Consider the following 69,769-nt stretch of genomic DNA (forward strand, 5'->3'; position numbering starts at 1 on the left):
GAGTCAGGCACTGGAGTAACTAAGCAACAAGGCCCGTTCTCCATCCACCAGGAACGGTGAAGCGATGTGTTAAATGTCATTAGGAAATGCCTGTCCTACAGCAGAACACAAACAGGATTAAATAGAAAGAAATACCCTAGTCATGAACTTAATATTGACCCTGTAATCCAAATTCTTAGTTTTTCTGAATACAGTTTTTTTTGTGTTCTTTGTAATCTTTAAATATTTTAATTTAAAAGTTACAAAGAAGCCCTATTATCATTATAGATCAAGTTAATGGATAAACTTCTATTTTCAGGATCAATACAATTCCCAATTAACAATATCAAATAAAATGGCTTTTCTCTGATAAATAAAGTAGTAAAAAGGTTTATGAATACCATTTCAAGCTGACTCTAAGATAAAAGCATAGCAAGGCATAAAATCAAACATTTAATCAGGCTCCTTGGTGTTTTTACTTAGTGCTGTCCAACCATTAATAGCATCCAAAATAAAAGTTTTTGTTGACATAATATATAAATAAAATAAATACATTTAAATATATGTATATATAAATATATGTGTGCATGTATATATAAGTACTAACACATGCATGTATATATTAAAGAAAAACGTTATGTTTATATATTAAATATATTTATATAATATAAATTATAAGAATATAAATGTATATACACATGCAAACATGGGCATCACTAGGCCCATGTTTTGTTTTAGTTTTTTAAGGGCTATAGCAATTTTTTTAGAGAGGGCTATAGCCCCCCTAAAAATGACTCTGCAGACCCACTAAAATTTAGTGATTAGCTCCATAAACTGTACACAAATTCGTGATCACCTCAGTCCCCTTTAATTAAAGTTCATATGAAAACAGCGACAGACTTTGATCGGCTCCTCCCTGTCTTTCAGCATATTCTTTCATTTCAGACCGCAGCGACAGAGTGAGAAACAGAGGACAAGGTGTGCGTTTATCGATAGATTGCATCTGTGCAGTTCTTTTGTCATTAATCCAGTTTACAAAATATTATGGGGGAGCAATAATCGGTTCCCCATCCATTGAAAGTATTCACTGCGTTTATCACACCACAGCTGTTTCTGACAGCAAAAATGGAGCACACTTCATTGAACATGAGAGCATACTTTATAAAACGATCATTTTCATTATAAAATGTAAAAGAAAAGAGGTTTGCATACTTCATTTGCATACTAATGAAAGAGGGTTGTAGGCAAACAGCAAAATGGCAAATAGGCAAAAATGCAAACATTAAAATTGTGTTTGTACAGTAAATAGGTTGTGCGTGTGAGATCATGAAGACTTGTATTTGGCTTACTCAGTACTCAAATGTTATATCTATTTATCTATGCAATACAGTGGAATACTGTAATAAGTTTAGTATACGGCCCCCATTATTCAAACAAATATATATTTATATATATATATATTTTTTTTTTTTAGGCTATTATTATTATTATTATTATAATACCTTCACTGGGGGCTGATCCCCTCTGAAATGAAAATCCTAGAATCGCCCCTGCATGCAAATATTTTCAGAATATATACTGTATGTGTGTGTATTTATATATACATAATAAATATACACATTACACATGGATATATTATGTAAATAAAAACTTCTATTTTGGATTCGATTAATCGTTTGAGGGCACTAGTATTTACACAATGACTTCTCATAGACTGGAGTCTGGACCAGTGCTGGAAATCACCTACCTGTGACAAGTGACCAACTTCCAGGTAAAAACAGATGATGAAAGAGTTCCAGCCAACCCAGACCACAAGCCAAACAGCATACTGAAAGTGACAGACACGCATATATGTGCACATATTAAAATATAATACTAATGAATGCTTATGAGGCATGTAAATACAATGCAAACGGCAAACATTTTTCATCTGTAGGTGCAAAATGTGAGCAAAAACAAATATGCTCTTTTGTCCTACCAGTACAAGATATTTGGAACGGATCTGCACAGTTCCAAACAATCCCAAAATGACAGCCATGATATGAAGGAAATTGGCAAGGATGGGAGCCCACTGATATCCCAAAAAGTCAAACACCTGCCTCTGTAATGTAGCGACCTGTGAACAAACCAAGAACAGTTTACATACACAACCATCCAACATTACAAAAATCCATGCATAAGTGTGGACAAAAAGCTTGTACTAATACAGATAAGATCATATAGTCATCGATCCTTGACCCACGTCTTTGCAGACATCAAAATGAACTATACTGGGTTTATTTAGGAAAATATCAAGCTGGCAAAACAAGCTTGTGTAGCAGACTCCCAAGTTAAACTGGCATGAAAATGGAACACAAAGTCTGGTGTTGCTGGCTACTATTCCTGGCAGAAACTGACACATGCAGCATCCATCCAAGAATGGCCCAGTAGTGACTGCACATTAACCACATGCAGGAGAGATGGAAAATTCTTCAGAGAAGGATAATCAGAAACAGGAAATCTGTGCCAGAAAGCTCAGATGATTTCTGTATACTTGAATGTCCATCATTGACAAAGTACTGCACATCCTCTGCTGCTCACATATGGGTTTATTAAATATTTTGGCTAATTTGATGATAGTCCACAGGCTTTGCTTGTGCATTGTGGTGGGTGAGTTTGGCCAAACCTCCAAACCTCTTATGCTCACCAAAGCTATTATTACAAGTTACAAATTTAAAAATGTGACTTATTCCAGTGAATGCAAAGCTGAATATTTCCCAGCTTTCAACATTGATAAGAAATATTTATTGAAGAGCAAGTCTGTGTATATATATATATATATATATATATATATATATATATATATATATATATATATATATATATGAACAATAATGTGACACTGAAGAATTGAGTTATAGCTGCTGAAAATTAAGCTTTGCCATCACAGGAATAAATTACATTTTAAAAATATATTTGAATAAATGTTTTTATTTTATTTTGAATAGTAATATTTTTTGTTAAATTCACAACTTTGCTAAAAAAAATTTAATATAATCTTTTAAAAACAGTAAAATTATATTCTAAACCTTTGACCAGAAGCTCACTTTAATTAAAGTTCTTACTTGTTTTGATTTATTCTGAGGAGAAATCTGATTTTGAAGATCACTGGGTGTGAAAAGCCTAAAAACAACCAAAGGATTTAAACTGTCAGGCCTTACCTGTTATCACTGAATCAGCAGTGCAGGTTGCAGTGGACCATTAAACCCACTTAAGCCAATAACAAATAAATAAAAATATTGTCTCCACACACATAGGAGCAATCCCTAAGCTCAGTACCAGCTGTTTCCATGGAAACTGCCTGGAGCCCCAGCCCACAGAGAAAGGAGCCCCTTCCTCGGGAGGCCCCTCATCCTCACATGCCTCTAGTCTGTGCTACACAAATCATGCATATGTATACATATCTGGGGCATGAAGTTTCTCCAAGGAAAGTTCTGACGGGCTTCTTGATTGGCCACCTAAGAATTGGGAACCAGGACACCTTCTCCCTTGGCTTCACCCCTCCCAAAATAAAAAACCCCTGTCCTCTCACACTATCCCTCTATATGTTTTATGTTTATGCCCATATGTTTTTCATTCCCCAGGGAGGACTAGATTTGAATTGAACATGAACAAGAGTGTCTTACCAGCTGCAGGCAGCAGATGACCACCAGCGTGCACCTCCCGTCGCACCGACCCATGCTCACGCGCTTGAGGCACGGCTTGGGCCCCGCGAGGCGTCGGGAGAAAGCGGAGTCCCCGGTGAGGTCCAGCGCGCTTCAGGGTCTTGTTTCACGATAAACGTTCAAAACATCAAGAAGCCCTCCGGGCCGCGTGCATGCTTCGGTGCGTCGATGCTCTCGGATGGCTGCCGGTCATACCGGACCTCCTCCGCTGAATCGTCCAAACCGAGGCGTCCTCGAGCCCCGCTGCGGTTCCGAATCCTAGCGAATCTGCCACACCTTCATTCCGTACCGGGTACCAGGCGCGGACAGACCCAAAATAACACAAAGAACAGAGGAAGAGTCAGCGAGCGCGTTTAACTGGCAGAAATGAGCGTCATATGATAAGCATCAGACGGAGCGCGCGGGGGGGTGGGGGGGGGGGGGGGTGTAAGGGCGCGAGGTAAGAAAATAACGCAAATGAAATCTGGAGCGAGCACAAAGCGAGACGTGTGACTTACAGTGAGGTCCGGTATTCGTTTTTCCGAGCCGATGTACCGTCGGGGTCTCAGACTGTCCTGACCATCCTCCTGTTCCGTCTCTTTGTCAACATCGGCACCGGGAGGACGAGTACAGCGGAGCGGGGTTTGTGGGTGGAAATCAGACACCCTCGTGCGAGTCTGCAACACGCTCGCGCAACCGCACAGAGACGCTCGCCGCCGCTCGCCACAACACGAGGCGCTTTACAGAGCACAAAGAAAACCATCATGCGGCTCTGGACAGTCAGCAACATGGAAACCTTACTATTTTGTAACTAATACTGCATCAAATTAACATGCTGAGAACTTGAATACATTAATTTGTTATCCGACTAGTTACTTTATTACATATTATTTATATGCTGACATGCGGATAAACGAGTATAATAATTTAAGTTTTATCATGAGTGTTTTCATTTTTTACAGATTTATTATAATTTAACATTTAATTATTAGCTTTTCAATAAACTCACGACCCCCTGCAGTTCATTTGACGCAAAATGTTTAATGCACGTGTTGTTTAATGCATGTGAAATGTTTAATGCAATGTAATATACTGTATGTGATTTTCATGTAATGTAAATGTAATATATTTTCTCTCTTTGCATTTTTAAATCAATATGGTACAAGATTAACCTTTTTTAAAAAGGCCATATTCAAAAAATTTTAACAGTTCAAAGGTAAGCTAAAAGTATGTATATGTAATGTATGTTCATATTGGAGCCCAGTCCACATTCAAATTCTAATAGGTTTTCTGTTTTTTTATTTAAACCCTTAAAATGAAATAAAAACAGATAAATGTCAACGTGAGGAAGAAATATTTTAGGTCACTAAGATAAATTATAACACTGAGCATGTCCAAAAAAAATATGTTTTTGTTGACCTTGACATCATGCACTTATTATATATAAGAATTATATAAGTGCATGTGGTTTTTATTTCTTCTATCATTCTGGATAACATGGATTTTCTGTTTTCAGTCATCAACTGATTATACACTCACCTAAAGGATTATTAGGAACACCATACTAATACTGTGTTTGACCCCCTTTCGCCTTCAGAACTGCCTTAATTCTAAGTGGCATTGATTCAACAAGTTGCTGAAAGCATTCTTTAGAAATGTTGGCCCATATTGATAGGATAGCATCTTGCAGTTGTGTCCCAAATATACACAAACCTACAGCACAAACACACTGCATCAACCTCAAACATAATCATACTGTACAAACACTGCATAAACCACACAAAAAACGCTCATACCTGTCAGCGGAACCAGCTGCAATCGCACTCCCATCAGGAGACCAAGAGCATCTGAGAAGATTCTAAAAGCCCCCCCCAAAACTCTTTAATACAAAAACCTTTGGTTCTGCCGTGAACTTCCAGCTCAGCGTCAGTAAAGCTTACTGAAAGAATGAACTGATAATTCACCCTGATTTGAACGTCTAGCCTAAAAAAAAAAAAAAAAAATACACATTATACAGCAAACAGAGTGGAAATTGTTTATTTCAACTTGCAGTTGATGGAGATTTGTGGGATGCACATCCAGGGCACGAAGCTCCCGTTCCACCACATCCCAAAGATGCTCTATTGGGTTGAGATCTGGTGACTGTGAGGGCCATTTTAGTCCAGTGAACTCATTGTCATATTCAAGAAACCAATTTGAAATGATTCGATCTTTGTGACATGGTGCATTATCCTGCTGGAAGTAGCCATCAGAGGATGGGTACATGGTGGTCTTAAAGGGATGGACATGGTCAGAAACAATGCTCAGGTGGGCCGTGGCATTTAAATGATGCCCAATTGGCACTAAGGGGCCTAAAGTGTGTCAAGAAAACATCCCCCACACCATTACACCACCACCAGCAGCCTGCACAGTGGTAACAAGCCATGATGGATCCATGTTCTCATTCTGTTTACGCCAAATTCTGACTCTACCATCTGAATGTCTCAACAGAAATCGAGACTCATCAGACCAGGCAACATTTTTCCAGTCTTCAACTGTACAATTTTGGTGAGCTCGTGCAAATTGTAGCCTATTTTTCCTATTTATAGTGGAGATGAGTGGTACCCGGTGGGGTCTTCTGCTGTTGTAGCCCATCCGCCTCAAGGCTGTGCGTGTTGTGGCTTCACAAATGCTTTGCTGCATACCTCGGTTGTAACGAGTGGTTATTTCAGTCAAAGTTGCTCTTCTATCAGCTTGAATCAGTCGGCCCATTCTCCTCTGACCCCTAGCATCATCAAGGCATTGTCGCCCACAGGACTGCCGCATACTGGATGTTTTTCCCTTTTCACACCATTCTTTGTAAACCCTAGAAATGGTTGTGCGTGAAAATCCCAGTAACTGAGCAGATTGTGAAATATTCAGACCGGCCCGTCTGGCACCAACAACCATGCCACGATCAAAATAGCTTAAATCACCTTTCTTTCCCATTCTGACATTTAGTTTGGAGTTCAGGAGATTGTCTTGACCAGGACCACTCCCCTAAATGCATTGAAGCAACTGTCATGTGATTGGTTGATTAGATAATTGCATTAATGAGAAATTGAACAGGTGTTCCTAATAACCCTTTAGGTGAGTGTATGTGACCCTGGACCACAAAACAAGTCAAAAGGGTCAATTTTTCAAAATTGAGATTTATACACCATCTGAAAGCTGAATAAATAAGCAATTGATGTATGGTTGGTTAGGATAGGACAATATTTGGCGGAGATACAACTATTTGAAAACTGGAATCTGAGGGGTGCAAGAAAATAATCAAAATACTGAAAAAATTGCCTTTAAAGATTACCAAATTATGTCCTTAGCAATGCATATTACTAATCAAAATTTATTTTTTGATATTTATGGTAAGAAATGTTCTAAATATCTTATTGGAACATATTCTTTAATTAACATCCTAATGATTTTGGGCATAAAAGAAAAATAAAGAATTCTGATCCATAGAATGTATTTTTGACCATTGCTACAAATACCTGTGCTACTTTAGACTGGTTTTGTGGCCCAGGGTCACATATAACATATTTCTTACACAAAGACAGTGCACATACTTAAAAACAGGTTTATTAAAAGCATAAAAAAGCCAACGTTCAACATTTTCCACCAACTGTTCATCAATGTTTTCAAATCAAACACTAATGGCAAAAATCCAAACCATGTCCCCCTCTACCCATCCTCTTCTCACTCTCACATTCAGACACTGTCACAAAAACAGCATTCGCACACAGTTATTGAATCTCTCCGATGTAGAGGCGTTTATCACTGGATCCAGAGAGAACTGTGGGAGACATGTAATAATGGAGTCACAAATGGGTAAACAGTATGGAAGGAATTTGCTATTTTTACAATTCCAGATATGCATAATAGTTAAAGAAATATATATATATATATTTTTACCAATTGGTTCATCTGGATGGAAAGCGACCTCATTTACAGACCCAGCATGACCTGGGAGCTTATAAAGGATCCTACGGGACGTCGTGTCCCAAATATACACAAACCTACAGCACAAACACACTGCATCAACCTCAAACATAATCATACTGTACAAACACTGCATAAACCACACAAAAAATGCCCATACCTGTCAGCGGAACCAGCTGCAATCTTACTCCCATCAGGAGACCAAGAGCATCTGAGAAGATTCTAAAAGCCCCCCCACCAAAAACAAACAAACTCTTTAATACAAAACCTTTGGTTCTGCCGTGAACTTCCAGCTCAGTGTCAGTAAAGCTTACTGAAAGAATGAACTTATAATTCACCCTGATTGAAAGTCTAGCCTAAAAAAAAACATTATACAGCAAACACAGTGGAAATTGTTTATTTCCCTCTTTATAAACAACTCAGGGGATCTTATTTGTAATTATACAGAGAGACCTGGGATTACCTTCTCAAAGTTATGGACATTTCCCTGAAAGATCTTCACACACCTCTCCTTTGGGGCAAATGGACGGATATCCCAGACACGCACTGTTCCAGACAAATATGAAACATCAGCAGATGTAGCAGTTATGCACACATTAATAACAGGTACACATACATTACCATGCAAATGTTTGGGGTCTGCAAGATTATTTTTTTTTTGGAAATGAATACTGAATTCAGCAGGAACACATTAAACTGATGTAAAAGGGACAAAGATTAAATTTTTTTTGTTTGTTTTAAAAACATTCTGTGCTGACCTTTTATCAAAGAATCCTGAAAAAAAAAATCATACTAACCCCAAACTTTTAATCTGTAGTGTGTGTACACAAATGCACAAACACAGATTTAGGCTTACCGCTGTTATCCATTGAGTTAGACAGCAGGTAGGACCCGTCTACACTGAGACTCAGACCTGTCACAGAGTCTCCATGACCCTGCATACTGTAAATCAGCTTGTTCTGTCTGAGGTCCCATACCTGCAACATGAAACGCATACATACAGGAATAACTATACATACAAGCAAAAGAGCCCAGACATCATTTGCAGAGTATTTGTTGCACACAAACCTTTATGTCATTGTCGATGCCTCCTGAGATAATCTGGTCACTGGTGTCATTGAATGTCACACTAAGAACCTGATACGTGTTCTGGAATGTGTGAACAGAGGCCTTCTTCCTAATGTCCCACAGCTACAATAACACATGAACAAAAAAGTACTGTATACACTTTTAGACTATCTGAACACTATTAGCCTGACACACAAATGGCTTTCAAATTCTCTCGTGTTATGTCTGTCTAGCTATACATTCCAATCAACATTAAAATGAATAAGCAGCAACTTAAAGACTCACTGTAACAACTATCAAACATCGTTATCATAATCCATTCCAGACATTAAAATGTATTTGATTTATTAGCTATATGCCTTTTCATAGGACAGTAGCGGTTTGAGACAAAAAATGGGAATGGGTTTGGGACACGAACCAAAGTCATGAGCATCACACAAACATTTCTCGACATTTCTAGGAGTGCATTCTGACTCTGAAAGTGCTGATGATTTCCTGTTTTGTCTGCAAACTGAGCTGTAGTAATTGAAAGGTGGTGGTGGCATAATTGTTGAGAGATCTAAGCTTATATCTAGGTCAAAGGAAGGATGCAGGAAGCATAATTGCTGAATTGCCATCAACATACTCTACCTCTTACAAAACCTCAGACAGCTCCATGATACATCTGATCAATGTTTATATGAATAAAGTCTATAATAAATCAGTTCTGCCATATAAAGCAATCATTTCTGTTCAGAAGGGTTACCATTTCTACTTCTCGAAGCATGAACATTTTGGTTACAAGGACTTTTACAAACTTTTGTTGGGTTTGGAACAACAAGCATACATTTTTGGGTGAACTATCCCTTTAATATTATAGCCATGTTGCATTTTAACGAAATATCTAATGCTTCAGCTGCACTATAACCTTAAACCAGATTGAAAATGTAATAGCGTTTTTTTTGTTTGTTTCATAAAGTCAAGACATGTCACAGACTTCTAAAGAGTTTTGAGTCTACACTTGGTGAGTTGAATTTACCTTCACAGTTCCATCATCACTGCCCGTACAGGCCAGCTGTGGTCCACGGCGAGCCGGGAAACATGAGTTCACGAAGGACGTGTGACCTTTCAGACGCTTCACACGCTCCCCTGTCTCACTGTCCCACACGCACACCGTCTTGTCCGTACTGGCTGAAAAGAGCAGACTGGAGGACACAAACAGACTTAGTAGTATGTGATAGAATGATGCATTTATACAAGAATAATATATACAGCAACTACAGTATAAAAGTTTAAAATTAGTGTAAATGATACAGGAGGTTTTTAATTTTGTAATTTAGGCAAACACACCTGCCATCCGTGTTATAATGAAGCTCCATCACAGCTCCACTGTGGCCTTTAAGTGTTGCATAGTTCTCACACTCTCCATATACATTCCACAGCACTACAAGAACACAGACATCAGACAGAAGAACCAACAAATCAATACTACCTACACATTAAAAAAAGAATATATAAAAGACAAAATAATAAATGTCAAGTGACTCACAGATGAGACGGTCATATCCAGAGGAGGCTAACGTGGCTCCATTGGGGTGAAATTTGCAGCAGTAAACTTCACCTTCATGACCAGAGAGCAGCATTATAGGAGCCTGCAGACTGGAGCTGCGCGGGGGACCCTGACATTAACACAAACAGACACAGTGACACACACACAGATTAATGTTTATGCAGGTGCGGTTATAAATACTCAAGGATGATGAAGCCCCCCTGATCGTGAACCCACTAACCTTTGACTCCAGATGGCAATCTAAAATCAGTTTTGAACGAATCTTTCAAGTGAATCCTTCTTGTTCATATGCACGCATTTATTGTAGTACTAGTGTCTTTTTTTGTTGTTGTTTTTACTTGTGGGGAAAGTGTGTATAATGCTTGAATTAATAGAAGACTTGCATGAACACACATTGTAATCATAAAAATAATAAGACTGGTTTTGGTTGTGAACGACTCTGTTTTTGAATGAATTGGTTGAAAGAATGATTAAACGACTCAATCACATGACTTGATTCTCTAATATTCAGGGTTATTGTAAAATATAAGAGACTCTTTAAATAAGAAATCTGTAAAGATTTTAAGTTATTATACCTGATTGTATTCATATTATTGCATTAATACTGCCCAGGCACTTATTTATTTTTGTAGTTGTTTTTACTCTAATAATCTTTTTTTACATAATCACACAAATGTTCGATATCTGAAGAAGAACAAAGGGGTATGTATAGTGTTTACTGAAGAATAATAATACAGCTTTACTTCCATGACAACCTAACTTTTACAAAAACTCACTGAACGAATCGTCTTGGTGAGTTGATTCAAAAGATTCGATTCAGTAAGATGAATCACTACAACATGGTCCCATCAATACAGCATAGCCAGCATACAAAAGTTTGAGCAGCAGCTAGTCTTTTCCATCTAGGTTAAATCGCTCTCAGTCTCACCATCGCAGAGAGCTGCTGGGACTGCGCCGCAGACACCAGCTCGGTCCGGGGCCTCTTCACTCCGGCGGGAACCACTGCCATCTCTGCGACACGCTTCTTCGGTTCGATCATCGTTGTGGAAAAATACTCAAATCCCGACAATAAACGAAAAACGAACTAACCTATTATCTTCTTTTCAAATGAATGAGTTTTTCGAGCCACCAACCACTACCGAGCTCCACACACTCGCCGAGTAAAACACATCCGGTAATGGAGACTTCTGATTGGTTGGCTCAATAACAAAGCGATTTTATTGGCTACTGTTTAATCTCTGAACCGGAAGACAATGCACTCAGGGAACTCATGCTTCATCCAAACAAGGGGAGTGCACTGCTCTGCTCTGAATGTTCCTACGTTTTGTAGCGTCTTAAATAGTAACGTGGCTCTCAGTATGTACATTTTACCTTTTTTATTGGATCATATTTTTTTGTCACTGAAACTGCGATAATTTAGCACGTGCATATATTGCAGTCCTCTCACAGATTGTTTTCAAATTACAGTAAACGGTCCTAGACCTGATTCCATCGGGTAAGTTGATTGATCTTGGCCTATTCTTATCAGGCTTGCATGAGTTGCATGAACACTAATGATGGCATGTTTAGATGCAGTGGTCAAACTGGATTTGTTTTATGCTCCAGCTTGACCAGTTAAAGAACTGGTTACAGACAGATGCAAACCATACGTGTACCTCTCTGCAGTTGTGATGGCAGAGGAGCGGATGAGAGAGCCAGCTGGTTTGGATGAACTGCCAGCAATGTACAGCATTTTGAAGGGAGAGGTTAGATTTAAATCTCCATATGCAGAATATAAAATCACATAAATGTCATCTTACTTATTGTGTTTTCTTATTTATTTAGGTAGTTTCGGTGACAACTTATGCTGCTTTTGTTAAGATTCCAGGATACAAAAAACAAGGTAAAGTTGGAGAGTTATCAAGATGTGTGTTCTTGTTTAAATCGAGTTGAATACACACATATTTTTATGTTTATTTGTGTTTGCATCATCAGGTCTGGTTCATAAGAGTGAGATGTCGTCCTGTCGGGTGGAGAACCCAGCTGAAATTGTTGATGTAGGGGAACAAGTGTGGATAAAAGTCATTGGCAGAGAGGTACATTCAATTTGCATGTACAGAAATACAACAATAACAATGTTGTTTCATGCTGTAACCAACATATTATCATTGCATACACTAAAAGTGGAATTTTTGCAGTGATTAAACATTGGTTTCTTATAATTCAGATACAGGATTTGAATCATGCTTTTTGATTTGCATCCACTATCAGATGAAAGATGATAAAGTAAAACTGTCATTCTCTATGAAATCTGTCAATCAAGGCACTGGGCGGGACCTAGACCCCAACAATGTTATAGCAGAGTAATTGGTTTTATGGTACATTAGTGCAACCAAATGAGCAAACCAAACCCTGTACTCATAGGAGCCTGACTAAGGTAATTCATAACCATACCAAATTGTGGATAAATAAATCTTCACACAGACAGGACGAACGTCGCCGGAGACAGTTTGTGCTTAACACCACATGCAAAAAGTGTGGCTGCAGAGGTATGATCCTCCAGGTTATGTCAATCTGACCCAGTTCCAGTGTACATTAGACCCTTGTCCCTATTACAAACATTACAGTGCCACATCATCCTTCAGAAAGCATTCTGATATGCTGATTTGGTGCTCAGGAAATATTTCTTAATACTATTAATGTTGAAAACAGTTGCTTAATACTTTTGTGGAAATTGTGATACATTGGGTGTCAGTTTTAGATATTGTGATTATTGTCTTTACTTGCAGATTTTACTGTTGATCCCTCAGCACCTATGACGACAGTTTTTACGTCATAAATATAATTACCTACATGGCTGTTTTTATTGTAAGGTCACTTTGCAAAAGACTGCTTCTCCCAGCCTGGACTGCAGTACAGTTTAGTGCCAGAAGAAGAGGAGGAGGAGCCGCCAAAGACCAGTCAGCAAACCCAATCAGAGCCCCAGAAACGTAAAAAGGTACAGACACCCCCCTTTGACAGCAAAATTAATGCGCCAGATGACATGCTGCCTGCAAGCAGTTGTGTAACCCCGTTCATTTTATTTGTCGCCAACTTCTGAAATATTTCCCCATTGCTGACGTCTTGATCTGCCTTTCATTTGCAAACTCATGACGCCTCTTTGCATTTTCCCTACAGGAAAAGAAGGCTAAGAAAGACAAGAAGAAAAAGAAAGAGAAAAAAAGAGACCGCTCTTCATCCGATAGCAACGATGAAGTTGCCAAACGGCCACAGCATTCACACACACATTCAGAAAAGAAGAAAAAACACAAGAAACATAAGACAAAGTGATTCTTTTGGTTTGCAAAATAGTTGCAATATGAAAGTACAAGCTTGTGCAAGAAAAGTTTTTTTTTGCATGTATATCAAGATTAAATGTATCTGATCGATTTTGGAATGTATTTTTTGTTAATGATTAAAAGTTTGACCATTAAAAATGACTGGATTCATGTGTGAAGGTTAAAAGGTTCACTGCCCAACCTCCGAATGGCTTTTCACCCAGAAACACACAAGACCCAGTTGCTTGATTTAGAACACATGCACGTCACCCAGCAGACACTGGAACATGCTTAAATTAGAAGGACCTCACGGAAATATAGCAGTGTGTAAGACTGAGTCCTGTTAACAAACACATGGCACAGCACTGGAGCACTTAATGGAAATGTTGACACAATAAATTGCACAAGGTCGATTTGGAGCAAATGTCATTTATTGTTGACCAAAGGCATAAGCCATAACACTGACTGAAGAAGCATATCACACACCCAGAATACAAGCTCAAATACAGATCTGGAGATATGAAGTCGGAATTTTAATCAGTGTTTGAGGAACGGTGCAAATGAAATGGATGAACACCACAGAAAAACCACTGGAAATGTATATAACCATTGATGAGGACGGGTTGTGACTGAGGTTTTCCTTTATTCTGCCTTTATATAGTGTCGTGTGGAGACGACGTCGCCAAGTGTCAACGTCTGTTGATAAAAGAGAGAGATTGGCCAGTTGATATATATTAATTCAGTCAAACACCCATAAATATTGGCCTAAGTAATTACTAAATGGGCACCAGAACATGTTTTGCTTTTGCTGACTGTTCTTATAATTCTGTTCCCAGCCAAAGACGCACTTAATGTAAGTGCACACAATACTAACCAGAGTTAGGCTGTTGTCTTTGACTTCTCGGACCAGGGTGGTCTCTTTACCATCCCATTTCTGAACATGAACCATTTTGCCTCCGTCTAAAGTTACAGTGGACTGATGGACAAACAGAAACAACAGGGTAAAGGTAATAACACAAACAATTCTTACTTGGAAAACGGTCTCATTTTTTTGTCTTGCTACCCGGGAGCATGAGTGGCATTTCTATGTCTACAATTAATGATTGACCCGAGGAATGTCACGGGATAGGTCAATCTCCCACTGGGCTTTCTAAGAAACCCTTGTATCCCACCAACAAAACCCTATTGTGTTAAACATCTTTTACCCAATTCACAATGTGTCAGGCATGAAATTCTGCATGCCATTAGCAATCTCAAAGCACAGGACTACTGAAAGTGGGACTAATGTGTGCTCATAATACCTTAACTTTGCGGTCATCTGCAGTGGTCTCGTCAAATTCCTCTCCCAGTTTGAAATTGATTTCTGTGGTTTTGAATGTGCTGACGGTCTTAAGTGTGATGACATCGCCCTCCATTGAGATGATGGTCGTAGGTTTGGTCATACTGCCAACCTGACGCGTGGCAAAGCCCACGCCTGATAAACAAACATAACACACACTTTAGAAGAGGCATTTCTTCAATTCACTAGCAGAGACAAAATCAAGAACCAAAGATAATTTGGTGTGTACTGTAAAAAGTTAAAAATGCATATTAAGCATATTAAATAATTTATCAAATATTTACATTTTACACATTTGAAACATTTCTGAGGGGCTTAATTAAAAAATAAAAATATATTTTTAAGAGCCAAAAGTTACTTTTAAAAGTTGGTCATGTACTCTATAAATAAGTTGAAAACAAACTTTTATAATTAAAAGGTTCTTAATTTTTTAAAGAAAAATTTAAAATCTGAAGGATTTTATTAAATAGTATTTAAATATGAAATATATTTTCTAATCATTTTAAAATTAAAAATCATTCTAAAAGGGACTGTAATTTATTAGAGAAAATGCAAATAAAGAAAGATCATCTGCATAGCTTAAGGGCAGAATAGTAATAATTAAAGATTGCATATATATATATATATATATATTATATTCAAGGGTTAGTCATGAATGAACACATGTCTGCAAATAACCAAACTCTGGAACGGTCAAAATGGTCAAATCAGCACACATGCAATTTTGGGAGAATACAGGATTAAGTATTGATTTGTTCAGCAAATACTGTGATGGTGTATGTGTGCAAATGCAAGCAGGGCAGACTATTCTTTGACCACAGATAAAGAGCGAAAAATCAGGGTTCATTGGAGTTGAAACTGGTTGGTCAAAAGAAAAAGAAAAAACTACCCACTTTGTCTCGTCTACACTTGTCTCCCTTCTTCCCTCTATTGCTATCTCCATACAGTTGCATGCTGATTGATTTTTCCCCTTCATCTTCCACTCTTAAGCTACAAGTCACTCAACACTACTTTAAAATCACAAATGCTACACAACTGGCCAATAAATGGCCGGCGAGCATCTCAGAGACATTTCCATATGTTTTGTGTAACAAAACATCAAGGTCAGGATAGCCTATAGTTCAAGTTCTGTAGGCAGTATTCACTTGTTCATGTGATGGTTCAGTATCGTCACTAGATGGTAAAATAAACGACTCATTGTATTTTATACAAGAGAACCGCAGTTGCTCTACAGTCACACGTGGTTATAGCATGAATCTCTGTGTGTGTGTGTGTGTGTGTGTGTGTGTGTCTGTGTGTGTGTGTGTGTGTGTGTGTGTGAAAGCTTCACCAAGGGAGAGACCCTCCCTGGACCACATGCACTCCGTCTTAAACACACCCACACACACACACACACACACACACATAGCAGCACACATGCACCTGTAAAATAAATGCTCCTCAGATCACATTTCCCATTCTGAAACAATCAAAAACACTCACCCCATTTAAATGTGCTTACTTGCATCAAAAGGCACACCCTATGTTTAGCAGTAAAGCAATACACACCGCATATATCCATAGCATTCACCCCCTCCTTACTCACCGAGGGCTTTCATGTAGTCATCAAAATTCTTGCTCTCCTTTAAGTTCCATGTGCCAACAAAAACGTCTGCCATGTTTAGAGCTGAGTGAAAGAACAGGAGCAAAGACAGAGAGCGAGAAAAGAAGAGTGAGTAAGTGAGGAGGGTAAGACAGCACCACTGAGCTCCTACAATCTTACTGGCTGATTTATAACTGCTGTTTGTGATGTCATCACTACAAGCTTGGGGGGTGGATGGGGGAGGAGCAATGCCAGGAGAGAAAAGGACAGATGATAGACAGATGCGAGGGGGGTCGGAGAGATGGGGAGTTGAGAACTGTGGAAGAATCAATTGTGAAAGATAGAATAAAGAAGTCAAGGGATGGTTCAAGACAATCGAAAGCATTTTACATTCTCTAGAGTTTCTATATGAATTTAACTCTAAAAATGTCTGTTAAATGAATAAATGTAAATGTATTGGTCCAAAATTTTCTCCCAATTTGAACTCTATAAAATGGGATGAACTTATATTAAAATTATAGCTGATACAGGCAAGACAATAAATCTATTAAAAACCAATAAATAACTGCTTTTAAAACGCTATACTATTTTGTCTCAAATTAACAAAAAAAATCCTTTTAAAGGGGTCATATGATGCGATTTCAAGTTTTCAAGCTGTTCGTGCATCAATAAGATCCCTAAAGTTGCAAAGACTAAAGTCTCAAACCCAAAGAGATATTCTTTATAAAAGCTAAGACTCGACCACGCCCTCCTAAAACTCCTCATTTAAACACGCCCCCACATGTCTACATCACTATGTGAGAAGATTTGAATGACACCACCCAAATGTTTATGCAAAGAAAGAAGGCATAACTTTGATTCTCACCGTTGTTTTGTTACCTCTGCTGCCATGTTGTGGAGACACCGTTTCGTTGTGAAAGCGAAGCTACTTTGTTTGGACTTCCAAAAGAGGACACAACTAGAAATCAGTGGTTCACTGTTCCAGAACAGTTCAACCCAAATATACAGATGTGTGCAGTGAATTTTACAGATGACTGTTTCCTGATCCTGAGAAAATAGCCTACAATGCTGTTTACACACAAAGGCTGTTTTTATAAAGTGGGGCAATTCCAACTTTGCAAGGACAGTCTGGCACTTCTGACTCACAGCCTGTAAGTACGTTTTCATATAAAAAAAATTAGCAACTGACAATGTTGTTAGTAGTTTCTCCAACCACAGCATAACAGTTTTATGCTTACGCCAAACATAAAAAGACGTAAAAAGACAGTATAAGTCATTATAATCAGTAGTTATGTACCCACTGGATGCAACAAATGGCTTGTTTGTAATGGGTTTTATTGGCTTTGCCTGGTCGCGCCGGGACACACAGCATCACAGGATGTTAAGGGTCATGACATTTCCAACACACGCGTGAGGCATTCATCCAATCACAACGCACTGGATTTGTGCCAATCAGCATACACCTCACTTTTCAGAACGATGAGATTTGTACAAATCTACATGTTTCAGAAAGGGAGGGCATAGAAGAGCAACAATAATGTACAGTATGTGGAAAATAATGTGTTTTTGAAACCTTAAAAGTTCACCAAATACATAGCATATTTTCCTTTTAGCAACATCATATTACCCCTTTAAATGCTACAAGTGAATTCACAACATTATAATTTACGAAGGATGTTAATTTTGAGATTTGCAAAAAATTATATTTAACAACACTGTAAAAGTGTTAATGTTTTAAAATTTAACTTTAAGTGAAAGCAGGGATAATTTAAGTCTAAAAATAGGCAAATGAGCAAGCACTATTAAATATCCACCATCGACCCATACACAGAAAGAAAAATGGTGTAGAATCCATTTTCAATCAAAAATTGCTATTAAATTTCATAATTATTAAGAAATGTCAAATGGCCAAACAAACTGCATTAACTTTGAATAATTATTTTTGTAAAATGTACTGTAATATTATTAGTATTTTTTTTTTTACAGTTTAACATTAACTTGACTAAAATTACTTTAAACATTTTTATAGAAAATAAAATATCTAACTTTACTTTTCTATAAAGTATCTGCCAGTATCTACAAATAACTTTTTTATCAAATGGTCTGAAGTTGATTTAAGTGAATGCATAAAGTCAGCTCCCCTATATCATTTTGATCAACATATTGTTTTGTCACTGATAAAGCTCAATAATTGTCTTTCTTAGAAATATGTACTACAGTTGTTTTAAAAAAACATTATTTTGTTTGATATTCTGTTCTTTACATTTAGCTTTCAATCATTTAGCAGATGCTTTTTGACTAAGTGACTTAAAGTTTGGCTTAGAGAGCAAGAAAGGCAGAGAATGAGAGCGCAGTATGGAGGGGGGAGGAATGATTGATATGGGGGCCAGGGTCAGGCCATATTCTCTTCTCTCTCTGTCTCTTTCTTTTACAAGCCTCTGAGGACATGACCTTATGTCAGAGGACTCTTTCTTCCCACCCTCTAAACTCTTTGATTGGCTGTTGGCTCAGTAAGAAGCAGTTAAGATCTAGCCGTATCAGCTGCTGTTTGCACAATAATAACCAAATCATTGCATCAGTAACGCTAAACGGCTTCCCCAGCCCATCCTTTGAGCCACAAGGCTGAATTTACTTAAGTGTTTGTAAGTGAAGCAGCACGGTCTGAAACAGCCAATTGTTTCAGCATGTATAGTGTATGTAGAACAGTTTTTCTGTGAGAAGGGTCTGGGCACATAACAAGGTCTGGGATTAATGCTGAACTCTTGAATTTTTTATAATTTGCAACGTTAGGTTGAAGCTTGTTATCAGAGAGCAGCTGTTTTATAGTTCATGAACATTAGACATCTGTTGTAGGTTCTTTTGATCAATAGCAGCCTTTAACTAAAACCAAAAGCATTAAAAAACATTATCAGTAATTAAAATAAAACTGCAATTTAAAAAAAATTACAAAAGCATATAAGAAAATTATAGCATACATTTAAATGAAAACTGCAAATATAAAAATAATAGATAATTAAAAATATTAATGAATATTTTAATAGTAGTATATAAATGATACTAAAATAACACTGTAATTAGGCAAACGATGTCCCTAACAACTACCTCTACAATCTATAAAACCCAGTTCATTTCTCTAGAGGTGTCACGGTTCATGAATGCACCGTTTCCTGCTCGTCTCATGGGACCGGTCATCACGCCTACATCTGTCCTGTAAAAAGCCAAGCCCAGTAGTAAGTATGCGGCTACTATTGGGTGGGATCTCCGCCGAGAAGACCTCATCATCATCTACGCTCCTCCCGGTAAGACTAAGATGGTCAGCACGACTTCACAACTGTCAAGCACTTCTGGACTCCGGGGCTGAAGGTAATTTCAAGGACTATGCACTCGCACGCAGACTTCAAATTCCCCTCAGACCCGTCACTCACCAGATCACGGTTCACGCCCTCAATGAACAGAGACTGCCGGTCATCTCACACATCACTGAAGACATTACCCTCATCACATCAGGCAACCACTCAGAAATCATCTCAATCTACATCCTTGACTCTCCCCTTGCACCCATAGTACTTGGTCATCCCTGGCTCCTCCGTCACAACCCCAAAATAGACTGGCAATTGCATTCCATCCTGGCCTGGAGTAACAAGTGTCATGAGTCTTGTCTAGTGTCTGCTTGTCCATCTGTTTCTATGTCTGTGTTTCAGGAGGAAGCAGTGGATTTGTCTAACGTGCCTGCGGAGTACCTCCACCTGAAGGAAGTGTTCAGTAAGTCTCGTGCTGCTTCTCTCCCTCCGCATCGTCCCTATGAATGTGCCATAGATTTACTGTCAGGTAAGTCTCCGCCTAAAGGCAAATTATATTCACTTTCTGTCCCCGAAAGGCAGGCAATGGAGAAATATATTTCTGATTCTCTAGCTTCGAAGTTCATCCGCCCTTCCTCTTCTCCAGCGGGGGCGGGTTCTTTTTTGTGGGGAAGAAAGACGGATCGCTGCAACCTTGTATTGATTACCGGGGACTGAACAACTTCACGGTAAAGAATACTTACCCTTTGCCGTTGATGTCTTCAGCCTTCGAGAGGTTGCAGGGAGCGTCGATCTTCACGAAATTGGACTTACGTAATGCTTATCATTTGGTTCGTATCAGGGAGGGGGATGAATGGAAGACCGCTTAGGGAATACGCATGGATCCCGAGAAGGTTAAGGCTGTGGTAGAGTGGCCAAGTCCAGATTCCCGTAAGGCCCTACAGAGGTTTCTGGGGTTCGCCAACTTCTACTGGCGTTTTATTCACAACTTCAGTCAACTAGCCGCACCTCTGACTGCCTTGACCCCCCCAAAACTACTTTCAGGTGGTCAGACACAGCCGAGGCTGTGTTTGCCAAACTGAAGAGCTGCTTCGTTTCAGCCGTTATCCTAATCACCCCTGATCCATCACGTCAGTTTGTGGTGGAGGTCGACGCGTCGGAGGTGGGGGTAGGTGCGGTGTTATCCCAACGTTCTCCCTCAGACGACAAGATGCACCCGTGCGCATTTTTTTTCATATCGATTATCCCCTGCCGAATGCAATTATGATATTGGTAACCGAGAATTGTTGGCAGTCAAAATGGCATTTGAGGAATGGCGCCACTGGTTAGAAGGCTCGGGGGTTCCTTTTATATTATGGACCGACCACAAGAATTTAGAATACATTAGTACTGCCAAAAGGTTGAACTCCAGGCAGGCTCGGTGGGCACTTTTTTCGGACGTTTTGATTGTACGCTCTCGTACCGCCCGGGTTCCAAGACCATCAAACCTGATTCTTTGTCGCGCATTTTTGACCGTTCCGAACGACCGTCTACTCCCGAGTGTATTTTACCTGAGACATTAGTGGTCTCCACACTCACATGGGAAGTCGAATCGAAGGTCAAGACGGCCTTAGAAGGGGTAATGCCTCCGCCCGGGTGCCCACCGAATCGATTATTTGTGCCGGAGGGATTATGGTCCAACATCATTCAGTGGGGGCATTGCTCTAATGTGGCTTGTCATCCAGGAGTTAACCGTACTAAATTTTTGGTCAAGCAACGATTCTGGTGGCCACTTATGGCTCGTGACATTCACAGTTTTGTTTTGGCTTGCTCGGTTTGCGCCACTGGTAAGACTTCCAATCGACCCCCTGATGGGTTACTTCAACCGCTGCCGGTCCTTTTCGAGACCCTGGTCCCATATCGCACTAGATTTTATTACCGCCCTCCCAGGGCAACACGGTAGTCTTGATCGTGGTGGACCGGTTCTCGAAGGCGGCCCACTTTATTCCCTTGCCCAAATTACCCTCAGCCAAGGAGACACCGTTGACCGTAGTAGATCACGTCTTTCGTTTACATGGCCTCCCGACAGACGTGTTCTCCAACAGAGGACCCCAATTTGTGTCCAAATTTTGGCATGAATTTTGTAGATTACTTGGAGCGACTGTAAGTCTTTCCTCAGAGTTTCATCCCCAGAGCAATGGTCAAACCGAGAGAGCCAACCAAGATTTGGAAAGGGTGTTGCGATGTTTGGTCTCCAAGAATCCTTCCTCCTGGAGCCAACAACTGTCAATGGTGGAGTACGCCCACAATACATTACCAATATCAGCTACGGGCCTATCTCCGTTTGAGTGTAGGATACCAGCCACCAATTTTTCCCAGTCTGGAATCCGAAGTCGCGGTCCCCTCCGTTCACGCCTTTGTCCAGAGGTGTCACCGTACTTGGACTAGAGCCCGCGAGACTCTACTCCAAGTGGGGGCGCGCACCAAGGCTAAAGCCGGTTTAGGCCTCCCGTATACGTCGTGGGTCAAAAAGTGTGGCTTTCTACCAAGAACATTCCTCTCCGTTCCGTCTCTAATAAACTGGCTCCCAAATTTATTGGCCCGTTCACTGTCACCAAGATCATTAGTCCGGTGGCAGTCTGCCTTAAACTTCCTCCAGCGTACAGGAGAATTCATCCGCCTTTCATGTATCTAAAATAAAGCCTGTATTTCATTCTCCGATTAATCCGCCTGCCCCGGCTCCCCCCGCCACGACTCGTAGATGGGGAACCTACTTATTCGGTCAATCGTATTCTGGACTCAAGATGGAGGGGACGCGGATTTCAGTTCTTGGTGGACTGGGAGGGTTACGGTCCGGAGGAGAGAAGTTGGGTGCCTGTTAGAGACATCCTGGATCACTCTCTTATCGATGATTACAATCGACAGGTAAGGGAGTCTAGGGATGCCAGGAGGCGTCTTTAGGAGGAGGGGTACTGTCACGGTTCATGAATGCACCGTTTCCTGCTCGTCTCATGTTACGTCATGTTGATTGTTTCATGTGGGTGTTACCGCTGATCATCTGCAGCTCATTCCACCAGCCTACTTAATGCCCTGTCTTTCGTCTCTTGTTTGTCAGATCGTTGTTTGAGGTCCTCCGTGATTCTTGTCTGTGTTCCATCTGCTCAGCTCAGCTACGTTTGTATCAACTGACATTATCATCATTAACATTATTAGTTAAAAATACTTCCAGAATTCCATAAAGTTTTCGTTTGTAGTGTTTGTAGTTGTTAGGGAAATTAAAATTAGACTCAAGTGACAAATAAAAGACAATTTGCACTTCAAGTGTTAATAGTACTCATCCTGCTCTCCCAGTTTTTCCCGTTGGCTTTGGAAGCTTGTGTTATTCATATTAAACAAATGATGTCAAATATAGGTCAGTTCTCTCAAAAGGACTGATGATATAACCTTATGTGTTGTATAACACCACTTCTGGAATGATTTATAATATGCAAGTTTTCACCTTATACACTAGGTATTTGAACACACACTCATTGAGTGGACTGTCACTGTGTCTAACCCAACACAAATGTGTGACTAAACATGGTATGCAGACTTCATGTGTTTTGACATTTGACTCAAACAGGTGGAGGAGAATGAGTGAGCGAGTGAGAGAGCACTTTTAGAGAAAGAGGTGAGATGTCGACCTCCTTTTAAAACATAGATCATGAAATCAAGGTAAACAAAGTCACAAAACAACAGGTCACAAATCCAAGCTCTTTTACTTCAAACTGTAAATACATAGATTTCTTGTTGGCATGTCTGTTAGATTCTGTTCGGCAGCATTTAAAGGGGTCATATGACCTTGCTAAAAAGAACATTATTTGGTGTAATGAAATGTGTTCATGCAGTTTAAGGTTCAAAAAATACATTATTTTCCACATACTGTATATTATTTTTTCTCTTCTATGCCCCGCCTTTCTGAAACGTGTAGTTTTTTACAAAGCTCATCTGTCTGAAATGCAAGATATACACTGATTGGTCAGCTATTTAGTGCATTGTGATTGGACAAATGCCTCAAGCATGTGACAGAAATGTTACGCCCCTCACCATACTGTGATGACATGTGGCGTGACGAGAAAAAAACTATGAAAACCCATTACAAATGTGGCATTTGTTGCATCCAGTGGGGACGTAAATACTGATTAAAATGACTTACACGGTCTTATTACGCGTTGCGTTGAATATCGCACTGCGTAAACATAATACCATGTCTGCATTTGTGATCAGAGAAACGACAAACAACAAGCTCTAACAGTTACTTTACATTGTTCAAAACTTGCATTTTAATCATCGGTGGCAAATTCTTTACATATGAAAACGTACTTACTGACTGTGAGTCAGAAGTGCCAGACTGTCTTTGCAAATATGGAACTATCCCATTTAATAGAAACAGACACCGGATTCATGAGTTCGCCTTGCAGATAATAAAGCGAGACGAATAATATGTGTTTTTGGCGTGCTGCCCAGTGAGAGGGCTCTGAGCTCGGGATTGGCCCAAAAGTGGAGCGCTCCCCCCGGAATGGGTCAAAGGTGAGGAGTTGGGGAGGTGGAGGGACCCTTAAACATTAGAGCGAATGAAGGTAAGGATGCTATGATTATTTATAGTGGTTCTCTCTTGTGGTGGTTGGATAGATGGTGCGGTTATTTATAGTGAATTGGCCATGTTGATTGTCTGTGCGTGCACATTGCAAATCGCATCATGTGACCCCTTTAAAATTGTTTTGCAGAGTCGGGAATTCAACATGGAGGTCTGCTAACTGTTAATAGACTAACAAATTTTTAGTAAACAATAAAAAAATATACATAAAACTAAATATATCTTTTTAGACAGAACAAACGGCTTATTACGTATTCGTGCAGTGTACATCTATAATAAAGTGATGCAAAAAAATAATAATAATAATACAGCAGGCTACTCTAGTTTTGTAGTACTGTCCGATAATGAAAGCAAATCGCTGTATGTTTACCTCTGTATGATAACCGCTGTATGATTACAATTACACTAACTTTTAATCTATCTACATGATGTCCTGCTAGGCTAAATAATAAATTGTCCTTCCAATATTAAAATACAAATTCAATTTGCTTCAAGTAGGCCTAAGTGAATGTCAATAAAGGTTTTAATGGTTTTCCAAATATTTGAATCACAACTAAATAAGTAGGCTACTATTGGTAGGATACCACACGCACGTGTCAAGGTGTAGAAAAACCTGGCCTGCGTCCCAATCAGGCAGCAAGGAAGCCGACCGGAAGTTGAAGTCGGCCGGGTGCTGCCATCTTGTAGCAGAACTTCACTTGCGTTAGCATCCCATTGACCTCCCATTCATTTTGGCGTCACTTTGACAGCGAATAACTTTACATCTGAGGCGTTTAAAGACTCCATTTGTCCATTATTTATTTCTAAAGATACACGACAATGTATAAAGTGCTCCATTACCTTCTATGTTACATTATGGCCCCGAAACAGTTTTTGTAAAAATAGGCTAACGATTGCGTCATAACCACTCGACTCTCTGTCGCATTACCGTACAGACAGGGGGAGAAGCTCGCAGGCAATTAACTTAATATGGCGTACTGGCGTTACATTTTAAAATACTATACAAAATAATTAATCAGAATACTTACTCCTTCTCACTCACGCCAAAGAACTCCCCGCTCAAGCTCGCCGTCTCTGCAAGATTAACGATGGCAGTTTGCATGCACAGCCACTTAGAAGATTTACATCTGGCAGACAGGTTGCTGACGTCATCAAGCTTAGTTTGAGTCTGCGCGTCAGAAACGGAAGTGCTAAAAATGCTAAAAACGGGCTTCACTTGTCTCAATTGAGTTCCAATGGGGTCGCTGTGTCCATTTCTTTTACTGTCTATGGTCCCAATGTGCACGATATCCATCCTAAAGTCTATGTGATATTAGTGATTTGCAAAACTATTTAGTGCAGATAGGGTAGATAGTGTATGCACATTAAGACGCAGGTTTGGTAAATTGATTCCGCGCGCCTCTCCCCCCTGCTTCCACACACTGCCCTCTCATGGACATGTGGATTCAACCCACACACACATATACAGCTGAACACACACAGCCAGCCAAGCGCAAACACACATACAAAGCCGCGCTGCAGTAACCATGACAATACAGAGAGACCTGCAAACACACAGTCTGGAGAAGTTTACATTAATTATATCTTTAACCAAAATAAGGAAGCCAACGAATAAAGGGAGTAGAGTGGAACAGATGCAGCTATAGGTAAGGCAGAGAATGTGTGCAGAAGGCATTTGGGAACAGCTAATTGGCTGATTTATTATATTCAGTGTAATCAATTTCTTTCTTTCATTGCAGATGTTAAGTCATGATCAACATCATATTCACATCACTTTAACGGTGGCAGAAACGTCAAAAAATAAATAAATATTGGCTACATGTGATTCAATAGGCTAATATTAATAATAATACATTGCATTTTAGTAGAAAATTAAATTTAGACAGAAGAATGCCTAAAAATTCCTTGCGAATGTAGATAGGTTTTTGCTAGGCTGTATTTTGTGAGAGAACCTCACAATGGTGAAACATGACGAAAACCCCTCACTAATATAAACCTCTGTGTGTGTGTGTGTGTGTGTGTGAGAGTGTGTGTTAGTTCTCTGTGTGTTACCGGGGAGACGCTCCTGCAGCAGGATGCGAAGTATCCGGTAACGCGCTCGTAGCTTTTCCAAAAGATGCGGCTTCGCGATATCCCCGTGTTACCTCATGTCTGACAGACGCTGATTGAATATTGGCTGCTGCGCACTGTCCGGTTCAAAGCTTTCCATTCAGCGCTGTTTTTTAAACTTTCACGAACCCTCACAGACACTGACAAGTTTCTTTAGAGGTGCGCGTTGATTTCATCATGGCAACAGACTTGTTAACCATTTTGTAAACCCGCCGGACATCTCTGGGACAGTATGGCTAGTGTATCAAACTCATGGGTTTACTGATGCACAAATACTGAAGATACTACGAGCGGTGGAACAAAATGACACCGGCGTGGAACCAGCGACCGGGGCGAGAGCCACCGAGACCCAGATGGGGACTGACAGGTGAGTTTGAATGATCAATAAATAAATACATTCAACGAAATGGGGCATTGGCTGTAAAATTTTAAGTAGGCCAATTAACTGGTCGACATTTGAAGAATAACCATTAAATGTATCCTGACAATGAACAAACTAAGCAAATGATAATAATAATAATATTTAATCAGTAATTTAATGTAATCATTAATACATTTATTTTTTCACAACATAAAATAAATTTTCACAAATAAGTAGGGCTTTGTGAAAAGTAACAAGAACATATTTTAGGTTTACTAATTAGTTATTTACAATGGCTTTGCTTTGGTAACAGTCCTTTCAAAACACTTTCTAAGTATTGACGTAAAAGTGAAACAGCATCTTTGACTGCTTTAGGTGTTCAATTTCTTAAAGGCTCGTGACCTGTATCCTTCCACTTTAAGACGTATGTTTAGCGAGTACATAAAAAGACAGACAGAAAGAAAGAAAGAAAAAAAGAAAGAAAGAAAGAAAAACAAGCTGCGTCCAGAGTAAAGTGATCCTGCACGATCAGATTTGATCCTCTTCCGTTACCCCTGGAGCATGAGGTGCAATTTGAGAATCTGCATGTCTCGGCATTGCTCCTCAATACACACCTGCTCTTAATTATTAATGTTGCACACTTCCTCTTTAATTCGCCTGCGTAAGCTCCCCCCCCCCCAAAAAAAATCTGATATTCCAATATTGTGTGCTGCACTTTTGATGAACAAAGCATATCTTTGGACACATTTCGGTACTAACAAAAAAATTGTGGTAATAACAACAGTATACTCAAAATTCTGACTACATCCTCTCATTTTACATGTTTATGTGTTCCAGATCAAAGGATCAAACTGCCAAAATGCCCAAATGCTGCCCCTCGGCTACCTCTTCCATCTTACCTGCACAGGTCCAGACCCCGAAGGCCTCCCACAGACTTTGGGCCTTCAGAAAGCCCTGTGTATCACTGGGAGGAAGCAGGAGTTCCCAGGGCGAGCGGCTACCATGCCAGACACGCAGAATCAAGCCCAGTGCGCCCACGAATCGTGACCGTGGTGCGGCCGTGCGGACAGGAGAGCATGCGGAAGATCTCACTGCTGTTAAACCGCCGCGCAGTGCAGACATTCGAGCAACTGATGGCAGATGTGTCCGAGGCGCTTGGCTTCCCCTGCTGGAACAACGCTCGAATACGACGACTCTTTAGCCCTGTTGGGCGAGAAATCCACAGCCTAGCCGACTTCTTCCGCTTCGACCATGCCTTCTTGGCCTTTGGGAACAGCCGACCGTCTCTTGACGAGGTACATGCAGCACTAGTTGAGTTATATCCAGAAAACCCCAGCCATTGCGAACACCTGCTGAGAGTATGGGAGCGTATCCTGAGACCCAAGGCCACAAAGGCGGATAGTGGTTTCCATGATGATGACGCCGGAGCCATGATTTCCATACCTACGGTACATGATCAACAGGTAAACCAACCGGTTGTCAACAACTTGCAGCCTGTTGGAAGGCAAAAAGAAAAGGTGAGGAGAGAAAAGCAAAGACGACTGTGGAGGAGGAGAGGCGACCTGCAGAAAGAAGATGAGAAGGAGATAAAGGAGGAGGAAGGAAAGAGAGAAGCTGTTTGCTGCAGGAGCTATCGAGGATGTGGCCCACCTATACCACCAATCAGAAGCAGTCAATGTTCTCAACCAGACAGGCCAAATAACCACAGTAATAAAAGTACTTCATCTCAGAACAACTTGGAAAAAACACAACAAAGATCACTGAAAGCGGACAAGCATGTTGCCAATACAAAGTCAAGGCCAGCTGTTCCTCAAAACCGGGATAAAGATCTCAATTTGGAGACAATAACGGAGCAGGACATTATCAAGCAGGAAAAAGTTGAGCAGAAAGACTTACAGAGTCAAATACCGGCTGATGGGGCCGTAGTGTCGCTGGAGGACATTGAGCGCTGCTATGATATGGGCCGTGTGGTAGGAGACGGGAACTTTGCGGTGGTCAGGGAGTGCCGTGTAAGAGGCCTGGCTGAAACGTTCGCTATGAAGATTGTGGACAACACAAAGCTGCAGGGACGCGGTCACATGATTCAGAATGAGATCGCTCTCCTGCGTAGTCTGGAACATCCTCGCCTCATACAGCTGTTTCGTTCTCATCACACGGACACCCATGTTTACCTTCTGATGGAGCTGGTGACCGGTGGAGACCTGTTTGATGCTATCACTCAGAACGGCAGGTTTACTGAGCCAAGTGCTGCATGCATGATCAGAGACATCAGTCAGGCTCTGGAATACATCCACAGCAAGAGCATCGCACACCGAGACATCAAACCTGAAAACCTACTGGTAAGAGTGACTCAAGATTAGTGTTATTTTAGTATTATTTAAATATATTTAATATTTCAAATTAACTTTTTTTTGTGTTTTTGTCATTTGTAATAGTTTTTTTTATATATTAAAAAATGTTGTATGATTTTCAGTCAAATTGCTATGAATTAAAAATAATACTTATATATTGAATGAAACATGAAATATGGAAACAGACTGAAATACTCCAATAATCTTAAACTTATCATTTAGATTTAATTTTTATTTTAGTAGTATTTTTTATTTTATTTTAGTACTTCAACTTAACATGAACTACTAGCTTTCAGTTTATGGCTAAGGCAACATCATTTTAGTTTTTTAAATCTGAATTTTTCATGTGTTATATTTTATTTTATTTCAACTGAATCGTTGCAAGTAGCTTCTTTAGGAATCGGCGAATCATTAATAACATAAGCTACATAGTATGGGAATTGTGAATGTGTTCATTTTCATAAAACATCCAAACAAATCAATGAAATTAAACTGATCTGAACTTCCAAAACTACATATGCGAGCAAACTGTTTAAGATGTTTTAGAAAACTGTTTTAGCTCTGGTCGGACTTTTCGACGAGAAAGATTGGTTGGTGAGCACGTGCCATAGTCCCTCAGCTCTCTCACAGTATAAAAGCAAGTACAGTTTGTTCGCGCTACAGCGCCACTCGTTGAAAAACGTAGCTCATTACCTCAAAAACTTGCAGTACTTTGAAACCAGCTACTTTGTTATCCATCATTTTGAAAATTGGACATGTATTTAAAAAGAGTATAAGATATTATATAATATTCAGCTCATATCATATCTCTTTTTTGTTTCTGATTTTTAGGTACAGCGTGATGGCAATGGATGCTTGAATCTAAAGTTGGCTGATTTTGGATTAGCCATGGTGGTCACGGAGCCAGTGTTCACAGTCTGTGGCACACCTACATATGTTGCTCCAGAGATACTTGCTGAGACAGGTAATGTCAGTACATTTAGAAAAGCGGGGACTGGTTGGACAAAAAAAAAAAAAAACCTGAGCTACAGCTCTGTCCTAAATCTCAAACACTAAGGTTTAAAACTATTAGTATCATGATCTGACACTAACATTTGACAAGATATTTCATATGTTCAGCTATGCATATGTATATGTCTATGTATGAGCAGGTTACGGTGTTGGAGTAGACGTTTGGGCGATGGGTGTCATACTGTTTGTCCTGCTGAGTGGGTTTCCTCCATTCCGCAGTCCAGATCGTAATCAAGAGGAACTATTCCGTCTCATCCAGAAAGGAGAAGTCCACTTTCTGTCCCCGTACTGGGATAATGCATCTGAGGGTGAGATACTGAACTCCAGCATTTGACCACCGTACAAAGAAAGTGACTTAAGTGTTAGATCAATCAAAAAAGTAAAGTCTGTCATCATTTACTCAATCCCATATTGTTTTTAAACTTGTATGACATACTTTCTTTCAAGAAGCTCCATTACAGTTTGCACTAAGTCATTACAATTTGTGTGCTTTATTCAAAGGTGGAGTAAATGAGAGAATTTTCATTTTTGGCTGTTGGACTATTCCATTTAACCATTCATATATTCTCTAATTTAGATGCTGTAATCTAGAAATATGATAAATGCTGATATATGTGTTTTGCAGGGGCTAAAGCTCTAGTCAGGGCTTTGCTGGAGGTCAACCCAAAAAGACGTTTGACAGCTAGTCAAACCCTGCAGCACGACTGGCTTCAGCACGCAACAGCACCAAAAGAGCATAAGGGGGCGATAAAAGCCACTGACTCCAAAGCTGAGAGGCGCAACCAGCAGAAACTGAGCAGACAGGTGGAAAGTGGTGAAAATAAGAGTGATTTTAGCAAACCAGAATTGTTGGCAGAGAAATGTCATGCAGCACAAATTTACGAGAACATACTAAATAATAATAATTATGAACCAGATATTAACATGTATGAAAGAGACCAGCAAATTCAAGAGATTGATAATATGACAAGCAATCAACAAAAGGCATCCCATGCAGAAGATACCACCACCACAAACAAGCAATATACCACGGATCAGCACAAACCTGAGAAACCAGCACAGCAAGAAGATATTGACACAAAACAAGAGTGACCTGCTGAGAAACGAGTTAGTTATGGACAGTGAAGACTGAAGAAGCCAGCAAACTAAACAAGCCATGAGAAACATAAAGTACACCTGAGAAAAAAATATAACAAACATAAACAAAATACTCCGTAGTAAACAATATCTTTCTCATACTGTCAAACTCTTAGCACTGATTCTGACTGAGAATTCTCTTTTTAAATCTGCACTGATCTCCACATTTCTGCACTCATTATGGAGGAAAATCTGCTGAATTAGTGTAAATATGGTTAAAGTTTTCAAAGGCGCTCACAGTGCACTCTTCTTGGCAGCTTAAGGTATAATCCAATATTTAAAAAACAAATTCTGTATAAATTCTGTGTGTGCTTGCAGGTCACTAATGAAATGATCTGTGACATTAAAGTAACTATTAAGAGATATTATTTAGTGACTAGAGGCAGAAGGACACTTTATGTTGTAATGTTGTTTTAGTATGTAAAAGCCTCCGATTAACCTATCTTAATCTGTGTTATTTTAAAAGAAAGACATTTCAAGGACTAATTTAGTTTTTTAATATGTATCGGTCAAGCTTGGCCTCTGCCAATGTTTGTGGGAATGTTAGTTGGGTAGACTAGCAAGTAATAAGCTAAAAGTATTTAGTATTATTTGCCTTTGCATGTCTCATGTCATGCATTTATATTGCACATCTTTAAATTTGTTCAGTCTTTTTAACCCCCCCCCCCCTTTTTTTTTGTTTGGTTAAAGTTGTTTTGCAAATTTTTTTGAAACATTATGAGTACTGTGTTAATGTTAAATGATTTAGACTGTAGGTTCAGACAATTAAAGTTTACTAGCTGTTCGGTCACACGTTTCTATACGTTGTTGAGAAAATAATGTTTTTTTTTTAATGATAAAAATGTTTATTTTCTTACTTCTGTTCATCTTTTAACACTTACAATTTCTGAGATACCAAGTTGTTCAGAGTAATTATTAATGAATAAAGCCTTTGTCCTTGTCAGGTGACTTCAGTCTTTCAACCTTCATGGTAGCGTGTCTCAAAACAAGCCCAAAGTTGTAAAATGAGCTATTTTAGGTGTACTACAGTTGTACTGTGCAAATAAAAAATTATTAATCTCAGCTTCATTACTAATACCTTATGTACTACATAGCTGTATGCATATTAAAAGTCATACTTTTTAGTATCCGGTCCAGTAATCAGGAAGACACACACACACACACACACACACACACACACACACACACCCATCCCCCCAGTGAAACACAGCTCATTCAGACTGGGCAGTCAAGATTGACAGCTGTCTTGACCAAACTAGTCCATCATAGAACTCGACATTTGATTGGCTGAGGCCGTTTCCCCCTCCCCCCGGGGCTCGTTCTAGTTTGGGGTCAAAGTAAAATTAATTAAAAAAAAATAAAAATAAATTAAAATACCACAATTTAAATTTTTCAAACCTACATACCTGATCAAATAATTTATTCGGGTCTTGCATTCACTATTCTGTCAAGTACGATAATTCTGAACGATGCCCCACGATGACGTTGCCATTTTGTCGCATATGAGGGGTGTTAGGGAATTTTGACCAAGGTATGAATATGTTTTGTCATCTATTAGTCTTACTTTAATATATAATCACCACGGCAATAATACGAATAACTAGCATAGTAAAATTGCAAATAACTGTACTGACAAAATCAAGGATCCCACTATCCAATAACAAAAGTTTTTGGTCACCTTTCTCTTAAAAAAAGCTTCAGCCATGACCCGCAGGAGGCCGATGCGCATGCGCAAAGCATAGCTCTTTAAATATCCCCAGTCATCTGATGAAGCACAACATTTGCTCCAGCCAATCAGAGAGCGCGAAAGAGAAGGACAGAGCGGCCATCATTACTAGTGGCGACGCATTCACTGACAGATCAATAACGGTCGATGGTATTCGCCTGATGTTCACCCCGTTCCGAGTAAACCGAGCGCGGATAGGGGGAATCAGAGAGGGACAGGCGGACAGGGGTAGAGGAGGAGACAGACAGGAAAAAAACAAAGATGGCTGTGTAGATTAAGAGAAGGATCATCGAAGAGACTCTGCAGCAAACTGATAACTTTTAGGCTTTCGAGCGAATCCGGATCGTGTCGGAGTGTTTCGGTTGTGATCGGAAGGTGGACCGGAGGAATAGAGCCCGGCTGGGTCTCGGAAAGTCGCTGTGCGCGTGCTGTCACGGCGGATAACGGCACTAAACAACAGCCTGTTGTTTTGTTGAGTCTTAGCTGTTTTTTTTCTCCCTCTTCACAAGCTGAGAGCTGAAGCTTACCTGAGATCGATCCAAAAAATCCATGCACAACAAACCGCAGTAAAACACAGATGAATTTCTATACACTGTCCCATAATTTACTGTCAAATTACCCAAAATTGACCTATTTGAAGTGACGCTTGATGGTTTACAACTGAGTGCATTGTTGGCTGTTCAGACCCCCATCATTACAGGCCGAGTAGCTTGAGAAACCCTGGAAATCTCACCCCGACAATCAGCGGATCCTGTGCTCGGTCAAGCCCAAATATCCCCGGTGACTCAGTCGGATGTCTTCGATGGAAGAGCGGATGGAATTAGGCGTCGCGGCCGCGCCAGGCTCCTCATCTTCGGGTCTGGGTGTCGGTCCTGTGGGGGGCGCCCTGGACGCTGGCCCGGGGAGCGCAGGACTGGCAGGTATCCAGGAGGAGTCCGGTGTGCGGAGAGACGGTGCTGGTTCCGAGCCCGACCCGGACGCGCCGCCCAAGAAGCGCGTGAGGCAGCAAGAAGGAGAAGCGGGGAAGCTCGAGGAGCGCCTGTACTCTGTGCTGTGCTGCACGGTGTGTCTGGACCTGCCTAAAGCCTCGGTGTACCAGGTAAACAACGCCATTATGAAGCTTACTGTGCCGAGAAATCCTTATGCACGATGTATATATATCATAAACACAATGCAGATATAAAAGTTCATAATAACACAGTATCCTCTTGGAATGCAAGATATAAACAGTCCGTTATTATAGATATGAGACAAAGGGGGTTATAATTGTGAATCTTTTTGTCATTGTGATGGTTTGTCTATTGTTTGTCTATTTCTACACAAAATGGGTGATTATACTCTGTCTGTGACTCATAATGTGTGATTAAATGTCTAATAAAATGCTTATTCACACATTTGGCATTTCAGGTACAGTGTTTCATTTTTTTAAGAGCTGGTATGAAGTTATCTTTTGTAGGCTTCAGATGTTACACTCAGATGTAATACTGACCTGAGCAGCTGTTTTTTGCCTTCAAAGGCAAACATGACAATTAGGGTGGTCACATGACTTGTTTAACCCAATCACCGCTGGCTTCTCCTGATCACCCCTCCCCCAAATATGCACCCCATATAATCCCTCTGAAGCCACAGGCTAAACCAGCTGTAAAAGAACTTCCTCTCATGCTTTCACACACTTGGTTGTGGTGTTTGCATACCATTGTTAACATTTTGTGTCCATTTATTAATCTAATGTGTTTTGATAATTGAATAAATCCACAATAAAGTGGTCTGTTTGTTTGAGCATGTGTCAATGTGATGATTGCTAGAGAGGAAATTTTAGACATACAAATGAAACGATGCATAAGCTACACCGACATCCTCTCACACTGACCCCTAAAAGTAGCATGTGATTCAGGGAGGTTGTGTCACACTGCATCAGCGCTATTAAGCTCATGCCATGTAATCCGTTTATTACTGAATCAGGATTTGAATCCCATCAAATGAGGCGAACATGTGCACACCCTGAAGCAAACCAAACAAGCCTGGTAGAACACAAATCAGCTGATCAAACACAGACTTGACACTGCAGTTTACCCCCAGTGATCTACATTTACATTTAGTCGTTTAGCCGATGCTTTTAGCCAAAGCAACTTACAAATGAGGACAATGGAAGCAATCAAAATCAGCTAAAGAGCAATGATATCCAAGTGCTATAACAAGTTTCAGTTAGCTTAACACAGTACACATAGCAAAGATTAAAATAAAATAATAAAAAAAAAGAATAGGAAAAGAATAGAGCAAGCTATTGTTAGAGGCCTTTTTAGCCATTGGTAATTGTATAATAAAGAAAAAAAACCCCAGATAGAATACATAAAGATTAGAAAAGCTAAATAGAGTGCAAGTCTGCTATAGATCCGCTGGTGAATTATTAACGCTACTTACAGTTATTCAAAGGAAACTATGAATTAATCATGAAACTAGAATAGTCAGTGTAACTGTAGTTAACTAAAACTAAATGTATTAAAATCATTTCTCTTAACTGAAGCTAAAATATATTTTTTATATGAAAAATGAAATGCAATTTAAAATATTTGTTTTGGCGGCTAAAATAACATAAGTTGAAGTATTAAAATTACTAAAACTAAAATAAAGCTAAATAGAAATTTAGTCATTTTCATTAGTTTTTGTTTTTATTTTTCGAAGTAAAATAAAAAAACAAAAAATAAAAAATCTAATTTAAAATAAAAACTTTTTTTAATTGTTGTGGCAGAAAATGGAGAAAGTATTGTATTCATTAACAAATTGTTTTTGTTATATGTATTTTACATCATCCTTGTTACATGTACTTACTATAACAGTAAATGAAGCATAATTATATGCAACTAACTCTAAACCAAATCCTAATCCTATAGTAAATTCAAGCTGTTAATTGATATATTCCGTATTTAAATGTTTAATTACACTGTAACAAGGACAACTTCAAATAAAGTATGAACTGAAATTGCTTTGTTAGACACAAATAAGATAAAAGCAACTGATGACAAGTACATTTTTATTCAAGAAAGGAGAGGTTTTGAAATTGAATTCGTAATAACTCTCTCTTACCATAAAGAGGTCTTTTCTATTATTATTATTTTTCCCATTAAGATCCACTTGGGCAAAAGTGCTAAGCATTTTCTCTGTGCTGAAATGCTCTGCACATACTGTTAATTTCAAATTGAAGTGAATTGGGTTCTTGCTAAAAAAAAATAAAAACTTCAGCAACTCAGATATATTTGGGATCTTTATGGAAGTCTATTCAGGGCAGAAGCCACCACACACAGGGGGTGATTATACTTAGTTGTGTTTAGGAATAATAATGAGCTTATTACCTCACAGTGACTTGGCACCCAGTAGGCTTCACTGATGTGTAAACGTGGACATCTACGTGTTGATGCATTTCATTAGTGATGCAATGTATGTAATGCTTCTAAGTAAAATGTCTTTCCCTGTGATATGATCTCTTTAAAGATGAACATTCTGTCATTGCCATAATATATTTCAGCGGTTGTACAGATGCAGCAACATTGAGGTTCCTTATTTCTCCTTAAACCATTCAGGAAACTACTACTTTGTGTTTACAAGAACAGTACATTTATTAAAAACACGCTCCTTGAGAAGAACACATACATTGTGTTTGGCGTAAAAACGCTTTGTGAAAATGTTTCAGCTCTGTGAAGATGTGTGCTCTCATTTCAGTGTACAAATGGGCACCTGATGTGCGCAGGCTGCTTCATCCACCTGCTTGCTGATGCGCGTCTAAAAGAGGAGCAGGCCACGTGTCCCAACTGCCGCTGTGAGATCAGTAAGAGTCTGTGTTGCAGGAACCTAGCGGTGGAGAAAGCCGTGAGTGAACTGCCTTCTGAGTGCAGCTACTGCCTCAAACAGTTCCCTCGCTCCAGCCTCGAGCGCCATCAAACAGAGGAGTGCCAGGACAGGTACTGTTGACCCCTGAATCAACCAGATTATGTACAACACGTATGTAAAGCCAAAGGGGTGAATTCACTAAATAGCTGTCCCACTCTTTTTTTAATTCATTTATTTTCAGCACAAAACGCCACCTTTAAGTGTAAATTCATATTGCTATGGATTATGATAGTTCAAAAGAGTTTTTATCCTAAAAGCCAGTGCTAATTAAAGTTTGCATAAAATGGAAATTGCAACCTTTTTTTCTTAACTTTTTATAACGTTTATCCAAATGACGCAGCTTCTCAAATGGGAAACAAATATGGGGACTTGCATTTATTTGTCCATCGGTAATTGATTAGACTGTTGCCGTTTACTAATTTTTGCGATCGTTTCTTGTGAGTGACAGGTTGCTGGAGGGGAAGGATTGAAACTCATCTGGCCAGTGGACAGCTGTTTTTTTTCCAGCCCTTGTACTGGTGTTTGTCATGGGAGAGGAGATGTCATTGCAAGGCGACGAGAATGTTCATGTTTTTGATTAAAGATTATGAAGATGCATTGCTTTTTTTAAAGAAAAAATTATAAATCTTTTATAATACTACAAAATTGTCCATTTTGATTTCAGGGTCACATAATGTTGTGCTATTACAACTTGCAAAAAGCAGTCAACGTTTTGTTTAAAAGTGAACTTTGTGTCTGTTTTAGTGAAATGTAATGAAAATAAATTTAAAACTGAACTTTATAAGTGATGCAACCGGGAACAAATCCAGACATGATCACAAGCACACATTTATCACCGTAAAAAGATTTTTTAGGAGATGCTTTTTAAGCTCGAATTTTTCCGAGTAATTTGATATTACTAAAATTGCCATGGATTCATTGAGACTTTGGTGCAAATATGTAATTGCAATCAGTGGTGGCAATTCGTTTAAACTGTTTAGTGAATTCCCCTATTCCTCATCTATTCATAAAGACATGAATATATTCGACTTGGACTATACAAGGCTCATGCATTCACTCAGAAAATAAAAGTCTCTTCAAAATTCGATATAACTAATATTTATTATAAACAGGGCTTGAAAACAATTGTTTTAAACAACTGTCTTTGCCTATAAAAGGATCATAATAATAATAATAAAGTACAGCGTTTTCTTTACTCAAAAAGAAAAAAATTAATAAACGGCCGCGTCTGGACAAAAAGCTGTGCTCGAACACACCGTACAGACTTCTCCAGACTGCAAACTAACATCTGCGCCTGCATGAGAGGAACTAGCTGTCCATATCAGCAGCGTTTAATACTATATATTTGTCATACTGAAACAAAGATATATGAGATAAATGCAGATATATGAAACAATAATAAAGACTAACGAAGCTGATATGGGGAATGTTCTTGGTGTGGATAGGCCTTTATAGTCACATTTAGCAGATTAGAGCTGGGTGTTAATATATTTCACATTTTGCAATGATGTAAACAATCAAGTATTTGATATATGGTAATATAGTACGTCACTTTATGTGAGAGTACTATAAGGATGCATGTAGTTGGAAAAGTTTATGAGAGATAATATAGCTTTCACAAATGATTTACTTGATTCAATGCTTATTAATTTTACACTTGATCTTTAGAGATGATGGTTGGACATTTGTTTAATGATTTCTATTGGAAATAGAGTGACGCAGTGCAAGTACAAGCGGATTGGCTGCCCGTGGAAGGGGCCATTCCATGAGCTCAGCGCTCATGAGGCAGAGTGTTCCCACCCATCCAAAACTGGCATGGAGCTGATGGGCATCCTGGACGAGATGGACCAGAGCCATCGCAGAGAGCTACAGCTCTACAACAGCATCTTCAGCCTGCTGTGCTTTGAGAAGATCGGTTTTACAGGTACATAAAAGCCTTAAAGGAAATAGGTCACCCAAAATGATAATTTGCTGAAAATGCACCCAACCTCAAACCATCCAAGGTGTAGATTGGTTTATTTATTCATTAAATCAGATTTGGAGAAATTCAGCAGTACACTATTTTTACTTCACAATACATTTATCGATTATTGTGATGTTTTTATCAGTTGTTTGGACTCTCATTCTGACGGCACCCATTCACTGCAGAGGATCCTTTAGTAAGTAAAGCTGTAATGCTAAATTTCTCCAAATCTGTTCTGATGAAGAAATTCATCTACATCTTGGATAGCCTGAGAGCGGGAGTACATTTTCAGCAAATTAAAATTTCAGGGTGAACTATTCTTGTTTGTGTTCTTTAACATGGTTCTAGAACTTGAATGTTATTTTGCTACAGGACAAATGCTTGATTTAAAGTGCTGAAATCTGGACTGAAGTAAGCTAATAACCTGTAATCTTATTGGTCTTTGCTCCAGAGGTGCAGTTCCGGCCGTACCGCACTGACGACTTCATCACGCGACTTTACTATGAGACACCGCGCTTCACAGTGTTAAACCAGACCTGGGTGCTGAAGGCACGGGTCAACGACTCAGAGCGCAACCCCAACCTGTCCTGCAAACGCACGCTGTCCTTCCAGCTCATCCTGAAGAGCAAAGTGAACTCTGCACTGGAGTGCTCATTCCTGCTTCTGAAGGGCCCGTACGATGATGTGAAAATCAAACCTGTTATCCAGCACCATGTCTTCTCCAACGACGCAAATGAAACCGAGTACGCCCTGCTGCCCATCAGCGATAGCGTGGAGTGCAACAAGCTGCTGGCTGCCAAAAACATCAACCTCCGCCTCTTCATCTTTCAGATCCAGAAATAGAGGCACGAGACGACAGAGATGGAAGAAACGGATCAGAAGACAGTAGGAGGAAGAGGGGATGGTGTGAACAAAGAAGAAGCAAACAGGGGAGACGAGCACCACTGAACCACAGATACCTCTACCGGAGCAAAAGAAGGATGAATACGACCCATCAGTACTGCAGTAGATTGTTTGTTTGTGTGTGAGTGTGTGTGTGTGTGTGTGTGTGTGTGTGTGTGTGTGTGTGTTGTTGCTGGTTAGCTTTCAGATCCTCTACGGCCAAAACAAAGTCAACAGTCTCACCCAACACCCTGCTGATGTCTCATTGGCAGAGCGGGACGGGCCAGAATGAAAAACACCAAGAGTCCGGGACTGTATTTGTGTGTTTTTTGGGTCTGTTTGTCTGAATGTCAAGTCAGTAAAGACCAACAAAGATGAGTGATGTAAGGAACAAGGCCGAGCGAGCGCTAGAGATAGAGACCGGTGTAGTGCAACCAATCATTCAGGCAGCGTTCAACTCTGCGTTTGTGTGTTTTCACTCAGTTTTCAGACCTTACTCTCAAGGCTTTCCCACACACACTGTGGCACAGTGGCCACAACTGCTTTAAGTAGGGATGCACCGAAATGAAAATTCTTGGCCGAAACCGAAAACCGAAAAAGAGAAAACCAAGGCCGAAAACCGAAACCGAAACACCGAAAGAAATTATCCCAATTATTAGTACCATTGCATTTATTGCTATGACCGTGTACTAACTTTACTAAAATTAAAACATTGCAATTGCATAAATTAATATTAAAGTTTCAAAGATAATTACAATTACATAAATTATAAAAAAACATAAAAATGCATAATTACAAATTATGCAAATATTTATTAAGCACATTGCAACAATGCACAGTATAAAATAAAATTCAAACTAAAATTTAATCCCACTCATCTGTATATTAAATAATAATGTACAGGCCTACTGGCCTGCAGAAAGGTTTTAAAATTAACTGTTCTCTCATAAAAAGTGCATTTAGGTGAAGAGCATTTGAAATTTTTCTCTGTAGGACTAGAAAGTGCATTACTTCTCCAGTAGGCAAGACTGTTATCACTTCTGGGGATGGGGACTTCAGACAGATAACCATCTAGCTGTTGAGCAGTTGAGCTTGTCATCTGCCTGACATTTGAGAAATATTTGAGAGAGTGTATTTAAATAGGGCCAGGGCATAAATAAACATTTTTATCAAATTAAAGCAGAAATCTAGCAAAAAATCTAGCAGAAATATGGCTACAATCTGATATTATGCATGTATATGTATATGTGTGTGTATTATATATGCAGAGACGAGTCTTTTTTTTTTTGCGCTCTGATCTCAGTCTCCTGCGCTTGGCGCTTCTCCGTCTCCACGCGGGTTCTCCGCATCCAGCGCGGCCTGGAGCATTTCTCGTGTGCTCTGCCATATTTCCGCGTCCAAGTAATGGTCTTTATAACGCGGATCAAGCACATTCGCGATGAAGTGCGGAGGATCCGAAAAGATCTCAGTGAGACGTGTGCTAACAGACTCTATAAGACTGTACTTTTCTTTGTTTTCACTTCGTGGTCCGTCTCAATCTCTTTGTTAGGAGACGCTTTAGTGCTGCGAATAAAGGAATAAGAATAGAGAGAATGTTCTCTATTAAGACCCACTGGTGTGAAGTGAATGACGCGGGGAGCTCGTGGTCTGCGCTATGCAGGTGCACGTGCAGGTCGCGGTTTCTGTTTGCGTCATCATAACATTTCGGCCGTGTTGTTTCGGTTATAAAAGTGTTTCGGCCGAAAACCGAAAATGCACTTTTTGGCCATTTTCGGCCGAAAATTTTCGGTGGCCGAATATTCGGTGCATCCCTAGCTTTAAGTGTATTTTTGTATCTGAAGGTGGCCATTTTCATTGAAGCGCTGCAGTACAGTTAAGCTGAACAAAATGGCTGCTGAACCCACAACCCGAAAAATGCGATTTGCATGTTTTTAGTTTTTCAGTGTGCTCTCTGGAACTGGTTTTAGTTGCTTAGCATCACAGCCTTTTAATCTAACTTAAGTTTGACCTTATTAACACATTTATTTATTAACCTGTGAATCTTGCCTTTTTCCCCCTTACGGTGAATTTTCCTCATTATCTTTCCCCATTTAACCCCCCCCTGGTTTGTGGACACAGGTACTCACTTCATGATGTCATTGGCTTATAGATATTTATATTTATTGCTTTTATTTAACCTGTATTAATTCATGAGGTAACAGACATTTCTCACTCACTGCAAGACTGGAAAGATCTGATTTTGAGCCATTGTTACAAACCCCTTCCCTTCTCCACCCTCATCCACATAAACACACACACAAACAAATTACCTTCTTTCATACCTTCATTAAACACACACACACAGAGAGAGAAAGCTGGGGGTTAAGAAAGAGCCAATGGGGTAATCGGATCTCAGTTCGGATGAACGTGGCTGTGACTTAGTTTTGACATACTTGAATTGATGAACGACAGAACTACAAACAGTTTAGCTGATCTGGCAGAGACTCACTTCTGATTAGAGTTTAGTTTAAACTGTTTCTTCATTCAAAAGCTTTTAATTCTCACCCTGGCTGTATATGTGCCTTTCTATTAAAGCTCATTTAAACATGTCACTGCTTTCTTTCTTGACTACTTGTTGACAAACAACACTGATAAATGCATGATTAAAACCGTAATTTACTGAAGGTCGACATATCTTGTAATGTGGGTAACAAACCACGTGCTTTTTGTTTAAAAGGGACAATTTACCCCTTCAAATTAAAGATATGTCTACGTTTACTCACCCTCGTGTTGTTCCACACCTGTCTGACTTTTTCATCTGTGGGACACAGCTGTCCGAATGAATCGAACTGAATCGCGAACAATTTCAGTTTTAAACAGTTGATAGAAAACAGGTCTGCCGAAATATGGATGATGAATATCGGAAGGTATCTTTATTGTTTTATAATTAAAATTGCACTGCTGCTGCCTCGCGACTTGTCTAAGATCCTTAATTCACCTGATAAATAGCGATGAGCGATCTGCGGACGAATCGTACTGATTCGGATCTTTTCAGTAAAACAATTCATTCGGTCTTAATGATTCACGATTAATTAATTATAAAAGAATGCTTTGTTATTGTAGCGCTCTCTTATAAGCAACAGAGGGCGTTATAATGAGTTCTTATGAAATCCAATCACAATCAAACTCATTTAATAAAAATTACTTACCTAAAATCTAGTTACATTTCCCTGAATGTCTTAAAAAGGCAAACGTCAATGTAAAATCAACACCCCAATAAAATGCCCATGAGAACATCAGCTGACCCCATAATGAATGTAGCCCCTCACTGGATGAATGCGAGTAAAACATACAAGAGACATCAAACTGTTTACCACTTAAAAGGCCATATATTTAAGAAATGCCACTTCGATATTGTCCAGCCTGGTCAAATGTTACATCCTAATAAAATTCTGTAAAACAAACAAACAAACCCAAATTTATTGTAAAACGATTGACATACTGTTTTGTTAACGGAAAACACTGAATCTAGTTTCATTCCCAATATATGTAATATAGCCCTCTATAAACAAGATAAATATAGTATTACATACCATTCAAATATAACATTTTATCCATATTAAGCAAAACAAGTAATAATATAAATAGTATAAATTATGCTCTAATAGCAATTTAAACATGATTCCATCAATGTCCCTGTAAAGTAAAATTCTAAACGTGTTTTTGACAAAGTAGAAAAGATTGAATCTGAAGAATGGTATCATCAGACTCGAGTGCTACAGACTGTATAGAACAATTATTGTGTGGCTACAAATACCGAATGCATATGATGAATTCATAATAACACTTTATATGGGAACACAGTGTCTTTTAGTACCAGCACTGGTTCTGATTAATGCTACAGCCATTTTTGCAGCTACTTGACTGGAAGGAGACCCCCATCATGTTGAGTGGTGGAGGGGAAGAGGGGGCCAAAGAGCTGCAGTATACTTGAACCCCAGCAGGGGGCACCAAACACTGTGTCTGCCCACTTTGTCCTGACACCAGCATTGCAGGATAGGACTGTTGTTGTTGTTGTTGCTGCTGTGGTACCTTGTTACAAGAGAAAAAGCACATATACATACATTTTATAATTCAGAACGACATTTCCTGGAGTTATTTTATATATATGTATTTTTTGCATCAGTACCTGATAGGAGGACACGGATGGGTAAGGTCCTAAAATGCCTTGCTGTGTTTGGGGTAGAATTTGACTTCCCATCATGCCAGGGCAGCCTTGTTGGTTTGACACGACAGGCGGGTATACTGTTAAAAAAAATATGGATGTGTGAGATTTTATTAATTGTACAGTGACAATGGATGATAGTCAAAATGATAGTCAGCGAAGGAATACCACATATGTTAAAGATTATTTATTCATGCATTTTTATGCATGAACACACAACACTTGAACCAATCATATATATGAGAGCTGCATTGAATAGCAGGAAAAGAGACCGGTTCACTGTGAGACCAGTGCCACCATCTCTTACAGTGTATCGGCCCCCTCTCCTACTACTGTGAGACTCAGGGGTAAGGGATCCAGAGGGGCTTCATGTGTACCTGTTTGTGTGTTGTAACTGGCTGCTGCGTATTGTTGAGATGCACTGGGACACTGAACAGGGTAACTGTACACTGAAACCTAAGAGGGAAGACCAGAGCTGACTCATAATTAGACATACAGTATGACATTACATCGTATCTCATTACTCATTTATGATGAAGTACCTGGCTGCTCTGCTGACTCAGAGGGGGCGGGGCTGTGGGAGGAGCCAGTGTCATTCCAGGGGTTATGTAATTGTCTGAATGGTGAGCTGGAGCGTAGCTCTGGTGGGGCGGAGCATAGCTGTGTGTGGGTGGAGCTCCTTGCATGTAGAATGAGGACATATCTGGAAGTTCCCCTGATGACAACTGGCGACTCAAGGTCATGTGACCAAACTTAGCAGTAATGTCTTCCCTCTAAAAATCAAAAATAGGCCTGTCATGTATATGTGCGTTGTTGTTTTTAAAAGAAGTTTCTTATGCTCATTATGGCTGCATTTATTTGATAAAAAATACAGTAAAAACTGTAATATTGTGAAATTTAAATAACCATTTCATATTTTAATATATTTTAGAATATTTTATTTCTGAGATGGCACAGCTGAATTTTCAGGATCATTATTCTTCAGTGTCACATTTTTCAGGACTCTTTAATGAATAGAAAGATCAAAATAACATTGTTTATTAAAAATATAATCTTTTACACCATTATAAATGCCTTCACTGTCACTTTAGATCAGTTTAATGCATCCTTGAAACTTCTGAATGGTGTTGTGCATACTAAATATTTTGTACAAGTCATAATATAAATATAAATAATATTAGATAACTAGATAATATTAACACTTAGTCTCACTCACTGTCTCACTCACAGTCTGTTCTATTGGGTGTTGCTGGGAGGTAGAAATGTTGAACTGCTGAGGTGGAAGGTATGTCACAGAGGAGTATTGAACCTAAACCAGAAATTAGAGGACAGATTGTGAATTCTGCTGATAAAGATGGAAAATAAAATCCTAACTAAAATCAATATTTTAGAAACTGTATGTTTCTGTAATACGGACTCTTTATAATGTGAAGAATGAGAAATGGATATTCATTTTGATATTTACTAAAGATTACATTTAACAGTAGCTGGGTTTCAATCACCCTGCTTTTATGCACATTTTGAAGTATCGCATCAGAATCGAAAAATGTTTACGCTCACTTGAGGTGGTTTTTGACTTGTGCTAAAAGGGTTAATGCAAATCATGGGAGCTGGAAATGCATTTTGTGAATAAATTCCTCCTAGCGTATCAAAAAGTCATGTGAATTTGCGCTATGGGATGGTAAATCCTGACAAACCAGCAGACAGATATCGTTCCAAAGCATCTAAAATGTTGTTATGGTCATTCGGAAATGCCAGAGCAAAGTCTGTCATCAAAGTATTTCTGTATAATTGCCCCCCAGAACTGTTAAACGACTGCGTTCCCAAACAGCAGCATCCACCTCCGAAAGCAATAACCTCATTCATTGTTTCATCTGCTCGTTCTGAGGTGCAAGTAACTTATTATATATTAAAATTATTATATTCAGTAGCTTCTCCTACTTTTCTTAGTGATGTACAGTGCCAGTTTATCAGGAAGTGCCGATTTTGTTCTTTTCGACTCATTTGATGGAAGCGGTCTTTGTTCGCAAATGTTTTGTGCGATATTCCAATTTTGCGCATAAGTTAATTTCGCAACTTTGGATGGAAACCCGGCTAGTGTTATTATATTTTTGTGTTGTTAAGAGTTAACTTAAAGTGAGTGTTAGGTTAGATGGAAGCAAAAGTAAATGTGAAAACAGGGCAACAACAACAAAATAATAATAAACAAACAAATACATAAATAATAATTAAATACAAATCAAATAAGCAATATGGTATTGATATATTATGCACTACTCGTCTCCATTATATGTTTTATTTACCTGTGGGACACCATGGCTTGCTACTGGCTGCTGCTGAGGTGGAGGGGGCGGGGCTTGTGACTGTACCGGGTTAAGCTGGTTACACGGCTTCTGATTAACTGGAGGGTTGTAAACAGCTGGAGTTCCATCAGGATTTAGAAATGCCTGCCCTAAAGGACATATCCATAGTTGGATGAGAAAGTTCATGTGGTGTGTAGCCTTACAGCCATTCTGAACGAATGAGTCAGCTTCTACTCAGGGAATTGTGAGTTTGTACTGTTGTGTGGGAGAGTGTATGTGTGTGTACCTGTGTGTGGATTCAATAAGATGCTCCCAGGAGGTATTGATGACTCAGCAGGCACGATAATGTAAGCAGGGCTGTTGTTGGGTGGAGCGTATGATAGAGCTGACTCGGACACTGTTAGATCGATCAGACAGAAACAATGGCAGGTCAGAAACATTATGAGGGATTCTGCACTATTTCTAGGTTACTAATCAAATTAGGATTATTGTGACATTGATCATGTGACTCATCAGGTTGGAGTTCATGCAACTCGAGGAACCAATGTCATTAAAGCAAAAAAAAGTATTTTGTGTATTTTTTTTTTTACATTCAGTAAAACATTTAACTTAAATGCTATTACATATCATTTGATTTGTGTTAAATCTGAGAAGAATATAAAATAAAAGCTTTTTCATTAGACTTCTAAACCCCACTCTGAATAACTAGCAAAGAATGTCTTTGTGGCATTTTTAACCTTTTTTTTCTGACAAGGACATGAAGGCTGGTGTTATTATTGCACCTGGTTTGCAGAGTTTGGAGTTGCTGTCTGCACGAGTGTGTGCAGATTTAGAGGTCCATGTCGGGCTGTCAGAATCTGTGCTGCTCCAAGGTCGAGGGTCATTCCAATGAGAGTCCACCTCAAAGCTGCTCTGCCTGCTGCCGGACAGCCGACCCGAACCATCCCTGTTACCCCTGTCGGGACGGCAATAAAACGGGAATACCACACTTAAAATGTCCATAATATTCCTGATGAGAAATAACAGCTGTGTTTGTGACAGCTCTTGAGTCAGAGGAGCAGTTTAAGCAGCTGATAAGCAGCTTAGCTTATCAGAGAACAATCTCTTTTCTGACATATCTTCAGAGATCGGATGATGGAGAAAAATCATTTCTCACCTAAATAGCTGCCGTCTTCTCTGGGTCTCATTGAGAATACTGCTGTCATCTAGACCTCTGCAAACAGATACAAAAAAAGAATTATACTGCTAAAATAACATATTTACATTTAAACCAATTACATGGTTTTCAAACTACTGTTTTTTTATTTACAAATTTTGTTTTTATTTTAGCAGATATTAACCAAGTAGATATTACACTGGCAGTAAGCAAACACTGCAATGTAGTTGCAAGGTTACGTGGAATTACTAGAATGTCTTAACTTAACTATCGAAACAGTGTTATCATATTACATAATAAATCATATTAAAATATCTATATATATAAAATAATATTATATTTATTTCTAAACATTTATTTAAAGAATATAACATTTACTTATTATATATTTATAAAAACATTTTTTTTACCTGGTCTCAATATAAACACTCTGAGAAAGACAAGTGGACTGAAAAATAAAAGAGCATAAATCAGAGGCCAAGCTTTAATGCACTACTGTTGGAGCTTTTTAAGTAGGTGTTTTCTTACATCCTGTGAGAATATGCGTTCTCTGACTCTCTGGTACTCCTCCTCTCTCTCTTCTATTGACTTGCTCCTCATTTGTTCTTTAAGAGAGGGAACTCTCAGCTATAAAAAAACAACAGGAGACGTGCAGACACAAATTAACAAGCCGGAAAGATTGGTATTGGTAATGTCAGGGGTCGGTGAAGTGTGTTTTTGTCCAAACCTGACTGTCTTCTTTCTCCTGACTGGTGTCTCTCTTTAGTATTAATCTTCTTTCGTCTGTTTTCTCTTCTTGAACATGTTCAGCAAACCGATGCTCTGGTCTGAAATATATTATGTTATATAATCACATCCATTCCTTCATTAAATGTACATATATCATTTCTGTAACAGACACATACATTCTGGAATTGCAGGTTTTGTTGATGATGACCGCTTTTCCACTGTGATCCACGTTGTGTTCCAGACCAAAATAAGCTGCAACCCTGTGGACCAGCATCCTGTGATACGAGGACATCTGAGGGAACTTTTTATAGGAACTATAGAGAGAGAGAAAGAGACATTATATCACATTACAAACACGTCTATCTTAAAGGCATGAAAGACATTCATGGAATGATACCTATTGTCTGTCATAAAGTCAGTCATGTCTTGCTCGAGTTTTAGAAGCATCAGTCTGTCCCTGCAATCCAAAAATAAACTGATTCAGCACAAATGGAAGGAGGAGAATGAAGAGATTTTTTCAAACTTTTACCCACCTGGGACTGCTTTTCAAAGTAGTGATTAAAAACTCCTCCAGATCAATGCCTGTGGAGTCGGTGTACTCCAGACTGGGCTCTAAAAGATACACGCATACATAGAATTATATTTTTTTATATGCATATATATATATATATATATATCCATTTTAAACAACTAATTGCAAGTATTTGCACATAATATTAAAAGCTGTATAAAATACACACTACTGTTTGATGGTCTAGGGTCATTAAAAAAATATTTTGAAAGACATTAATACTTTTATTCAGTGGGTATGCATTAAATTTATCATAAGTACAGTCAGAAAGTTTCTGAAGGATCCTATGTCCTGAAGACGTAAGTAGCACATTACATTTTAAGTATATATTATAATAGAATAGTTCTCTTAAATTATAATATTTCACGATTTTACTCACAATATTGCTGTTATCAAATAAACACAGCATTGGTTCAAAAGCATTAAAAATCTTACTGATTCCGAACATTTGAGCAGTAGTGTTTATATCCTCAAATTAATTTCAATATAAACAAAGTATTTTTGAAATAAAAAATCTGCTCATTCTGATGCTTATTTGAAAAAAGCCTTACTCTGAACACTTTTAACACCCCCAACAAATGGATGCAATATTTTTACCAGCCCTAGTTAAAATATGTATGTATTTCATCATGTGCACATATTGTGTGCAAATATGATACACAAAGACCTACAAGCAATGCAAACTACCTTTAGATAAACTTGGTTTTTTCGATGTGACGCTTGTCTCCTCTTCCTCCTCATTGCACGCAGGACTGTTACCATGATTACTAGATACAGTTGTCTTGCTCTCTTTTTCCTAGGACCAGACAGAACAGAATTCCTTCACCAACTCTATGATTCACTTCAAGAATGTGATAGATGTAACTGCATATTCAAGATTGGGGGACTAAATATAATGATTTAAGAAAATACCATTGGAAAACTTATCGTTAAACACTTACCAAATGAAATCAGTGATTACAGTTTTAATTCACTTACATATGTCCTATCCATCTACTAGACTGTAAATTTATTTTAATGGTGAATTCAAGATGGTAAATGTGTCTTTAGTTCATAAATGATTCTTACCTTGCTGTTCTCCTCAGTGGACACAGACTCATCACACACAGCGGTGCTCCGAACTAATTTTCCTTTAGCCTGTAACACACAAACACATTCATTCAATAACCCCATTATTGAAAAGAAATATTATTTTTTTCTAGAGAAGAGCATTCTCAGTGTGCATTATTGCTACTTTTGTTATTTCAACAATATCATACAGTACATTGGACACAAAAAAGATTATTCATATATATAGTCTTTTTTGTATGGTAGTTGAAATACTAACCTGATAAAAGACATATGGTTTTTTATAAATATGTCACAAGTTTCATTTGGTGAATGTAGCCATTAGGAATGGTTTTAATTGTATTGCATTTCTAGATCATTGGATCTACACTACAGAGTGAAAAGTGTAACTACGCTATTTTTAAAATATTTGGACCTGGTCCCAGACTGTCTAAAAGCTGCTGATGTGATTTATATTATGGAGTTGGGTGACTTTGTACTATCAGGGGAGTGAATGCTATGTTTACTAATGGTATTTAGACTCATAACCGTTGAGGTTAAGCAGTAAGCAGCAAACAGCATTTACCCACTGAAGACAGAGAATGATTCAGAAAGCAATATTCTGCCGAGTATAGCCACATCAATCTAACATTAACGCCTGGTAAGGTAGAAGAGAAAATAAACTCATAAATGAAATGACTGCTCTATAGGGAGGGTGCTTTAATGATTAGATTCATTTGCAATCTTACCTTCAGTTTCTTCTTGAGTTGTCCGTGGTTATCATCTGATTTTGGCTGCTCAAAGAGAAAATAAATAAATAAACAGGATAAAAAGAAAATGATAGGAGGAAATTAAATAAGGAGAGTGAATTGATGGAAGTTGTTGAATCGATATTATCACCTGGCTGGATTTTTGACATTCCTCTGAGTCTTTGGTACAACAAGGAGGTGAAATCTCCTCTGTAGTGCATTCTGGGATATTTTCAGATTCTTCTGTTTCTGACATCTTGAAATTTTCAGATTCAAAGGTGATATCAGTCATAGGCCACCATATGCCCCATGATCATCCAAGTCAATTACTACCAAAACAAGATGTCTTCTCTTCGCTTTTTTCCTTGTTCTGTCCTTCTCTTCTCTTGCCAGAACAGGTGGCTAGAAAGATTCTTAATTAGTAAAGGAGAGAAAAAAAAACATCTCTGTGTGATGTTTTCACTAAGAACAAAAATCCTTTTCAGATTTGTAAACAATTATTTACTCTAAGACCTATGCAAGGTTTACTTAAATTTTCAGTTGACAGTCAATATTTAAAAAAGCTCAAATCAGTGATTAAACCTATTAAGCCTCAAACCAAATATCAATAGTAATCTTATATTTTTTTATTCATTAATGAACTGACTTGCCTGTGCTCAAGGTAAAATAAAGTTATTATAGCCAAATAATTGTGTAGTTGCGACAGCAAAATAAATAGGCTTTTATCAATGTTTAAAAGTGTGGAGAAAATTACTTCCAGTTGTTTTAAATGTAGTGTATGAAATGATATTTTGGAGCAAATTCATCTGTCATTTGAAAGAAAACTAGACAAATTAGACAGATGCTAACATAGAGAGACATATCATATATATCATAAACAAAACAGCACAAGGTAAATTCAAATATTCACTTTTAACAAGGACAAAACATGGTTTGTTTTTCACCAAACACGATTTGTCTTGTGGTGAATTATTAGCTGAAACCATCAAAATTCCATTTATAATTAAAAACTAAAATTCTCAAACTATAAAAAACAAGTAAATTAAAAATCTCTCTTTTTTTTTTTTTTGCACATGTTGGGCCTATGAAATTTATAGTAATATTAAAGCATTTATGATTGATCTTGAAGACATTTTTGTTTAATTCTGTATGATAAACTTTCTGGGACTGTGCTGTGTTCAGTGTTTACTGTGTTCATGTTTAATCAAAACCAGTTGAGAAGCACAGGTCTCTCCAGCAACATACAGTATGCTGATTTGGACAAAAATACCAATGCGTGTAAGAGTCAGTTTTCAAACATGGATTTCTATGCATGCATTATGTACAACTTCTTTCATAGCAGGGGCAGGTGCTGTAAATTATATTCCCATAATGACGACTCCCTAAATGGAAAGCACACATACACACAAGCTCTGTCTGGCTAGAGTGCATCCTTCATTCTTATGTCATCACTCTCATCGTGTTTGAACTTGTCTTCATGTCTGACCGCTGAGTCACTGCTATCATTAAGCCATACGCCTCCACACACGCAGATACCGCAGTAGCTCTTGGCATCTTCGTCAAGGTCTTCTCTGGGTTATCAAACAGGTGGCCTAAAACTTAGATGCTAAAGAATTGTGTGCCATCTAACATGCATCTAACATCTGATGGGCAGTAACACGTTGGTCTAGGTTTTTGGCCACTGATCAATCCTTACATAAATTTACTTAGCAGCCATAGTTTATGCATATGTATTATACACAAATAAATGTTTTAATTGGCATTTCAAAAACATCCACATAACCTTTCCATTGCATAATATTCTTTTAAACTAAGAAAAAAGGGTTTCCTCTAAGAAATGTTTAGCAAGGTTCTTTGGGGAAACAAAAAGGGTTCTATGACATCACTTAATGTGCTTTTTGAAACCTTAATTTTTAACAGTGTAAATAAATTATTCTAAAAAAATATGGGTATCTATTTTTATTATTGTGCTATCATGCTATATATATATATATATATATATATATATATATATATATAGCATATATATAAAATTTAATTGTGATGCATTATAATCACAAAATTAATCCAAAATATATGAAAATATCAATCAATAGTATTATAATAATGGATCGTTTGGAGTAGTAATTACGATTCACCGATGGAATTACAAAAGCGGAGAAGGAAAATCGCTCCGTTCCATTAATTTAACTTTTTTTTTCATAGAAAATAAATATAGAAACGTACAGGTCATTTTGTGTCTGAAATGTAAGTTATTCAATATTAAACTTTTATAGAACTGCCATTTAAAGCAACAGTAAGGAGAATGTAGCAGTGCTAAAATAGCTACAGCTTAATTTAACTCCTTCTTCAAACAATGTGCCAAAATAAATTTTTATGACAGAAATCGCTAATATTAAGGGTTTAATCAAGTAACAAAAAGTGGATTTAATATAGTATTTAAGCAAACGTTATGGTTACCATAGTAATTATTGTATAGGCAGTGTGTAAACTAAAGCTTGTGGGAAAGTTGCGTGCACATACTGTACACATAGACGCTCGAGCGCGCTGCAGAATAGCGCAAAGATCTGTGTACAGAGATGCTATGTGTCCGTCTGCCAGGATGAAGGTGCGGCAGCCGAGATGGGCTTCGGTTTCCACCACTACGTCGCATTCCGGGCACAGTCTGGCACGCGTTATATTTGGAGCGGGTGCTTGGCGATCTCAGACTTGTCACTGACGCACACGGAGACGACGCTAAAGCAGCAGCTGTGCTTTCTAAAAACGAACCTAGATCTCGCGCTTCCATTGCTCTTTTGTTAAACGACCCTAAGCCCTATATTACACTATATAGCAACAGAACCATTCTTCATAGAAACAGCGTGAATATCAAGCTTTTTGTTAGGTTTGAGTTTGTTTTTATCAACACAAACTTGTATGAACTCCAGGAAAGTACTGTTAATACCGGAATGAGTCAGACACAGGTGTCCTTGCAGTGCAATAGTATTGTGGTCATGCTGACTAAATCGTGCCTGAGAGCAGTAGCGTTACACATATCTAAAACACGTATATAAAGCATAGACACCATTACGGCACAGAATTGCTTCTAATTAAGAGCAAAAACATGAGAGGCAACTAACTTTACGTACCTTTATGTAACGCGACCGGAAGAAACAACTGAAATGGTTAGAAACGAGCGCTTGTGTCTCTGGTGAGCTTGTCAAACATCTTCTGTTTGTGACAGCAGAGCGCGTGCAGACTCGCGCAACACACTCAATTAAATACGCGCGCGCGCTCGTGCGCTCAGCCTCTTCCTGGCAATCACGCTGCGCGCTCACAAAAACACGCAAGCACCAAGAGAGCCTTTAAGCAAAAGTTAAGCCAAAAAAAAAAAAATTCTAGACACCCACGCCAACATTAATTAGAGGAAATTAAAAACAACAATATAAAATAACACGCTTGATACATTGACAAAATGAAAACTGATTCACAATGTCTGACTGTCTTCATCCAAAGAATGCAACAGTTAGGCTATTACAATTATTATCACAACTCTAAAATCTAAATGGATTAATAAGGTGTCTCCACACATTGTAAGAAGTTTATATATATATATATATATATATATATATATATATAAAATTACTAATATTTTTATATATTTTGCGTGAAATTGTCACAATTTTAAAGGTAGGCTATTCATTTATTCACTGTAGAAAATACATAAATTTTCAGCATCAAGGATAAGCTGTTTAATGTTCTCTTCTACAAATACTAACATATTGTGAATTCGTGCAAAAGCACACTAAGAGAACCCACCAAATACTGCAATGAGCACCTGTTAGATGAAAAGATTATGCGACACTCACAATGACACACACACACACACGCACACACACACACACACACACACACACACACACACACACACATACCGCAACTAGACTTCACAGCTGCATGTTGCCATATGGCTTTACCGTTTCAGAGAATCAGAGAGATGTTCTTCTATAAAGACAGCTTATAGAAAAAGAGGGTGAAACAGACTCACCTGATGTTTTCTCCTTAATTAAATGAATACAATTAATAGAGTACTCTGGCAAAAAAAAAACAAAAAAAAAAAAACAATGGAGAAATTTATGTTTTTGAAGTGTGTTATACGAGTGCTGAACTTGTAATATCAGCCCAAAGGCCCAGTCTGCTGCTCTTAAACAAAAACACACACACACACACACACACACATACACTGGTATTCCTATCATTATGGGGGCATTATAGGCATAATGGTTTTTATACTGTATAAGCTGTATTTTCTATCCCCTTACCTTAACCCTACCTGTAAACCTATCCCTAACAGGAAACTTTTTTAGATTTTTAAACTTCATTCTTAATATTTATAAGATTGTTTCCTCATGGGGACTTAAAAATGTACCCACAAGTTCAAAATTTACTGGTATTACTATTGTGGGACATTTGGTACGTAGTGAATACCAGTACACACAGACACAAACACACACACATGCTTATATGAGGAATCTTAATGCAATATAGCATTTTATTTTTCTCCCCTCAGTGGCCAGGTGTTTATTTTGTGTGGGATGGTGGCCAGTGCAGCTGCCATTGTGTTGTGTAGGACTGAGAGAGAGACAGTGGGCTTGACTGGTGAGGTAGAATGATCCTACACAAACTTCTATATAGTTGTATTTGTCTTATAGAAGAGCCCAATTTTATATCAGCTATTATCCTTCCAGTATTCAGTTAATCCTTCAATCATTATTGAATTTACTTAAAGGGATAGTTTACAAAAAAAAAAAAAAATAATTGTCATCATTTACTTACCTTCAAGTTGTATGAATCTGTAGAATGTAGATCTGTATGAATTAATTTTTTCTGTTGAACACAAGAGATATTCTGAACGATGTTCGTAATTAAAACAGTTGACGGTAGCCACTGACATCCATAGTATGGAAAAAAATACTGTGGAAGTCAATGGCTACTGTGTTGAAGGCCCCTGATTAAGAAGCAAGAATCATTTAAATAAATATATTTATCCACCTGTCTGAATAATTCTGTAAATCTTATTTAGATAAAATAATAAAACCACTGTAAAACCCCTTTTTTTCCCCTATAGTCCATCTGAAAATGTTTTTCAATTTTCATTAGCTGGTATCTATGACAGACAGTATGCAAAAATGATTTTTTTTTTTGTAAAGAAGGCATGTTTTACAAGAACATACCATTACAATGTTTCTACCTTAAATTTCCAAGTGAAAATTGTTTAAAAAAATGTTTTTCATTGCATAAACATCGAAAATATCAGTAATATAATAGATAAGTAAAATAAATAAAGACTATATGTATCTTAAATTAAAGAAGTTAAAGTGTGCCCACTTAGTGCCTTTAAAGTGTCATAAAGTTAATTGAATTTCTTGTGCACAGCATTCTGTTCCTTATATGAAAATCTGATTTCTAGATGAGCTATTACATTACATAAACATAGATGTTTAAATAACTTGGCCATATTCACTAGACAAGAATTTGTGACTTGTGCTCTTGAGGATGAGATGTCCTGACACGCACCTGCTGGGAATACACTTGTTCATAATGTCCCAGTATGTCTGGCTACAGTATAACGTCTATCAATGGTGAGGCACATCAAAGCATTCCTCTTTACTTAACTTGAAAGACATACAGACATACATGCAAATAGAGCCATCTCATGCACTCTCAGCTTTCACTAATGACTCTGTCTTTTGCGTCATAATGGATTCATCTCTACAGGTCAAAGGTCAGAAGATTTGGCAGTGCATCAACAACACAGCTACTGCCGACCCTCCTAAATACATTGATATTTATATACTTATATACACACACCTGTCTCGCTCAATAAATCTCTCATCATTGCCATAGAACATTTCTCTTACAGTAAACACGCATAGGGAGAATTTCACACCTGCTTTTTGTCAGTTTGATTGGTTGGGGTCAAAAGAGTTTGGGAAATTAAGCATTAACAGGAAACGAGCTTTCAGCAGGTTGATCGTGAATACAATGAATAGCCATGATCCGTCTTAAGTTATTTCTGTCCCCTTCAAGTATATGTAAACACATCAGCAGCAATGTTAACAATCTGACTAACAATAAATGCATGCAGAGTGACTCGTGGCTAGGCACGACCAGAGACCAGAGTAAGTTTTCTCATGTTTGGTATGGATCAAATACAGTACTAAAATTAATAGTAAAATATAGATATTTGTCATTTTTTAATATATCACCATCGGCCGATATCCGTGTTTAGTAGCGCCGATTTAAAGTCAGGCACGTCGGCGGGCAGCCCCGTGTTATTGGTGCGGTGGAAAGTGCTGCTGCTGCCGCTGCATGTGAAGCACCCCAAGCCAAAACTTTTGGAAGATTCAAGAACAGTCCTGGGAGATAAAGGTAGTCAGAGAATTTCTCTCTGTAAATGGGGTGGAGAAGTTGGCAGCTCTAACAACACTGCAGCGTGACGTTACCAAAGTAAACTGTCTCTGACGTTACTCCGCCCCGCTCACAGACAGCACCGCTCGGAGAGACAGCTGTGCTGGAGCTGCCCAGAACGGTGAATGACATTTGTTCGGAAGCATGGTTTGATGCAGACAATAACCAGTTTTCTATCCAACTCATTTGTATTTAGGGATGTCAATATTCGATCATTTCCATGATCGATCGTCGTTTAAATTAATGATCAGTTAATTACCTTACTGCTGCAAAATGCGTCTGCAGCGGTATTATTATGTGCAAAAGCCACTTGGAATAAAAGCTTTCGCACCCGAATTAAAGGGGTTTTAGTCTGAATAAAATGCTAGTAGCAGGACTGTAAAATGAATAGATGTGATTATGATCATTTGATAAAATGAAGAGAGCGCGCCATACGTTTGAGATCATCATAGTTTGTTGACTGTTTCCCGCCAAGGAGACCGTTGAATGCGTCTCTTTAAATGGTTTCGTGGTGCTCGTTGTTGTATTTTAACAGCAACAGCTGAATTCCTTTGTCCATATAATAGATATCCTGGAAAATCATTCGTTTTATTATTCCTATGGGTCTCAGTTGTGGGCTTTCTGCGAGAGGGCGCCATCTGGTGTCGAGTGTGAATGTAACAAATCATACGTGAGAATTTAACGCTCCGTGGTGGCGCTGGTGCCATCATAATTCTACTATTCATTTTTAAACATTGCCAATGCCAGTTTATTGCGACACCCCTAATTAACATGATAATGATATCATTATTTGAATATCACGATTATCGTCAATATTGGCATAGGAAACCATACAGCACAACCAGTGTTTCCCGATTAAAAAACAAATGACTACCGGTAATTATAATGAATCACTTTTTTTTCTTTTTAAATAAGTGGTCATAATGTTTTTAATTAATATATAAAACTTTGATTCACTTGAGGTTGCAGCTTTTAAATAATTGAACTCCGCTTGTGTTATAAAGTCAGTGTATCAATTGGAAGGGAATTTAAAGCATTAGGTGAGAATATTTTTATTTCGTACGCAAGTAAAATGGCCTTTATAACTGAAATATAACCTAATGAACTGGGAATTAATTAAATTCCAAATAAATCAAATCAAAATCCTAAACGTTTTAAATTGATACATATCTGAGATCTATCAAATCCCTGCCCTATTACCAAGCTAGATTATAATACAAAACTATTTCCGGAAGTGAAGGGCATTTTAACGCTTGTCAGTAAGAGCCAACAGCTGAGGAGGCATGATGCCAGCCAGTGGTGTTAATTACATTATCGGCGTGTGAGGCTTTTAGACCGTTTTAAACGTCATTTATATAGCTCATAAAGTTTTTGACTGTAGTTACAGTCATGTATTCTCTTTTAAACACACAATATGATTGAGCAGTTAATCGGGTGACAATGAAGTTACGTCAATATCCTAAAACGCACTGTTGATGGCAAATGACACTTGTCAAAACAACAATGCACAGCTCAAGTATATGTGAACAGAGTTTGTTATGGTCTAAAGAAAACATCCTTACATAATCAAAACACTCTGATACCTCGATAAACATTCATCTATCTGCATGCGGAAAAAAAACCCATCCTCTTCCATCTGTATCCATGGAGACAGTCGGTTCAGTATGGCTCTTTCAAGACAAAAATAGCATGGGAATAATTACCGAACAAACACACTTGAATTCATGTGTGGTGATAGTCAGACTTGCAGCCACACTCACAGTCACTGACAATGACCAAAAATTCTGAAACTACGCCTACAGGCTCAAAGTACCATGCATAGAAAGGGAACAAAAAAATCTTTAATATCAGACAAGTTTTAAATCACATAAAAACAATAGAAACACAAAAATGTATTATTTTTAGTGACAAATCCATTCTCTTAGATGTATAACTGTTCCTTTCCCTAAGTGATGATTGTAGACTGAACATGAGGTATAATGATACAACTACGGTTACAGTAAGACAGAACCATGGTGTTTCTCCCAAGCAATTAAATCATCATCATCATCAAGGAAAAAAAAATCAGCTCTTGCATTAGATTATATGTCAGTATTCATTACAAAAATAAGATATAAGCAGTGGCAGGCAGCCAGCAGCTTCACTTCAGAAAGAGAGAGACAGATCAGATCTTCCCTCGACGAGACAAGCACACCTGCTTTGTAACCCTTGGCCTAAAATCTACCCACAAAGAGGGGGCGGGGCCTGCATTCTAAACCCTGCCCAGATAAACCAGATGTTAAATGGAGAGCGAGTTTGAGTGCAGAAGTGTTAATAGTTAAATGTAGTAAGAGGAGTGCTAGTTTACAGGAATGAGTGTGGCTGTAGGAGCGAGAGGTACGCCCTACTGTTGAGGGTAATAGGGCTGTTGCTGTGGCGGTTGTTGAGGATAGGGGTAGGACTGCTGTGCAGGAGGGGCTCCTGGGAATCCAGCCTGCCCCTGGGCTTGATAGGGCATGTATTGCATATTAAACTGCCCGTATGCATAGGGGTTATAGGCCATCGGCATCTGGTAATACCTGAGAGAGAGGAGCAAAATAACAAAATTACATTTTAGGTTGAACTGGGTAAACATTCTAACTGATAACACCATACTTACCTAGTTGACTAATCATGGTTCAATAGGAAAATTGTTCATATTAAATGTTTTTTTTTTTTTGAAGGTTTGTGTGTGTAAATAAGGAAATTAACTAATATATGTAATTAAATATTTATTAACATGCATACATTTTTGGGACAGATACCTGAACATTTGATAAAACCAGATTTAAAATTTGTTTAATTCTGTTGACATTAGACTTTAAGATTTTGACAGACAAAATTTTGGGTCTCTCTTCTATCACGGCATTATGCAAAAAAATACTGCCAAAAGTCAGAAAAAACCCACCATGTTTGTAAGAATAAAATAAATCTGATAAATAACTACTGCATAAAAAAACCATCAGAATATAGATAAAAAGAAAACTGGAAGGTTTGGTATAAAATTTCCTGGCTCAACTGCTGAAGATATTGCAATTTAAATATACAAATGCAAATAGATATACAGGTGCTGGTCATATAATTAGAATACCATCAAAAAGTTGATTTCACTAATTCCATTCAAAAAGTGAAACTTGTATATTATATTCATTCATTACACACAGACTGATACATTCCAAATGTTTATTTCTTTTAATTTTGATGATTATAACTGACAACTAAAGAAACTCCCAAATTCAGTATCTCAGAAAATTAGAATATTGTGAAAAGGTTCAATACTGAAGACACCTGGTGCCACACTCTAATCAGCTAATTAACTCAAAACACCTGCAAAGGCCTTTAAATGGTCTCTCAGTCTAGTTCTGTAGGCTACACAATCATGGGGAAGACTGCTGACTTGACAGTTGTCCAAAAGACGACCACTGACACCTTGCACAAGGAGGACAAGACACAAAAGGTCATTGCAAAAGAGGCTGGCTGATCACAGAGCTCTGTGTCCAAGCACATTATAGAGAGGCGAAGGGAAGGAAAAGATGTGGTAGAAAAAAAAGTGCACAAGCAATAGGGATAACTGCACCCTGGAGAGGATTGTGAAACAAAACTAGCCAAGCCACTCTTGAACAACAGACAGCATCAGAAGCGTCTAAAGACAAAAAGGACTGGACTGCTGCTGAGTGGTCCAAAGTTATGTTCTCTGATGAAAGTAAATTTTGCATTTCCTTTGGAAATCAGTTTCCCAGAGTCTGGAGGAAGAGAGGAGAGGCACATAATCCACGTTGCTTGAGATCCAGGGTAGAGTTTCCACAGTCAGTGATGGTTTGGGGTGCCATGTCATCTGCTGGTGTTGGTCAACTGTGTTTTCTGAGGTCCAAGGTCAACACAGCCGTATACCAGGAAGTTTTAGAGCACTTCATGCTTCCTGCTGCTGACCAACTTTATGGAGATGCAGATTTCATTTTCCAACAGGACTTGGCACCTGCACACAGTGCCAAAGCTACCAGTACCTGGTTTAAGGACCATGGTATCCCTGTGCTTAATTGGCCAGCAAACTCGCCTGACCTTAACCCCATAGAAAATCTATTGGGTATTGTGAAGAGGAAGATGTCAGATATGCCAGACCCAACAATGCAGAAGAGCTGAAGGCCATTATCAGAGCAACCTGGGCTCTCATAACACCTGAGCAGTGCCACAGACTGATCGACTCCATGCCACGCCGCATTGCTGTAGTAATTCAGGCAAAAGGAGCCCCAACTAAGTATTGAGTGCTCTACATGCTCATACTTTTCATGTTCATACTTTTCAGTTGGCCAAGATTTCTAAAAATCCTTTCTTTGTATTGGTCTTTTTTTGTATTTTCTGAGATACTGAATTTGGGATTTTCCTTAGTTGTCAGTTATAATCATCAAAATTAAAAGAAATAAACATTTGAAATATATCAGTCTGTGTGTAATTAATGAATATAATATACAAGTTTCACTTTTTGAATGGAATTAGTGTAGTGTACACATGTAGTGTGTATGAGCATTTCTGATTTGTAACACTCTACTTTGGCCGTAATTCTGTGCACAAGCACAAATCGCATTAATCATGCAAAGTGCAAGGGCATCTTACAATTAGGGCTTAGGTATTGTAGGAATAGGAATTCAAATTGAATGATTCTGGCTGCTTTAATTAAAGAATCAGATTAATTCAGCAACCATAACTTGTTTTTGTGTTCTACCTTCACTGGCAGAAGAATGCAAGGTTAAGAACCATGATATAGAACTGTTAGTGATTACAATATTTTGTAGAAATGGAATTTATTCTATTTAAGAATAAGTTAATTCATATAGTTGGTAAAAATTGAATTAAATTAAATTAAATATATTTACAATCAACATTTGCATTGGATTAGTGCATTCCAGCATTGCCATCTTCAACAAATAGTGGGATCATGAGCCTGAGCCAGTAGGTCATCCGGGTACTTTTAGCTGTTTTATGAATACTGTGAATTTGGACATACTACTCTTTTCACAGATAATTTTTTGTCTACTATATATGCATATTTAGATGCAGCCTTACATTTTGGCCAGAAGAAGGGATCTTAGAAGGCAGCATAATCAAGCTGCCCACCTTTTGGCAACTACCTCACTAGGTTATAGAACTGAGCCATGGACTGTAACATGCATAGAGCTTTGAGGACATGGGTAATGGTGAAGGTCTTTATTTACCCTGGGTAGCCTTGATAAGTGGGGTAGGGTGGTCCTTGAGCCTGTGAGGGTGGTGCAACAGGTGGAGGATTAGTGCCACTAGGAGCCACTGGAGTACTGATTTGAGCAGAAGCACTGGCCGCCTGAGGAGGGACGTTAGGGGGTGGTGGTCTCGCTGGTGGCTGGGGTTTAGCCTGAGGCTGCTGCTGGGTCTGGAACAGAAATATAAATAAGACTTTTTTTCTGCAGTCAAGGACTTTAACTTTAGAAGACATCAGTCTGCAAACTCACAAACACAGTCCTGGGCACAGGGGTCGGGCCTCCTGAGGCAGGAGCAGGAGTGTTGGACTGGTATGATGGGACGTTGAATGAAGGAGCGCTCGGCTCACGAGCAATGCTCTGCTGCAGCTCCCTGTCAAATCAGAATATAAGCCATGCACAGTCACTCGGAACCATTATAGTTTGTTCATATGTGCACACAACTGAATTACATACTTGAGAAGTTCATCCCGCTCAGTTTTGCGAGCGAAGACAATGTCGCTGCACTTATTTTGAAACTTTAACAGGATTTCTGTCAGATCATTGTAGAACTGAAAGAAGAGGTAAAGATAGAATGAGACAGCTGAGCGACATATCTTATGTATTATGCATGTGCAGAACTAATATTAGTGCATGAGATAGTTACTTTAGTGCCCTCTTTGATATTGGAGCTGATCTCTATGTAGCTATCGTGGGCTGAGGCGAGCTTCTTCAAGACCTCCTCTCTGTTATTAGCCTCAGAGTTGGACTGCTTGAGTGCTGAAAACTCCTGGTGAGACACCTGAGACCAGAAGAAAAGCCATTTTTAAAATAAAAATAAAAAACTACCTCGCTAAGTCTCCAATAGTCTCAAGTTGTGCAACAATTATGTCAAAATTATGTCAGATTTTTTTTTATTAAAATTTAAGTTGACAGATGCATCTGATTTCATAACTGAGGCTTTGCAGGGCTGTTTTTATGCCTTAAATCTTTCTCTGATTAAATCTGATTAGAATACTGTGACTATCACTTAGTAATTCTTTGCTGAAATACTGGTGAAATGTTGCTTATGCGTGAGTTTCTGTGTGCACCTGTATCTGTGACAACAGTTCTTCCTGTCTGCGTAAATTCTGCTGAACACGTTGTGTGTGAGAGCCGTAACGTGTCTCCAGCTCACTGGCGGTCAGAGCCTCTTCGTTGATGGCACCATCTTGAGCCAGTGCGGTAAGGAACTTTGCGGTCATATCAAAAGTCACCGACTTCACCTCTGCCTCCAGAACTTCCCGTTCCCTCTTCATCTCATCCAGCTGTGCCAGCTGAGCTCTCAGCACGTTTACCACCTGCACAGAAGAGGACAATGCCGGACTGAAGACTAGCATGAGGATTTGGTCAGGGTTAGTTTGTGAGATAACTGGGTCAACGTGTGAGTATCTTTCACCCAGTGTTATTTTCTTATAATTTAAATACTATTGTAGGTTTTATTAATATTTTAAGTTCAAAAGTAAATTTCTTAAGTTTTCATTACAATTTTATATTTGTAAATATTTTTAATACATCTTATTAATTTTAATAATAATATATATATATATATATATATATATTTTTAATTCAGTTTTAGTTTCATTTAGTAATTTTAGTATTTCAACTAATTCATATTTCGGTTACCTCCCAAGGCAACGTTTCTCGTTTTCATTTACTTTTAAGGAATAGTTCACCCAAAAATGTAGCCATTAATTACTCACCCTCATGTTGTTCCAAACCAGTAAGAACTTTGTTCATGTTCGGAACACAAATGAAGATATTTTTGATAGGGATGCACCGAATATTCGGCCACCGAAGATTTTCGGCCGAAAATGGCCCAAAAGAGCATTTTCGGTTTTTGGCCGAAAGACTTTTATCACCGAAACAACACGGCCGAAATGTTGTGATGATGACGCAAACAGAAACCGCGACCTGAACGTGCACCTGCATAGCGCAGACCACGAGCTCCCCGCGACATTCACTTCACACCAGTGAGAACATTCTCTCTCTCTTCTTATTCCTTTATTCGCAGCACTAAAGCGTCTCCTAACAAAGAGATTGAGACGGACCACGAAGTGAGAACAAAGAAAGGTACAGTCTTATAGAGTCTGTTAGCACACGTCTCACTGAGATCTTTTCGGATCCTCTGCACTTCATCGCGAATGTGCTTTATTCGCGTTATAAAGATCATTACTTGGATGCGGAAATAAGGCAGCGCGCACGAGAAGCGCCAAGCGCAGGAGACAGATCAGAGCGCGGAAAAAAGACTCGTCTCTTGGCATTCACCCTCGTTGTCTGATATTTTCAGTGAAATTCTGCAAGAAAGTGCCTCAAATAATAATACATTGGCTATTGTTCTAGTTCTTAGGCTACTATATATGTGACATTTTATTTACAGTAGCCTATATATATATATATATATATATACACACACACACATATATATATATACATATACATACATAATATCAGATTGTAGCCATATTTCTGCTAGATTTTCTGCTAGATTTCTGCTTTAATTTGATAAAACAAATTATTTATGCCCTGCCCCTATTTAAATACACTCTCTCAAATATTTCTCAAATGTCAGGCAGATGACAAGCTCAACTGCTCAACAGCTAGATGGTTATCTGTCTGAAGTCCCCATCCCCAGAAGTGATAACAGTCTTGCCTACTGGAGAAGTAATGCACTTTCTAGTCCTACAGAGAACAATTTCAAATGCACTTGACCTAAATGCACTTTGTTTTTATGAGAGAACAGTTCATTTTAAAACCTTTCTGCAGGCCAGTAGGCCTGTACATTATTATTTAATATTCACATGAGTGGGATACATTTTTAGTTTGAATTTTATTTTATACTGTGCATTGTTGCAATGTGCTTAATAAATATTGCATAATTTGTAATTATGTATTTTTATGTTTTTTATAATTTATGTAATTGTAATTATCTTTGAAACTTTAATATTAATTTATGCAATTGCAATGTCTTAATTTTAGTAAAGTTAGTACATGGTCATAGCAATAAATGCAATGGAATAATTGGCATAATTTCTTTCGGTGTTTCGGTTTCGGTTTTCGGCCTTGGTTTTCTCTTTTTCGGTTTTCGGTTTCGGCCAAGAATTTTCATTTCGGTGCATCACTAATTTTTGATAAAATCTGAGATCTCTCTGACCCTGCATACGCGCTTTTCCCCCAGAACCTGATCAGCATTGTTTACGTTCAGGAGAAAGTGCGTGCACACTGAATGTAAACAATGCTGATTACGTTCTAGGGAAAGCGTGAATCATGGTACCCCTTTGAAATGGCAGAAGACGGTAACTCGGGGAGAATAACTGTTGCATAAATTATGTTTTGTTTTAATAAGCTTTTCGATGAGGGTGAGCAATTAATGACAGAATAGGCATTTTTGGGTGAACTAACCTTTAAGTGTTTGCATCTAATATTTATATATTTTTAAATATCGGTTAATCTCTTTTTTTTGTCTTTAATAATTTTTGATAGTTTTAGTTAATCAAATACACTCACCTCACTGCCCTGCAGAGTCTTGGCAGGGTTGGCAGATGGTATGGCAGCACTGAGCTCATTCTCTGGCTTGCAGAGCAAAGCAATCATCTCACAATGTGAATTGTAACGCTCTCTCACCACCTGATCAGCCTGCACCGCCTTGTCCAGTATATTGCGGAAATTATTTCCCTCTGCAAGGAGAAACAGAGAGAAAGGGTTAGGTTCCAGTAGCTCAACTGCTAGAGCATGACACTAGTAACAAAAGTCATGAGCAGGGAAAACACACAAATGGATAATGTGTTTACCTAGAATGCACAGTAAGTCTCATTAGGTAAAAGCATCTGCTAAATGCATAAATGGTATGTGGAAGTGTTTACATACCTGCTCTGAGTGATTTATACAGATCTCCAGAGGGAGTTCTGTTCCAGCGCTGATTGAATTTGCCTCTGAGTTCATTGTCTGTTGTTTCCTCATCATCTAACATCTTCAAGGACTTTAATAACAACACACAATTTTTGTTCAATATACTGGCATGAAGTGCGATTACGTAGTGAAATGGTGTCAAACTATATACACAGCAGGTTTGCATAGTATTTTCCCCATTTGAATTTGGAAATAAACCATTTCAGTATTTTGAAAAACCAGGACATAAAATGAAATGGAAATATTTATTATTCTGTGCTATTTGGTTACGAGAAATGTATTTAAATGATCATGTGTGTTCGCCATTGTATGGATGATTAGATGTTTTTCTTCCATCAAAGTCTAAGAGGCTCTTTGTATCTTTTACACTGAAATTGCCATATTCATAGTATTAGATTAGATAAAGATTAGATTAGATAAATGCACAAACAGAAGCATTAATACTAGTGATCTCCGACGTTTGGGTCTTGTGGTTTATAAAAGGGTAGAAACAGATGGTGAACGTGTGCATCACCTCATCCAGGATCTCACGGTTCCTCTGCAGTAGTTCAGGGAGATCTTTAATAAGCTGTTCGATGCTCTGTAGGCCGCCCTGCTGAACAACAGCACGACTCTTTTCAAGGATGGACTGAGGGACTGCATCTCCTGACAGATCTTCTAATGCTGCCGGCAGGTTCAAAGACGCCAACACCCTGCCAATCAGCAACAACCAATCAGTCACTACCACCAAACCTCATTGATCCACACAAAATACTAATAAAACTGATCATTTAGACAGCATATCCAGGTTTAAATAAAATAATGATGTGTATTATTACATCTGTGACTGAACCCCTTATAGGGCTAGTTCACTCCAAAATGAAAATTCTGTCATTAATCACCCTCATGTTGTTCAAAAATCATAAGATCTTCGCTCAATATCAGAACACAAATGCAGATACTTTTGATGAAATCGGAGCGCTTTCTGACCCTCCATAGACAGCAATGCAACTGACACGTTAAAGGTCCAGAAAGGTAGTAAGGAAGGACATTGTTAAATAGTCTATGTGAAATCACATCACGATAAAGACTCTACTCCCTCTACACCCACGCCTGCAAGCCTGTGCATGGATCCAACTCCATCATTAAGTTTGCAGACGACACCACGGTGATTGGCCTCATCAGAGACAACAATGAGACTGCTTACAGGGAAGAGGTACAGCACCTGGCCACATGGTGCGCTGACAATAACCTGCTCCTTAACACCAATAAGACTAAGGAGCTCATTGTGGACTTCACGAAGGAAGGAATGAAGGAAGCATGCATGACCCCATACACACTAACGGGATGGTTGTTGAACGTGTCTCCAGCTTCAAGTTACTGGGAACCAGGCACGTGCACACATAGACATGAAAGGGGGCTTGAGCACCTGCCCTTTTTATTCCTGGAGAGAAAGTGCCCTTTTTTCTGGGATGCTTTTTTTATTTTTGAAAAATAATATATATTTCTGTTGGCACACAGCTTCCCTGTCAAACAAATATATTTATTGAAATATAGTATCTAAATATCAGGTCAGGAGTTCTGAAGCGCTCCCTCTCCCTCTCTCCCGATTGTTAAACCCGATTGTATTGCTTCCGCTAAAGAAAATAGTCCACTCCGTCTCTACGGTTAGAATCCTGTGAGTCCATAGCAACGCTCTGTTTTTCATGGTAACGGTCTGTTATACTCCGCACAGCGGTCTGTTGGTTATAACAGACCCCATTCTACATTGGAATTCAACCAAGCCATGTAATAAAATAAGTTAATAAAATAAGCATATATCACCACCAGGTGATATGCTTTAGTTATTTTGTTTATCCTATTTACCTGCATTTTCCTGTCAATTAGATGCAAATGTGCGCATTTTAACTAGTTGACGTCTAATTTGCATACAGAACGTCCCCAGTTATTGACTTACATCAAGAGTCTTTCCCCCTGAAATTTAGAAATCTAAATTGGTGAATTTAGAAGAAATCTACAGATGCAAACAGATGGAGGATACACTCTAAAAAATGTAGTAAATCTGAGTAACTGCATCTGGTTCATTAATAAATAAAACTGAGTAGAAATAAGTTAACATTAAACTTTAAAAATAACAATATTTATAAATTAACTATTTAAGTAATTTAACTTTTTTTATTTCCTCGAAACCTTTATAAAATAGTATTCCATACCACCACAAATACATACATGACATTGGCTTTTATTGAATTTTTACTCAATTATTTTGGTAAGTTTAATTTTAAAGTGTTATGTATTCTGATAACACCAAAATAATTAAAATGATGTAGTGCCTTGTGCAAAAATAAAAAAATTATTAGTAAAACACGCCCCTCTGTTTGATGCAGTTATTTAGGTTATTCTAAATATGAAGAGTTCAGATGAAAAAGCCTCTAAGTGCCATCTGAAATTTCCAATTTCAAATTTCCAAGTTCGCAGCATTCTTAAGGACTCCTCTCACCCTGACCATGGACTGTTTAACCACTTCAGGAGCCTCTGGACAAAGACCAGCAGATTCTGGAACAGCTTTTTCCCTAAAGCTGTCTCCTTGCTGAATTCTGCCCACTGACACCCCCCCACCCCCAAACTCACACACTTCTCACCCCTCCTCAACAGTACATCTGGTTTACAAACAAACCAGTTCACTTGTTATTACTTGCACTAATGTCTGTACATCCAGAACACCGAATAATCCATTTGCACAATGGAATATTTTTCTTTTTTTACTGTCTATTGCACTAGTGTAAATGATGTTCATAGTTTCTGCTTTTAGTGTACATACACTTAATAGATAATCCATCTGTATAGTATGTTCATAGTACACCTATCTGTATATCATGCTGATTGTATTTTAAAAATCTGTAAATTATGTCCATAGCCTTGTCTGGATATTTATTGTACATTTGTAACATATTGTAAACACTGTATATCCTATACATACTGCTTATTGCACTTCTGGTTAGATACTAACTGCATTTCGTTGCCTTGTACCTTACATATGCAATGACAATAAAATGTAATCTAATCTAATCAATGGTTCAACCTTAATAACAATTTAACCTCTTCCAGTCAGTCTCTGCCGCCATTCACGAGAGTACCACGATGCATGCGTGTGATGCTGCTGCCACAGTCATTCTGATGTAGAACACACACACACACACACACTGTGCCTTGTTTAAAGTAGAGGAATATGCATATGTCATGGTAAAAAAAATTCTCGTAGCCTCATAAAATTATGGCTGTCACATGGGCTATTTTAACAATGTCCTTACTACATTTCTGGACCTCAAACCTGGCAGTTACCTTGATGTCTATAAAGGGGAAGAAAACTCTCAGATTTTATAAAAAATATCTTAATTTGTATTCTGAAAATGAGCAAAGATCTTATGGTATGGAAAGGCATAAGTGCGAGTAATTAATGACAATTTTCATTTTTGGGTGAACTATCCCTTTAAAACAAATGAGGGTAAAAGCTCTCATTCTACACATTAATGGACTTTTAATGGAGTTTAAATGGACTCATGTAAGAGCAAATATATGCAGCAACACTGACCCGTTGCAGAGATTCGTTGCTTCC

General features: G+C 38.5%; 8 protein-coding genes across 14 annotated transcripts in view; 3 read left to right on the forward strand and 5 right to left on the reverse strand.

The window, feature by feature from the left end:
• LOC132145355 (sodium/potassium-transporting ATPase subunit beta-1-interacting protein 1-like) overlaps nt 1–4,408 on the reverse strand; it is a 6,652-nt gene extending 2,244 nt beyond the window's left edge. Inside the window, exons 1-5 of the mRNA XM_059556288.1 lie at nt 4,181–4,408; nt 3,645–3,959; nt 1,958–2,095; nt 1,727–1,807; nt 1–95 (exon numbers count right to left, since the gene is read on the reverse strand). The exon at nt 1–95 is cut by the window's left edge and continues 103 nt beyond it. Of these exons, the coding sequence (XP_059412271.1) occupies nt 1–95; nt 1,727–1,807; nt 1,958–2,095; nt 3,645–3,698 (368 nt within the window). The 5' untranslated portion in view covers nt 3,699–3,959; nt 4,181–4,408. The remainder of the gene's footprint in view (nt 96–1,726; nt 1,808–1,957; nt 2,096–3,644; nt 3,960–4,180) is intronic.
• Nucleotides 4,409–7,241: 2,833 nt separating this feature from the next.
• On the reverse strand, nt 7,242–11,418 carry LOC132145359 (U5 small nuclear ribonucleoprotein 40 kDa protein-like). The gene is made up of 10 exons (XM_059556297.1): nt 11,165–11,418; nt 10,216–10,345; nt 10,017–10,110; nt 9,706–9,871; nt 8,688–8,810; nt 8,476–8,596; nt 8,083–8,165; nt 7,780–7,841; nt 7,593–7,696; nt 7,242–7,473 (listed from the first exon to the last, which is right to left on the reverse strand). Exons 1-10 carry the CDS (start codon nt 11,273–11,275, stop codon nt 7,424–7,426), a joined length of 1,044 nt encoding a protein of 347 aa, XP_059412280.1. The 5' UTR covers nt 11,276–11,418; the 3' UTR covers nt 7,242–7,423.
• A 133-nt stretch (nt 11,419–11,551) lies between these two features.
• Nucleotides 11,552–13,691, forward strand: LOC132145361 (zinc finger CCHC domain-containing protein 17-like). Of its 2 annotated transcripts, none has more exons than XM_059556301.1 (8): nt 11,552–11,731; nt 11,842–11,981; nt 12,061–12,118; nt 12,211–12,311; nt 12,487–12,578; nt 12,700–12,764; nt 13,089–13,213; nt 13,393–13,691. In XM_059556301.1, exons 2-8 carry the CDS (start codon nt 11,907–11,909, stop codon nt 13,543–13,545), a joined length of 669 nt encoding a protein of 222 aa, XP_059412284.1. In that variant the 5' UTR covers nt 11,552–11,731; nt 11,842–11,906; the 3' UTR covers nt 13,546–13,691. The 2 variants fall into 2 exon arrangements, with proteins under 2 accessions (XP_059412284.1, XP_059412283.1); XM_059556300.1 differs by having other exon boundaries at nt 11,553–11,731; nt 11,902–11,981.
• Nucleotides 13,692–13,945: 254 nt separating this feature from the next.
• fabp3 (fatty acid binding protein 3, muscle and heart) lies at nt 13,946–16,626 on the reverse strand. Its single transcript, XM_059556298.1, has 4 exons — nt 16,457–16,626; nt 14,834–15,006; nt 14,407–14,508; nt 13,946–14,228 (listed from the first exon to the last, which is right to left on the reverse strand). Exons 1-4 carry the CDS (start codon nt 16,527–16,529, stop codon nt 14,175–14,177), a joined length of 402 nt encoding a protein of 133 aa, XP_059412281.1. The 5' UTR covers nt 16,530–16,626; the 3' UTR covers nt 13,946–14,174.
• A 9,018-nt stretch (nt 16,627–25,644) lies between these two features.
• On the forward strand, nt 25,645–31,338 carry dclk3 (doublecortin-like kinase 3). Its single transcript, XM_059556289.1, has 6 exons — nt 25,645–26,013; nt 26,405–26,843; nt 27,675–29,176; nt 30,020–30,152; nt 30,340–30,507; nt 30,825–31,338. The coding sequence occupies exons 2-6, from the start codon at nt 26,780–26,782 to the stop codon at nt 31,289–31,291; spliced, it is 2,334 nt and encodes a 777-aa protein (XP_059412272.1). The 5' UTR covers nt 25,645–26,013; nt 26,405–26,779; the 3' UTR covers nt 31,292–31,338.
• Nucleotides 31,339–33,855: 2,517 nt separating this feature from the next.
• On the forward strand, nt 33,856–40,336 carry zftraf1 (zinc finger TRAF-type containing 1). The gene is made up of 4 exons (XM_059556296.1): nt 33,856–34,161; nt 36,780–37,018; nt 38,660–38,871; nt 39,362–40,336. Exons 1-4 carry the CDS (start codon nt 33,856–33,858, stop codon nt 39,751–39,753), a joined length of 1,149 nt encoding a protein of 382 aa, XP_059412279.1. The 3' UTR covers nt 39,754–40,336.
• A 2,897-nt stretch (nt 40,337–43,233) lies between these two features.
• Nucleotides 43,234–53,829, reverse strand: arpp21 (cAMP-regulated phosphoprotein, 21). 5 transcript variants are annotated; one of them, XM_059556295.1, is made up of 20 exons: nt 53,680–53,829; nt 50,703–50,964; nt 50,552–50,596; nt 49,824–49,892; nt 49,443–49,551; nt 48,718–48,796; nt 48,582–48,641; nt 48,361–48,498; nt 48,183–48,282; nt 47,984–48,082; nt 47,866–47,903; nt 47,456–47,512; nt 47,082–47,254; nt 46,586–46,696; nt 46,300–46,448; nt 45,225–45,305; nt 44,539–44,769; nt 44,374–44,452; nt 43,961–44,076; nt 43,234–43,863 (listed from the first exon to the last, which is right to left on the reverse strand). In XM_059556295.1, the coding sequence occupies exons 2-20, from the start codon at nt 50,841–50,843 to the stop codon at nt 43,642–43,644; spliced, it is 2,097 nt and encodes a 698-aa protein (XP_059412278.1). In that variant the 5' UTR covers nt 50,844–50,964; nt 53,680–53,829; the 3' UTR covers nt 43,234–43,641. The 5 variants fall into 5 exon arrangements, with proteins under 5 accessions (XP_059412278.1, XP_059412277.1, XP_059412276.1 ...); XM_059556294.1 differs by having other exon boundaries at nt 43,234–43,866; nt 43,958–44,076; XM_059556293.1 differs by having other exon boundaries at nt 45,213–45,305.
• A 4,994-nt stretch (nt 53,830–58,823) lies between these two features.
• Nucleotides 58,824–69,769, reverse strand: part of LOC132145362 (programmed cell death 6-interacting protein-like) — a 23,331-nt gene continuing 12,385 nt past the window's right edge. For both annotated transcript variants that reach the window (XM_059556303.1, XM_059556302.1), the window contains exons 9-18: nt 69,746–69,769; nt 66,689–66,866; nt 66,133–66,244; nt 65,773–65,942; nt 63,318–63,566; nt 62,894–63,028; nt 62,704–62,798; nt 62,500–62,620; nt 62,230–62,420; nt 58,824–59,559 (exon numbers count right to left, since the gene is read on the reverse strand). The exon at nt 69,746–69,769 is cut by the window's right edge and continues 100 nt beyond it. In XM_059556303.1, coding sequence (XP_059412286.1) covers nt 59,385–59,559; nt 62,230–62,420; nt 62,500–62,620; nt 62,704–62,798; nt 62,894–63,028; nt 63,318–63,566; nt 65,773–65,942; nt 66,133–66,244; nt 66,689–66,866; nt 69,746–69,769 — 1,450 coding nt within the window. In that variant the 3' untranslated portion in view covers nt 58,824–59,384. The remainder of the gene's footprint in view (nt 59,560–62,229; nt 62,421–62,499; nt 62,621–62,703; nt 62,799–62,893; nt 63,029–63,317; nt 63,567–65,772; nt 65,943–66,132; nt 66,245–66,688; nt 66,867–69,745) is intronic.

Source organism: Carassius carassius, chromosome 8 (assembly GCF_963082965.1).
Source record: "Carassius carassius chromosome 8, fCarCar2.1, whole genome shotgun sequence".
Taxonomy (NCBI): Eukaryota; Metazoa; Chordata; class Actinopteri; order Cypriniformes; family Cyprinidae; genus Carassius; species Carassius carassius.

Coding starts and splice junctions, on each gene's coding strand:
- LOC132145359 (XM_059556297.1), bottom strand. CDS start 11,275: ATGATCGAACCGAAGAAGCGTGTCGCAGAGATGGCAGTGGTTCCCGCC. Junction 10,346..11,164: donor CCCAGCAGCTCTCTGCGATG/GTGAGACTGAGA, acceptor TGTTAATGTCAG/GGTCCCCCGCGCAGCTCCAG. Junction 7,697..7,779: donor GCAGCTGGTTCCGCTGACAG/GTATGGGCATTT, acceptor TTTGTGCTGTAG/GTTTGTGTATATTTGGGACA.
- LOC132145361 (XM_059556301.1), top strand. CDS start 11,907: ATGGCAGAGGAGCGGATGAGAGAGCCAGCTGGTTTGGATGAACTGCCA. Junction 11,982..12,060: donor ACAGCATTTTGAAGGGAGAG/GTTAGATTTAAA, acceptor TTATTTATTTAG/GTAGTTTCGGTGACAACTTA. Junction 12,119..12,210: donor TCCAGGATACAAAAAACAAG/GTAAAGTTGGAG, acceptor TTGCATCATCAG/GTCTGGTTCATAAGAGTGAG.
- fabp3 (XM_059556298.1), bottom strand. CDS start 16,529: ATGGCAGACGTTTTTGTTGGCACATGGAACTTAAAGGAGAGCAAGAAT. Junction 15,007..16,456: donor TGACTACATGAAAGCCCTCG/GTGAGTAAGGAG, acceptor TTTGTTTATCAG/GCGTGGGCTTTGCCACGCGT. Junction 14,229..14,406: donor AAGACAACAGCCTAACTCTG/GTTAGTATTGTG, acceptor TTTTATCAACAG/ACGTTGACACTTGGCGACGT.
- dclk3 (XM_059556289.1), top strand. CDS start 26,780: ATGACACCGGCGTGGAACCAGCGACCGGGGCGAGAGCCACCGAGACCC. Junction 26,844..27,674: donor ACCCAGATGGGGACTGACAG/GTGAGTTTGAAT, acceptor TATGTGTTCCAG/ATCAAAGGATCAAACTGCCA. Junction 30,508..30,824: donor CTGGGATAATGCATCTGAGG/GTGAGATACTGA, acceptor TGTGTTTTGCAG/GGGCTAAAGCTCTAGTCAGG.
- zftraf1 (XM_059556296.1), top strand. CDS start 33,856: ATGTCTTCGATGGAAGAGCGGATGGAATTAGGCGTCGCGGCCGCGCCA. Junction 37,019..38,659: donor ACAGAGGAGTGCCAGGACAG/GTACTGTTGACC, acceptor TATTGGAAATAG/AGTGACGCAGTGCAAGTACA. Junction 38,872..39,361: donor TGAGAAGATCGGTTTTACAG/GTACATAAAAGC, acceptor TCTTTGCTCCAG/AGGTGCAGTTCCGGCCGTAC.
- arpp21 (XM_059556291.1), bottom strand. CDS start 50,843: ATGACTGATATCACCTTTGAATCTGAAAATTTCAAGATGTCAGAAACA. Junction 45,306..46,299: donor CAAGCCATGGTGTCCCACAG/GTAAATAAAACA, acceptor TTTCTGGTTTAG/GTTCAATACTCCTCTGTGAC. Junction 44,453..44,538: donor TGAGTCAGCAGAGCAGCCAG/GTACTTCATCAT, acceptor CTTCCCTCTTAG/GTTTCAGTGTACAGTTACCC.